Here is a 72089-nt window from a genome sequence, read left to right as displayed (position 1 = left end):
TCACAGTATCCTTCAAGTACTGCTGGATATCTAGTATAGTTAAGCCCAATGTTACGAGTAAATCGGAGATATATAAGAACCCTTATAATTGCTTTCCAGTATTCTACTCCCGGATTACTCGTATATCTACTTAATTTACTTACTGCATAAGCTATATCTAGGCGAGTGCAGTTCATCAAGTACATTAAGCTTCCAATAATTTGGGCATACTCCAATTGAGAAATATTTTCCTATACATTCTTAGAAAAATACAAATTAACATCTACAGGTGTTCTAGCAAGATGATCATCATCTTTGCTGAATTTGTCAAATATTTTCTCAATGTAATGAGATTGTGACAAAGCATATCCTTCTGAAGTTTTGGTAATTTTCATACCAAGAATTACATCAGCAATGCCCATGTCCTTCATGTCAAAATGTTTATTCAACATTTTCTTAGTAGTTTTAATCATATCATTATTACTACCTATTATGAGCATATTATCTACATAAAGACATACAATGACATAACCTTTGTCTGTGTTTTTAATACAAACACATTTGTCACACTCATTAATTTTAAATTCATTTAACATCATTGCCTTGTCAAATTTCTCATGCCATTACTTTGGCGCTTGTTTTGAACCATATAATGATTTAACCAATTTACACACTTTCTTTTCTTTCCCTGGAACAGAAAACCCTTCTGGTTGTTCCATGTAAATTTCTTCATTTAACTCACCATTTAAGAAAGTAGTTTTCACATCCATTTGATGAATTTCTAGATTGTATAGAGATGCAATGGTAATTAGCATTCTAATGGATGTTATTCTAGTAACCAGTGAGTATGTGTCAAAGTAATCAAGACATTCTTTTTGTCTAAAACCTTTGACCACAAGTCTAGCCTTGTATTTGTCAATTGATCCATTCGCTTTCAATTTTCTTTTGAAAATCCACTTGTAGCTAAGAGGTTTACAACCTGGTGGCAAATCCACCAATTCCCAAGTGTAATTTTGCAAGATGGATTCAACTTCATTGTTGACAGCTTCTTTCCATAAAGGAGCTTCAGGACTGGACATAGCATCTTTAAAAGTTAAAGGCTCATTTTCTAACAAAAATGTTAGGAAATCTGGACCAAAAGATTTTAAATTTCTAACACGCTTACTACGCCTAGGTTTTTCTTCCTCATTTTGATCTAACTCTTGTTCTTGATCATGTTCTTGATCCTGACTAGTAATGGCATCATGAGATCTTTTATGACTACTAGTCTCTTGTCCAGTCTTATTTGGAAATACATGTTCAAAGAATGATGCATTCCGAGACTTAATAATAGTATTTACATGCATTTCGGAATATTCTGATTTATGAATCAAAAACCAATATGCACTACTATTATTGGCATAACCAATGAAAATGCAAGCAATGGTCTTAGGACCTATCTTAGTCTTTTTAGGACTAGGAATAGCCACTTTAGCCAAACACCCCCACACTTTTAAGTATTTGTAGGATGGTACTCTTCCATGCCACATTTCATAAGGTGTTTGATTCACTTTCTTTCGGGGTACTTTATTTAAAATATAGTTTGCAGAAAGTATTGTTTCCCCCCCACAAGTTCTAAGGTAATCCAAACCTGATTAACATGGCATTCATCATTTCTTTTAAAGTCCTATTTTTCCTTTCAGCAATTCCATTTTGCTGAGGTGAGTAAGGAGCGGTGGTTTGATGAATTATTCCATGTTCTTTACAAAACTCACCAAAAGGTGATTCATATTCACCACCTCTATCACTTCTAAGTTTCTTGATTTTCTTACCAAGTTGATTCTCAACTTCATTCTTATATTGAATGAAAGTTTACAAAGCTTCATCCTTGGTTCGAATTAAATAAACGTAACTATATCTAGTATAGTCATCTATAAAAGTGATAAAATATTTTTTCTCACCTCTTATTTGAATTGATTTAAAATCACAAATGTCATTATGAATTAATTCAAGTGATTCCGTACTTCTTTCAATTGAATGAAAATGAGTTTTAGATAATTTTGCCTCAACACAAATTTCACATTTATGATTTGAATCAATGTCAAATTTAGGTAAACATTTCATATTAATTAATCTACGCAAAGATCTATAATTAACATGTCCTAGTCTACCATGCCATAAATTTGAAGACTCAAGCAAGTAAGAAGAAGATGTATTTCTATTAATACCAGAAGGTACAACAGTCATTGCATTCATTTTGAAAAGGTCATCAGACATGTAACATTTTCCTACATACATCCCGTTTTTGGTAAGTACAAACTTGTCACTTTCAAAAACTAGCCTAAACCCATTTTTACTCAATAAAGATCCGGAAACTAAATTCTTGCGAATGTTCGGTACATGCAGCACATTGTTGAGAGTGAGTTCCTTTCCTGATGTCATCTTAAGTACAATCTTTCCTTGTCCTTCAACTGTGGAAGTTAAGGAGTTACCCATAAAGAGTTGTTCACCATTGTCCACTGAAGAATAAGATGTGAACATCTTTTTGTCGGCACAAATATAGCGAGTAGCACCAGTGTCCACCCACCATTCTTTAGGATTTCTGACAAGATTTGCCTCGGAAACAACTATAGAAAGATTGATGTCATCGACACCATTGGAAATATTGTCCACTTCGGTCATATGGGCTTGAGCAGGCTTCTTGCTTGTTCTTCTTTTGCTTTTGCCTTTGCTACGGCAATCTTTGGCTCGATGTCCCTCTTTGTCACAGATGTAACATTTGCCATTAAACTTGTACTTTTTATTATCCCTCCATTTAGAGCCTTGTGATGAACTTTCTCCAGAAGACTTTCGTTTCTTGGTTTTTGAAGCATGTTCCACCACATTTGCCTTAGACTCCACAGGATGCTTACCAGTCCGCTTTTCAGAATTGCGGTTGTCCTCCTCAATCCTTAAATGCACAATTAATTCTTCCATAGAAATTTCTTTGCGCTTGTGTTTGAGATAGTTCTTGAATTCCTTCCAGCCTTTTGGTAATTTTTCAATTAAGGCTGCAACTTGGAAGGATTCACTGAATGTCATGCAGAATGCGTTAGAAATCTTGAGCTTGGCTGATCACATTTTTTGAATCAACTATTACAAAATCCAAGAATCTGCCAACCACAAATTTCTTTGAGCCGGCATCTTTCGTTTTGTACTTTTTCTCCAACGATTCCCAAAGTTCCTTTGCTGTCTTGATTGGACTGTAGACGTTGTATAATGTGTTGTCAAGTCCATTCAAGATGTAATTCCGGCAAAGGAAATCGGCATGTTTCCAAGCATCAACCGCAGCAACCACTTGGCGGTCGGCTTCATCCTCTTCCAGGATAGGAGCATCTTCACGGAGGAAATGAGCCAAGTTTAGAGTTGCAAGATAGAACAACATTTTCTATTGCCATCTTTTAAAGTCAGTTCCTGAGAATTTCTCTGGCTTCTCTCTATGATTTATTGATACTGTCACCACAGGAGAGGGGGTTGGTGCAATTGCAGCCACCACAATAGTACTTGTATGGGCATTTGTTTCAGTAGCCATCAATTCTAATATATAAAACAAAATTATAATTAGAATTTACACTACACAGAAAATTAAACCAAATTCACATAATTAAATTCTGTAAAAATAAAAGAAACAAGAATGTAACTTTTATTTTCCAATTAATTTGAAAATAAAATAAAATTTTATTTAAACAACTTAATTCCACACAGAAAATTAAATTCTGTAAAATAAAAGAAATAAAAACTATAACTTTTATTTTTCAATTAATTTGGAAATAAAATAAAATTTTATTTAACCAAAATAATTTCACACAGAAAATTAAATTCTGTAAAATAAAAGAAATAAAAAGTATAATTTTTATTTTTCAATTAATTTGGAAATAAAATAAAATTTTATTTAACCAAAATAATTCCACACAGAAAATTAAATTCTGTAAAATAAAAGAAATAAGAAAATAACTTTTATTTTTCAATTAATTTGGAAATAAAATAAAATTTTATTTAACCAAATTAATTCCACACAGAAAATAAATTTCTATAACACTTCAATAATTCAAATACTAAAACAGAATTTTAAGTAATGAAAACTCAAAAAATAATTTCTAAAACTCAAAATTAATTTCTGAAAAAATTCCACAAAAATATATTCTGAATTGTTAATGCACCAGTATCACACTACTAGTTGTTGTCAAAGAAAAGAGACAGTATATTACTACTATCTGTCAAATAGCATATAATCACTATTTGTTTTTCCAACCAGAATATTATTTTTTAAATCCACAAAAAATAATTTTCTTAAAAAAGAAAGAGAAAAGGAAACAAACGAAAAATTCTGTAAACAGAATAATTCGAATCTGTCTTAAGATTGTTGGAACAATCTTCTGTGTATATAAAATAACTTGAAATAAATTCAAACAAAATAAATAAATAACATACCATATTTATTTATCGAACCGAATTAAAATTATGACCAAGTCCAGTGTGTGACACTCTGTCCTTAAGACAGATTCGCCCCGCTACTGTGCTTACGGTTGAGTGGCGTCTATCTCCCAGAATACAATGATTTTCACAAATTGTAGTAGCACTTCAAACAATTTGTTCGGCGAACCAAACCTGTGATCTATACTCTCTTTAATTTATTCTAAAACTAAATATGAAGAATAAATGCACTAGAGAAAAATTAGACAGCAATGAGACAACTTGACTGATTTTTTCCTGACCCCTAGTTTGCTAGAATCAGATTGTATTTATAGGAAAATTTCCAAAGGCCCGAACAGGTACCAAACCCGGAATGAACCAATGCACTAAAGAAATGAACAGGTGCACCATGAATTCAAACATTGATTTGACCGTTAGCACTTTGAAAACAAATTTGAAAAGTTTTCGTTGGTCAAACAAAGGAACAGTAGGTTCATTTATTATTTAAACTATTTCAAATATATATATATATATATATATATATATATATATTAAACTATTGAAATAGTTAAATAAATAAATAAATAAAGAGGTACAAACTTTAGGAAACTTTTTAGGAACCAAAAGTTTAAATTTAGAATTAAATTAAATTCTCACAATTACAAATTTGAAGAAACCACTTAGGAACCCAAAATTTGAATTTTAGAATTAAATTAAATTCCCACAATAATTTTTATTGAAAAAATTCAAATGAATTTTATCTAAAAAATTAATGTTAGACCCAAAAACGACGTCAACTTTCCATTCACTCATAAATGGTTTTGACGTTCCGTCTTCACCGTGTGACTTGCCACGCGGCAAGGAACACTTCACCTCTTTGGACCCACTCAAAAAGACGTTTGGGGCCCACTCGATTTTTGGGCTAAAAAAATATGCCTATATTAAACCATTTTTCCAACAGTAAGTTCCTAGCGAAAGACATGGCGGAGGATGTCTTCTTCTCCACTGCTACTTCTGTACACAATGTCAGGCAGAGGGGGAGCTGCAATACGACAGTTAAAGTAGTAAACAGTTTCTACCAAAAATTGAGCTGCACGCTCGTCTTCTTCATTGACAGGTTGAGGGAAGTTTGCTGCACATCCTCTCCACTGTGAATTCGGTGATATCGACATTTTCTTCTCTTTTCCTGTAAAATAAACATAAGGCACAAACCATGTTATGTATGATCTTGCATTAAATTATCAACATAACCCACAGGAGCTTATTTAAAATTAACATCAACACGACAATAACATAAAAACTACATCACCTCAATCGGAATAAATAAAATCCCGACAAACTTTGATGCTCAATGAATAGGAGAGAGGCCTTTAGGATAGAATCGATAGTTGAGACTAGTCTTGACATAACTGAGGAAACCTGAGGGACTAGGGAGGGGTATATATAGTGTTTAAGCCTTAGCCACAAACTACATTGGATGTCACGAAGAATTCTTTGAGTCATCCGAATAAAAGATAATACATTTCTTTATATGCAAGGCATGTAATTTTTTGATATGAGAGAGATGCAATTCTTTTCTCTTTTTTTTTTTTTTTGTTGAGAAAAGAGTATTTCAGGTTAAGCGTTTGGATGGAGTTATTGGGTGAGAAATAATAAGAAATGATGAGAAAGAGTTTTTTTTTTTTTTTTTAATTTTATTTGGTTTATAAGTAGAGTAAGAAATGGTGAGAAAGAGAACTCTTTTAATAAGTCTATTTATTCCTCATTAAGAGTGGGTAGAAACAAATTTATTGGTTGTCAAATATTTATAATACTACCAAGATTGTCCTTTAAAATATAAAGAAATAAAAGCAAATTTCACTCATATTTCTCTCTCACATTCTTTATTTTCTTACTCATTCAAACATAATAGTGAGAGAATGCTATTATTTCTTTTCTTTTCACACAGTGTAAAGGCAAGGCATGAAATTTTCATTAACATGGCTCTGAAGAATAAAAGTGCACGTTTTTTTCTTTTTCTAATATGCTTCCTCTTTTGTGGACTTTTCTACATGCCTTGAGTTGGTGATCATTCATTCTCTCTTGTGGTTCAATGAATGAATGAATTCACAATTGATAATCCCTCTTGCCACATTTCACACATTTTGTTTAATTTGCACGGGATATTATAGTTTTGTTCGGCTTCAAAAAATGTCAAATAGAAAATTTCGATTGGTTAAAAATATACAGAAATTCTATTAACCTAGAAAATTTTAAAAATATTTATTGATGATGAAATCATACATTACATATTGGAGTTCAACAATAAGGATGAGAAAGAAAAAAGGACAAAAAAGGATAACCAAGCATAGTGTTGGTGAGAAACCAACACTAGCTCATAGGACCACAAACATTCCAAGCAGGAGAGCAGATTAGCAGCCAGAAAACCACAATCCAGAACACTAACAGCAGAAGAATAGCAGATTCACCTTGAACAAAATTTGACCAAGAGCAACACTCCATACACAAGACCAATGTAACAGTCCACTGCTGAGGGAACCTGTCCTCTACTGATAACATTCTAACAAAAACATACCACTACCAACAACTAGCAAAAGGCACACAGCAGAGTTATTAGTTCTAGCAGATACACTGCCTCCACAAAATACAACCAAAGCCAGAACATTAACAGCAGAAGAAAAGCAACCACTAAGGCCAAGTTTGGGAACTTGGCAAAAAGCCAAAAAGTCAAAAAGTTACTCAAAAAGTTAAAAAGTTAACACTATTCACCAAAAGTCAACAATTACGGCTGCACAACTCCCAATTCGAATTTTTCCCTATAAATCAATTTTTACAATTTTTTATTACACATTTTTCTATAAAAAGTCAAAAAGTTAACCCAAACATCCATATTTTCAACCTCAATTTTTTAGTCCAAAAAGACAAAAAGTGCACTTATTTAGGATACCCCAAACAACCCCTAAGAGGCACACAGTAGAGCTACCAGTTCTAGCAGATACGCAGCACAAACCAGTAAACCAACAACCAGCAAAAGGCAGCAGGCCAACAGAATCCAAAATCCAAAAAGCCCCCCAAAACACCCAAACAACAGCCAGTATATGACAGAACAAATCTCAACCGCAGCCCTTAATCTATTCTAGATTGTTGATTAAGTCCATGACAGAGTACATGACCCCCTTTGATGAAGCTTTAACCCAAAGAGCAAATCTAACCTTAATAATTTCACATAACTCAGACCCACTAGGCTGGACTCTATTAAATACACAATCATTTCTTAATTTCCAAATGGACTAGAGAACAATAGAAGGAAAGGCCCTCCACAACCTCCTAACCAATCTCTTATGATTCCAACCTAACCACCACTAGAATAAGCAATCAATAGACTTTGGCACCACCCACAAACACCCCCACCAATGCAACAAATCAGACCAAATTTTCCATGAAAATGGACAGAGTAACAGAACATGAATAGCAGATTCATTTTCACTTTTGCAAAAAGAACATAAGACAGAAGCACTACTATTAAGGGCACCAACATGTTGTAAAAAAACCCTAATTTTAACTCTATTCCTCCAAGCCAACCAACCAAAAAATTGAACTTTGGGGGGAATACCATTGTCCCAAATAAACTTATAAATTTTGATATGAGAGCCCAAAAGGGAATCACTGAACCTATAGATAGCAGACACCTTAAAGTTACCTCTAGTAGAATCATTCCAAACAGGACAGTCTTCTACATCAGGACTTAGAGAAGGAATCTCCCTTAATGCTGCCACCAACCTATTGACCTCCGCTTTCTTCCAATCATATAACACCCTTCTGAAGGCAAAGTTTCACTCCACTAAGCTGGATTTTCTCTTTGAAAAATAAGACAGTGTGCCCTCCTTGTCATTTGACAAACTAAAGAGTCTACGGAACTCATCTTTAAGGCACCTATTTCCAACCCACTTATCAAACCAAAACTTAATTCTATGTCCATTCCCAACCTTTATTTGATACTGTCACAAAAAGAATTCCACCAGAGGTTGATTATGATCGGCAATTGAAAGAACATCTCTCCAGATTCTAGATTGTCTAGATGATGAGTGCACATGTGGTATCCAACTAGCCTCCTCAATCATGTACTTACTACACACCAATTTTCTCCATAGAGCATTTACTTCACTTCCAAATTTCCACCACCATTTAATAAGTAAACTTGCATTGACATGCTTAATTCTCTTAATCCCTAGTCCTTCTTGATTCATATTTTTGGATACTTCCACCTAATTCACCAGATGAACCTTCCTATTTAACCCATTCTCACCCCATAAGAAAGAAGCTTCAAGCCTTTCAATTTCTCTAACCACTTCACTAGGCATTTTGAACAAAGATAGATAATAAATAGGAAGGCTAGACTGTACAGACTTAATCAAAGTTAATCTACCTGCAATGGAGAGGAGCTTTCTCTTCTACCCAGCCAACTGAGATTTTACCTTATCCAAAACTAGTTTCCATTTTGATTTCCTCCCTAGATTAGCACCTAAGGGAAGACTCAAAAATTTGAGTGGCAGGCGATGAACCTTGCAGTTTAGAATATTAGCAAAAGAAACCAAAGTTTCCTCATCTACACCCACACTACACACCACACTCTTGTGGATTTGAAAATTTAAGTCTATGATGTATATTTGAAGTTGTTATCGTGATACACACTATAAACAAATCTTAACCGTTAATTACTGATTGTAGACAGTATAACATTATGGTGAACCATTTTTGGACTTGCATAAATCATGTTATGGATGGAAAAAAAAAATGTGGAGGTATGCATTGTCATGTCCTTTTCATGATTATTTGATTTTGGATCAATTTTACTCTTATTCTTTTAATAATATCAATTTTATACCTAAATTATTTGATTTTGAATCAATTTTACCATTGTCATAACTTCCGTTTGATCATAGACGACAATTGATGGTGGGAGTAAAATTGATGCAAAATCAAATAATTTAGGTATAAAATAGATATTATTAAAACAGGGTTGAATTGATTTTTGAGTAATAATTTGAGGGGTAAAATATTATTTTCTCATTTCAAAATTTCTGCAACTTACTTAGAGAATTTGGTGATTTTTGGCCATGAATGTATAACATGTTTTTTTTCCATGAAAGCTGCAAGTCTACTGTTAGGCCATTCACTCTTTTGTATTTTGTATATATTTTGTATGTGTATAATTCTTTTATGGCTATGTATATAACTACATTTTTATGTATAGAATTTTGTACACAATAGAAATGAAGGGTAGTTGATGATGAGATGGTGGTGGTACATCGTGGTGGTACATTTGATGAAGAGAGTGGAGGTGGTGGTGTTGCTACCATTAAAGAGGGGCAAAGGAGGAGGAGGATGGTAGAGAATGGTGAAAAAGAAGGGTGTTTGTTTGTGCTTGTTGGATTTGGATCCTCTGTCCAATTTTTCGGTGTCAACATCGTATTGTAATGTGTATTGTTTGGTTGTGGGAATTGTTGGACTGTTTTATTTCATAAGAAATAAGACAATTTTGGTATTTTGCCATTAAAACCTGTTAACATTTGTTTGGAAGTTCAAACAATATTATGCACCAGTATGATGATTCCCAAAAGAGTCGTCATTGTACTCTTTTAGCTCTTTCCTACACATCACCTCAATTATATTTGTTGAATCTTTATATATATATATAATTTAATTTTCTTAAATATAGAACTAAAACACTAAAATATTTCAATAGCAATCGTTCACTTAACTTATTTTTCATTTTACATACTTCAACTCTAGTTATTTGTCAATCATTATCTTTTATAACACACCACCACACCTGGGCAAAAAAATTCCAAACCGACACATATTACCTTTGAAAAAGGCCTAATCTCTTGGAGGAGTGAATGATGGAGACTCATAAGCTTTGGTATGGTGAGTCTTATTGATAAAGATATAGAGGGAGAGCTTTGTTCTGTAACTCAGATTCCACTTAGGAGGTGTTTGATTGGAAAAATTAGGGTGTGTGATTAGATTCTAATCTATTGAAAGCTCTTTATCTGGCATTTTTTTTTTTAAGTCCACCGGACATGGAGTTTGACCAGATAGTGTAATCCCCATATATGGGATTACATATATGGGATTACATATATCGGATTACACTGTCTGTGGGAGGGGGGGTGTGGGACAATTTTCATGAGATAACAATCCCATGGGATTAAACCATAAAAAGTCCATTTTACCCTCACCACATATAATTTGCTTCCTCTGTTGTTTTTGGCAGAGATCGTTATTTTAGAAGAAGCAAAAACGACAAAACCCTAGCAGGCGATTCTTCTTCTTGAGGCTGAATTTCGTCAAATCATTCGATCTCCCATCTACACTCGGTTTGAAACACTTTCTACATCTTTCATTTTGTTTGCTATTTGTTTTTTATTTCAATATTGGTTATTATTGTGGCTGATTTGGTTGAGATTTTATTTTCTCTCTGTGGTTTTTTTTTTTTTTCTCTTCATCAAACTAGATTTGAGGGATTTTGCAGAGATCGTTTTTTTCTCTTTCTTCAATATGAGGGATTTTGTTTATGTTTTGTCTATTTTGGTGGGTGCTGGGTTTGTATTTTTTTATTTTTTTTGAGCCTCGAAAAAACATGCTGTTGCTGGTTGTTTGTTGTTAATGGATACTGTTCGATTTTTAATGGATAATGGGTCTCGATTTTTTTTTTTCCAGCCTTAAAACATACCTGGCTGTTATATAGAAATTGCCATCATTAATTTAGATATTTAAATAAAAAATATAATTCTTCCTAAGTTCATGTATAATAATTGAGTTATCTATATGCACATATGCTGCTTGCAAATTGCCTCAATGCTGCTTGCAAATTCCTTAATAATTGAGTTATGTATAATAATTGAGTTTTCTACAGAAATTGCATCTATGCTGCTTGCAAATTCTTATATGTTATCTATTAGGGGTGGGCGCAGATCGGTTGCGGCCACGGAACCTCTAATCTGCCATCCGTCCATCAGATTAGCGGATTGAAGAAAATCAATCCGCATCTGCCTGCCAATCAGCAGATGTGGATTGAGCGGATTGGCGGATGAGCGGATGGATGCGAATTGGTTTGGCGGTTTAAAATTTTATAAATTTTCAACATAATTCAACTTGTGCACTTCCTCAAAAAAAAAAAAAAGTATTACAGTCAATGATTTAAAAAAGTATTATAATCACTACATGCCTCATTCAAAGAAAGAAAGTTTGAAACTTTAAAACTTTAAAATATTACAATGACTACATGCCGCATCCACATATTACAATCACAGCATGCCTCATTCACATAAAGTATTACAATCTGTAGTTCCTAAAATATATAAAAGCAATTAAAACCACCAAAACCATGAACAGAATAGTAATAGAGATTGTATACCTATGTATTGTAATTCTAAATGACTTTTGTATGATAATTTATTTTCATAGATAGATGAGAACATCAAAAACTTTGACGATGAGAGTAATGATGAGCTTCAATTGTACGTAATATTGCAAGATTAAATTAATTGTGGTCCACTAATCAATTATAAATAAAGATTAAATTTAAAGACAAATTTAATATTGTTATTACGTAGTAAACAATTGAAGAAGGGTAAAATAGTATTTTGTTCATTTATAGTCCTTTCCAGACATCTAATTCCATGAGAAAACAAACACGGAATACACATTCAATCTAACCAAATAATCCGAGATATTCACAATTCCAGGATTCAAATCCGATGGATTCCCCTCTTATCAGTCTGTCCAATCAAACATACCCTTAATTGCTTTTATTATGAAGGTTGTGGTTATCTCCTGTCAATGAAGTTTTGCTATAGTTTACGGTTAGCCAATTAAAATATGTCATGTAAGTGTAAAAAAATTGGGCATTAATTAAACATATTCCCATTCTTCTATTAACAATGCAGGATGCATGAGCAAACCATCCTCATCAACCTTACATAGTCACTAGGAAATCACAAGAAAAGGTTAAAAAATCTCATCCTTGTCATGCAATAATGTTCACCAAACACCGAAGGCATTGCACCACCAAACCAATTTTTAAAAAAAAAAACATAATTAAATTTGTCAATTTTCAAGAGCAAAAGTGTATAGATTTTGTGTGATTGTCGGTCTTGTGTGTGGTTGGTGGTAGGACCAGTTGTGATACGTAGCCCGAAATTTTCGAGCTCGAATTTGCCCCGAATCCAAAACAACGCCGTTTTGGAATTTTTTTTTTTTTTCTTTCTCGCTGTTTTGAAGATGAATAAGAAGAAGAAAAAGAAGAAGAAGAAAAGAGAAGAGGAAGAATACGAAGAACATCATCAACAACAACATCTTTATCAACACATCATCAACAGCCAACAATTTTTTTCCCCCCCCTTCATCTTCAGATTAGATCCGCTAGAAAAAAAAAAAAAAAAAATCAACAACATCTTCATCAACACATCATCATCATCAACAACAACATCTTCATCAACATCATCATCATCAACACATCATCATCAGCCAAAAAAAAAAAAAAGATTCAAAACCGATTCATATTCGATTTAGATTCAGCTCCAGCTCCGATCACCGCCATCACCGTCGATCTTCCTCCTCCGCCATCACCGTCTTCTTCTCTTCCTCCTCCTTCTCCCCGTCTTTTCTCCTTCTTCTCTCTTCTCTTCTCTTCTCTCATTTCTCTCTCTCGCCTCTGTCTATGTTCAAAAGCAAGAAAAGGAACAAAACGAAAAAAAAAGCAAGAAAAAGAAAGAAGGAAAAAAAAAAGGAAACCCCAAACGACGTCGTTTTGGATTTTGAGCCAATTCGAGCCAACGATTTTGAGCCCTCAAACAATTTTCGTGGTAGGACGATTAGAAGAGAGGTAAGGCCTTGTTTGATTGTTTTGGATATAAAATGAAGAATATGATATGTTTTGAAATTTAATCAATATATGTAATGAATAGGATATATGAATTGAATAACATATCTCATGCTCATATTTGTTGAGTTCATGATATAACACTAAATATTTCTTATCCATATATATTTGTTTTAAAAAAGAATTATGGGATGTAAGTAACTAACCTACATTAATGTCCATTTTGTCCCTATGTCCATCAACATGCAGTATATATGTATGTTCATTACATCCAATCATTTGCCAATATATATATATATATATATATATTAAATAAAAAATAATCAATTAAGTAATAACATAATCAAAAATTAAATAATAATATAAATTTGCTTAAAATATGTAAGAAAAATAATTTAGAATCAATTAAGTTCTAATTTTTTTTTTTTCTAAATTTAATTGTGTGTTCTAAATTCTTACAAATAAAAAATACATATCATAGTTTAATTGACAAATTTTTAAAAAATAAAAATAAAACACATGACAGTTTATTTGGCCCACTTGTTTATTTAATTCTTAAATTGGTAAATATTTTTTGAATTAGAACTTTGAAAATTCAAAAGTTTTTAAATCAGAATAATTATAAATATATTTTTTATATTTAAAATTAAAAAAATTAAATTAAAACATTGAATCTCAAAAAGGTAATAATGTTTTCGAAAAATTAGTCTAAGGTCCCTCTCCTATTTTTGATAATGAAATAGATCCACAATATTATTGTTTGATGTCTAAGGTCCCTCACAAAGAAATTTGATATCTCTCTCTCGCTGCTCTTCTCTTTCTCTCTCGTCAATCTCCACTACTAGTTCAAAACCCTAGATCTTTCTCTCTCACATTCCCTAGATCTACCTCTCTCATCTTCTTCTCTCTTCTCATCTTCTCTTTTCTCCATGAAGTTTAGAGAAGAAACGTGTCTACCAACTCTTCCTTCCTTCTCCAGATCTCTGCACTCACTCTGCCTCTCATACGGACACACACTGATTAAGGCCGAATTGCACAACATTGAGGCCGTTAATTACAATATCTTAACTTTACTTGCTTGTCAAACTATGTGTTTTATGTGTGTTTAATGTCAATCAGGTTGTACATAGTCGGAACATAAAATGGGCAAAAATACAGAATTTGAAGAGAAAACAGCTTCCCGCACGTGCATTGACTTTTTCTGCATGTGTGTTGACTTTCTCACACGTGCGTTAACTTTTCTTGTAAAACGGGCCCGATGTTTTAAACCTGTTTGAAAGGCAGCAGAAGTATAAATAGGCAAGAAAGAGGCTGGATTAGGGTTCTGAAATTAATTCCAAAAAGAGAGAGGCTAGGGTTTGGAGAAAAAGAAGGATTCTCAAGCTTTCAAGACAACTTCCATGGGGGCCTCCATCTCTCCCATCTCTTCCATGGGGGCCTCCATCTCTTCCATGAGGGCCTCCATCTCTCCCACTCCTCCATGAGTGGTGTGGGGGCCGAATAATGGAAGACGTAAATAGGCCGAATAATTGGACCAGGAGAGTCGAAATATATACATCGCATTCGGCCCTATTCGGCCAAATAGCCGGTTGAGTAGGGGGGCCGAATGGAAAGCGATTTACAGCAAAAGGAGCCCAATAAATAGTTATACGGCGAATCGAAAGTGGGCCCAGCCCGAGGCCCAGGAAAGAAAAGATATAAATAGAAGAACGTCATCCAGAAAGAGGTATGTGAGAATCAGTACGTTTAACTTAAAATACAAGTAACCTAGAGAGTAGAGACTAACTTGTCCGTTGGAGTGCTAATTCCGGCACCCCCGACCGGAGTGTTTATTCCTTTTCAGGTTGTTAGCTGAGGATCTCAGGCGCCCCAGTGGATCAAAAGAGTATTTCCAAACTAACTTCTCCACAATTGGCGCCGTCTATGGGAATACTCAACTACATCCATGGCGGGCGTAACGGAAGATCCTCCGATAGTCACTGACGAAACCACACAGAGAGATGACCTCACTCTAACAAACATTCTTGGACCGGAGACTATCGCCGCAAGACACGCCTTGAACTTCGACTCACCCTCGACTTCAGTGCATGAGACAATGCAAGCGATCATGGAACAAACAAAGCAAAACGAACAGAGGTTGGAGAACATGATTGCTGAGAATGAACGTCTCCGTCAGGATTTGGCCTTGGAAGTGGCGAAGTCCGAACAATCTATACGCCAAGATCCAGAACGACCTCTGAAGGCAGGTGGTCGACGACCTCGAGCCCGACAACAAGACACTAACAGCGACTCCGGCTCATTATCCCCGGAGCCCAAGAAGAAGGGACAACCTGAAAATACCAGTTCCTCTAAAGAGAGTCCACGTATAAGGCGTAAGCGAAGACAAAATGATTCAGACAAAGAGGGTCAGCACGATCCTTTTGTGCGACGGATCGCAAAGGCAGTACTACCCAAGAAGTTCAAAGCCCCGTCGTTCACCTTGTACGACGGGAAATTGGATCCCACGGATCATATCTATCACTATAAGCAAGCCATGACATTACATGCAGACGACGAAGCCCTCATGTGCAGAGTATTTCCAAGCAGTTTGGGACCGTTGGCAGTCAGATGGTATTATAAGTTGGAGCCGGCGTCAATTAAGAGTTTCCATCAATTACAAAAATCCTTCAGGGCAAGATTCATCACCAACGAGGTCCAGCTGAAACAAGCCGACTCTCTCTGGGCAATGTAGATCCAGCCAGGAGAAACACTAAGAGCGTATTCGGCGCACTATTGGGAGTGCTGTAATCTTATTGATGACACTTGCAATGACTCCATGGCCATCACCGCCTTTAAAATGGGTTTACATCCTGACAGTGCTCTCCGTAGCTCTTTGACTAGAAAACCCCCTAAAATAGTCTGGGCGTTGATGAAGAAAGTTGAGGAATACAACAAAGTAGAAGATGATGCCTTGCGGGTTAAAGCCGAAAACGTGGCCAACAAGACGGCCCCTTCTGAAATTGTTCAGCCGTTAAATTTTGTACCACCTCAGAGCCCCGAACCACAGCATCGGGCTAAACGAGACAGGAAATGGGATTCTCGCCGATAAAGCGACCAATGCCCCCACTGAGCAAATGAATAACTGCAAGTCGATGGCAGGCGCACAAGGCGCGCAGACAAAAAATACACGGAGTTGTCAGAGCCGAGCAGCACGATTATGTCTAAAGTCCAACACCTTTTGTTCTTCAAATGGCCATCCAAAATGGTGGGACCTTCCGAAACGAGAAGACAGAATAGGCGGTGCGAATATCACAAGGATCACAGCCATGATACTGAGAGCTGTTATGCATTGAAGGATCACCTGGAGGAATTGGTACAAGATGATCAGCTACAACAGTACATCCGAAAAGGCAACCCAACCAAAGCAATAGCCTTACGACAGGATTTAACTCCACTCGGCGTGATCCACATGATTTACAGCTTGCCAATGTCATCCATGGTGCATATGATTCAGTCGAATTTCGACCCTCAAAATCAACTCACTCCAGCTAAACGGCTCCATGAAGCTGCGAGCATTGCTTTCGATGATTCAGATTTAGCCGGTGTGACACTTCCACACATCGATCCCTTGGTAATCGAGTTACGCGTAAACTGATTCACTGTTGCGCGCGTACTCATTGACCCGGGGAGCACATCGGAAGTAATGTATTACAAGACATTCACCAAACTAGGCTTCTCCGAATCAGATCTTTCTCTAGCTCCTTACCTATTATTCGGCTTCAACGCGAATCCAGTATACCCGTTGGGGAAGATCACACTACTCGTTCGAGCGGGCTCCCGAACAGTGGATGTGGAATTCTTGGTCATCAAGTTGCCATCGCCATATAATCTTATCATGGGGCGAACTTGGTTGCATACTATGCAGGCCGTGCAAAACACCTATCATCAGCTGCTACGCTTCCCGACAGAACGCGGCATTGAGCAAATCCGTGGCTCTCAAAAATTGGCACAAGCATGTTGTCTTCTTGCTAGAAAGACGCCAAAAGAGTTGCAAGTGAATTCTATTGAGGTGCCGGATCGAGAGAGTCTCGACGATGTTAGGCGGCTCCCAAGTGAAAAGGCCACGGAAGCCCTAGATCGAGTTGAGATTGACGGCAACCCAGACAGGTTCTTCATGGTCGGCGCCTCCCTGAATCAAGCCGACAGGCAGCAGCTAATTTCCTTCCTGGTCGGCAACCTTGATGTATTTGTGTGGACTCCATATGAGATGCCGGGTGTAGATCCGTCAGTTTCGCAGCACCGTTTAAATGTTGACCCTAAATGCAAGCCGATTATTCAAAAAAGTCGGCGGTCAGCTACAGAGCACACTGTCGCCGTTGTTGAAGAGGTTAACCGGTTACTTGACGCCGGAGCTATCAGGGAAGTGACCTACCCTACATAGCTCTCGAATACTATGGTTGTGAAGAAAAAGAATGGGACTTGGCATGTCTGCATTGATTTCACCGACCTAAACAAAGCATGCCCCAAGGATTGTTTTTCCCTACCCAGAATAGACCAACTTGTAGATGCTACGGCACGTCATTAGCGTATGAGCTTCCTTGATGCCTACAGAGGCTACCATCAAATTGTCATGCATCCGGAGGACCAAGACAAAACTGCATTCCTCACCCTAAGAGGAACCTATTGCTATAAGGTTATTTCTTTTGAGCTGAAGAATACAGGGGCAACTTACCAAAGGTTAGTCACTACCATGTTCAAGGAGCAACTTGGCCACACTATAGAAGTTTACATTGACGATATGGTGGTAAAATCCAAAGAAGAGCAAACTCATCTAGCCGATTTGGAAGAGACATTCGGCATTCTATGCAAATACAGAATGAAGTTGAACACTTCCAAATGTGCCTTTGGGATCTGCTCTGGCAAATTCTTGGGTTACATTGTCAACCACCGAGGAATCGAAGCCAATCCGAGGCAAATCACCGCAATCCTAGAACTTGGCTCCCCTCGATCGGTCAAGGAGGTTCAGAAGTTGATGGGGATGGCCGCCGTACTCAACAGGTTCATCAGTCGTTTCACGGACCGCTGCCGATAATTCTTTCAAACACTACGGCAAGGCAAAGCTTTTGAATGGACCTCCAAGTGCGAAGCCGCTTTTAATGGTCTGAAGGCTTATCTCCAATCTGTACCACTTTTGACGACGCCATCGGCAGGGGACCCACTCATTTTATATCTGGCTATCTTCGACCGGGCTATCAGCGCCGTATTGTTGAAGGAAGAGCTTGGAGAGCAGCGACCAGTGTATTATGTGAGCAAGACAATGGTTGATGCCAAAACCCGCTACCTTCCACTGGAAAAACTCATCCTAGCCCTAGTCATGGTGGCAAGAAAACTGCTGCACTACTTCCAGAGGCATAGCATCTGGGTACTAACAGATTACCCCATCCGATCAGTACTACGTAGTACAGAAGCATCAGGGCGCGTTTCGAAATGGGCCCTCGAACTCGACTAGTACGATATTCAATTTCTACCTAGAACCTCAATCAAAGGGCAAGTGCTTGCTGATTTTGTAGCCGAATGCACGCCGGGGGGGTTGTCGACTTCAAGACCGACCAAACTCAACCTAAGCTGAATTGGAGAATTTATGTGGGGGACATTTGGCAGTTGTATTGCGACAGGTCATCCAATCAACGGGGCAGTGGAGCCAGAGTAGTAATCATGGCCTCCGACGGCACAATAATTGAGCAGGCCATCAAACTCGGCTTCGAAGCATCAAATAACGAGGCCGAATACGAAGCCCTTCTAACCGGTTTGCGGAATGCACATCTTTTGGGTGCTCGGCATTTGCTTGTATTTTGCGATTCAAAATTGGTGATCAATCACTTAAAGGGGGAGTATGCAGCCAAAAATGACCGTATGGCGGCTTACATAAAAATGGCTAACTTCTTGGTAGCAAAATTTGACCATCATGAATTGAATCAAATAACACGTGATCAGAATAGACATGCAGATGCCCTGGCTTGCCTAGCCTTCGCCATTAACTCAGAGATTAAACAGACCATCGAAGTAGGTTTCATCCCGGAGCCGAGCATTGGCCTTTCGAAAGAAGTCCAGGTCAATGTCATAGAGTCAGGACCGAGTTGGATGGGCCCTGAGAGGGGGATTTTCGTAATCTCGGCTTGGGCCGTGGTTCTGGCCGGGTTGAATGTGGTCCAAGCATATTTGGGCCGAACTGGGTTGGGCCGAGCCGAGGTGAAGCTTGCTCGGCTGAAGTCCAGACCAGAGTTGGCCGAGAAGATCCTCTGCCAGCTTGTCTTCTTTTGTTCGCTCTTTTTAACTCGGTGATCGTGATCTGCCGCAGACCGGCCTAACTTGTCTGGAGCACAGTCGCACTGGAGTGCTGCTGAGCTCGGTTGTGATGGAGCTCGGCGAGTGGCACTGTTGAGCTCGATAAGTAGCTCGGTCGAAGGAGGCTGAGATGATTGTCTACCGATCCGGGTCTTATGGTCGCGCATGTAGCTCGACAAGAAGGTCTCCCTTGGACCGGTCTAACCTGTTTGGAGCTCGGCCGTACTGGGGTGCTACGGAGCTCGATTGTAATAGAGCTCAGCGAGTGACATTGTTAGGCTCAATAAGTAGCTCGGTCGAAGGAGGCCGGGGTGATGCCGTCGGGCTACCGAGTTCCCGCTAATGTTGTCTAGCGGTTTAGTTAGGTGGTGTTCGCTGGATTTGTGCTGACGGATGGGAAAGCAGCACCATGTGTCAAGAGACTAATGGGAGCAGATTTGGAGTTTAGAGAGTATATAAGCTTGACTGCGCCCCCCATGCTGGAGAGGGATCATTTTGTAAGAAACACTTGAACGCTCAACTCTCTCCTCTCTCTCTCTATATCCCTGAGTGTGTGCTAACTTGACCGTCAGAGGGGTTTTTCCGGCCACACACCGCCAGGTAGCTCACCGCCGTTGTGTGCGCAAGTCGATCGGACAGACGAGGAGCTTGGTAAAAAGGAGTACGGGCACGCTGGAATATTTGCTCCCTGTATAGACCCCATTGCTGCATTCTTGTCTTCCGAACAGCTCCCAACAGACAAGAAAGAAGCGCACAAGTTGCGAAACTAAGCTCTGCGATACTACTTGGATCCACAAAGAAAGCTTTATAAAAAATCCCTTTCTGGTCTATATCTGGAATGCGTGCATCCGGACAAAGTCGAAGAGTTTTTGACTAAAATACATGAAGGCAGTTGTGGCGCACATTCTGGCGGGCACTCTTTGGCTCATCGAGCCATGACACAAGGGTATTACTGGCCGACAATGAGAGCCGATGCCAAATATTACGTGAAAAAGTGCGAACAATGCCAGAAGTTCTCTCCTCTGACTCACTTGCCTACTGAAGAGTTAAGCTCCATAACCAGCCCTTGGTCGTTTGCTCAATGGGGACTTGACATCGTCGGACCGCTGCCTCGTGCTCCAGGTGACAAGCGATTTCTGATCGTCACGACTGATTATTTCACGAAATGGGTAGAAGCAGAGGCACTAACGCATATCCGAGATACCGACGTAAAGCATTTTGTATGGAGAAATATCATAACGCGGTTTGGCATTCCTAGAGCACTTATATCAGACAACGGCACCCAGTTTGATTGCGGAGTCTACCGGGAACTTTGCAGCAAGTATGGTATTCGGCCCTACTTCTCCACCCCGGCTTATCCACAGAGTAATGGCCAAGCTGAAGCCTCCAATAAAACCATTTTAGACAACATTAAAAAGAGGCTGGAGAAGGCAAAAGGCCGATGAGTTGAAGAACTGCCGAGTGTATTATGGGCTCATCGCACAACACCGAGACGGTCCACCGGGGAAACGCCGTTCGCTTTGTACTTCGGAACACAGACAATCATCCCTTTGGAGATCGATTTCCCAACTTTGAAATCAACAGTTTTTGATTTTGGCCGAAACGACATGATGTTGGCTTTGGACTTGATTCTGATTGAAGAATGGAGAGACCGCGCCCTTGCATCCATGGCACGGTACCAGCAACAGCTGGCTAAGTCATATAAATAGCGTATTCAACTGCGCCGCTACACACCAGGAGAGTTGGTCTTGAAGAGAGTGCTTCCAGCTGCCAAGAATCCGGCCGACGGAAAATTGGGACCTAACTGGGACGGCCCTTATCAGATTGACTCAGTCGCGGGAGTAGGGACATATTGGCTCAAAGACATGTCTGGGAGGAGTTTGCCACGGCTTTAGAATTCAACATATTTACGTAAATTCTATCATTGACCCGACTTGTGGGGCTTAACACTTGTACGTATTTCACTTTTACAATGCAAAGTTTCTCATTTCCTCATTGCGCAATTCAGTTCAAAAGTCTCCGGATTCGGAGCCCCATCGATGCGTGACATCTTTGGGCCAATTAAGCCTCCGAATTCAGAGCGCCCTTCGTGGATATCACGATTGGCTAATATTTAAGTAAGCCTCCGAATTCGGAGCGCCCTTCGTGGATATCACGATTGGCCAATACAAGTCTCCGAATTCGGAGCCCCATCGGTGCATAACACCTTTGGGCCGATTAAGCTTCCGGATTTGGAGCGCCCTTCGTGGATATCACGATTGGCCAATACAAGTCTCCGAATTCGAAGCCCCATCGGTGCATGACACCTTTAGGCCGATTAAGCGTTCGGATTCGGAGCGCCCTTCGTGGATATCACGATTGGCCAATACAAGTCTTCGGATTCGGAGCCCCATCGGTGTATGACACCTTTGGGCCGATTAAGTCTTCGAATTCGGAGCCCCATCGGTGCATGACAACTTTGGGCCAATTAAGCCTCCGGATTCGGAGCGCCCTTCGTGGATATCACAATTGTCCAATACAAGTCTCCGAATTCAGAGCCCCATCGGTGCATGACACCTTTGGGCCGATTAAGCCTCCAGATTCGGAGCGCCCTTTGTGAATATCACAATTGGCTAATACAAGTCTCCAAATTCGGAGCCCCATCGGTGCATGACACCTTTGGGCTGATTAAGCCTCCGGATTCGGAGCACCCTTCGTGGATATCACGATTGGCCAATATTTAAGTCTCCGAATTCGGAGCCCCATCGGTGCATGACACCTTTGGGCCGATTAAGCCTCCGGATTCGGAGCGCCCTTCGTAGATATCACGATTGGCCAAGCCGTCTCCGGATTCGGAGCCCCAGCCGTGCATGACACTTATGGGCTGAATAAGACTCCGGATTCGGAGTGCCCATTGTAGATATCATGGTTGGCCGACAAAAAGCCTCCGAATTTGGAGCCCCAATCGTGCATGACACTTATGGGCCGAATAAGACTCTGAATTCGGAGTGCCCATCGTAGATATCACGGTTGGCCGACAAAAAGCCTCCGAATTAGGAGCCCCAGCCGTGCATAACACGTTTGAGCCGAATAAGACTCCGGATTTGGAGCGCCCTTCACGACGAAGGTTAAAGCATACAAATATTCAAAGTGAAATTCTTCATTAAGTTGAGCCGGCAAAAACTGTTTGCACATTAAAGCATACAAACATTCAAAATGAAATGCTTAATTAAGTTGGGCCGGCGTAACCGCATAAACAAATTAAAACATGCAAACATTCGAAATGAGATGCCTAATTAAGCATGTAAACATTCAAAATGAAACACAAACATTTAAAATAAAATATTTTATTAAATTAGCCAATAGATACATAGCTGACGCCCAATCTGTGTTGGAGCGTTTACAATATATATTCGATTCTATTTGACATCGCCCTCGTCATCGCTCTTTTCAATTTCAAAAGTGCCAAAAGGAAAGTGATGACGCTGATATAATGGCGACGTCGACTCAACTCCTGCTCCTTAGACTGCCTTTGAGGCTTGGAGAGCCTTAATCCACCCATGCCTAAAGCCCCGATTCTCGCATTGGCATACCTCCTCTGCGAGTTTCTCCTTGGTCTTCTCTATCCCGACTTTCCGGCCTTCGTGGAAACCTCGTTCATAGGCCGCGGTCTTCGCATTTTCTACTGCGAACATACTTGCCGTATCTTGATCGGTAATCGCATGGCTTAACAGCCGTTGGGTCACTCTTTTATTAACAACCGGGTTAGATTGTCCGACCGTACGTGGCTCGGCAATTTGGGCCTTTCTTAGCTCGCGCTCGGCCTTCTCTGCACGAGCCTCCAAGTTTCAAATTCGTTCGTCCTTCTTCTCTATCTCCCGTCACGCGGCGCGCAGACGCATTCCGACTTCATAGGCGGTGTACAGTCCTCTCACTACTCCGTGGATGCCCTCTCGAAATACTTCGAAATCCTGTCAACTAACCATCGACTGCTGGACTTCCAATGGAAAAATCTGTCGAGCGAACTCGACTGCTACACCTAGGTCGTTGACAATAGAATCTGCCTCCATCATCGGTTTATTCTCCACAAAAAACTGCAAAACTCAATGGTTGCGGCATCGCGTCGGCCTCATTTCTCGGTCGCGGTCGTGGGGAGCTTCCCTGTTACTGTTTTTCCTTTCGGGGTGATCTGCTTAGACGACTTGGGGGCTGACGTTTTTCCCGTTCCTTGGACGTCCTACCTCCCGTTCGTGTGGGCTCGCTGCTGCGATTCATTTCAGTGTCAAGCTCTGCCAATGTTCGCCCTTCTCCTCTGCTGTTGAAGAACAGTCTATTTGACATTCGCACTTATCTAACCTCACGCAACAAACTGGTTTAAATTGAGTCTGAACACAATAAGTGGAATCACTGGCGTGAAATGCCCATCCCATTTATTCCTAATGCATGAAGCGCCCCCAAAGCAATTTCATTAACGCTAAACTCCAAAAGCCCGATGCTGATCGATGTGCACCACAACCAGTCCATGAACTAACAGTATTTGGCTTTTTGGAGTTCATACATTGGCCGGGGCAAGGGCAGATTTGTTAATCTGATCGGTCAAATATCTAAGCCCGATGCCGATCGATCTGTGCCACAGCCACTCCATGAGCTAATAATATTCGACTTTTTGGAGTTCATGCATTGACTGGGACAATGGCAGATTCATTAATCTAATCGGCCAAATATTTAAGTTCGATGCCGATCGATTTGTGCCACAACGACCTCATGAACTAATAATATTCGACTTTTTGGAGTTCATGCATTGGCTGGGGCAAGGGCAGATTTATTAATCTAATCGGCCAAATATCTAAGCCCGATGCCGATCGACGTACACCGCAACCAGTCCATGAACTCATAGTATTCGACTTTTTGGAGTTCATGCATTGGCCGAGGCAAGGGCAGATTTGTTAATCTAATCGGCCAAATATCTAAGCCCGATGCCGATTGATCTGTGCCACAGCCACTCCATGAACTAATAATATTCGGCTTTTTGGAGTTCATGCATTGACTGGGGCAAAGGCAGATTTATTAATCTAATCGGCCAAATATCTAAGCCCGATGCCGATCGATCTGTGCCACAGCCACTCCATGAACTAATAATATTCGGCTTTTTGGAGTTCATGCATTGGCTGGGTGTAACGACCCCATCACGTATAATGATTGGTACTTGATTAATTAAGAGGATTTGAAACTTAATTGCCGAGCATTATAATTTAATTTGGGATTGAGGAGAATTGTGGAATCTGACTTGTATATGATTCTATTAAAGATTTATTTTGGAATTAGAAATTAAATATCCGATTCAGTTTAGTAGAATTGAGGTTTAATTAATTAGATCCTAATTGGAGTTAATTAAGCTAATTAAATTATGAAGATTGAGAATTGTGATTATTGTGAATTAAATTCATTTAGGTAGAGCCTTTTGGGAGTTGATTAACAATCTGATTCAGAATGATAAATTTAAATATAATTAATTGGGTCTTATGGAAGTCAAATTAGACTAATTAAATCATGTAGGAAATTGTAATTAGTTATGATTAATTAACTTACGTGCTAATTAGGATTAATCAAGACTGAGTGATGTTTAATTAAATTAAGGTGTGATTAGTGTGCTAAACTAGTGAAACATGGGTTCATATTACATGGACAAGTGTCCCACTAATGAAAAAATAAAATAAAATAATAAGAGATGGCAATTGAAATCAAAATGATGCCTTTCACTCTGCTGGAAGCAGAGTTAGAAAAGAGAAGGGAAGAGAGAGCTCGGCTAAGAGGGGGAAACCGGGAGGAAGGAGAGAAAAAAAAAAGGGAAAAGAAGGAAGCCTCGTGGAATACCAAGATTCAAGCTTAAAATTGTGGAAAATTCATCTTCAAGTAAGAAATTTCATCCTCTTCTTAGTATTGTTTAAATAATCTAGACATAAATTGATTTAAGATGAATTTTGAGAGGATTAAAAATGAAGATTTGAGGGTCAATTATATAAATTGATGAAAATTGGGTTTTGCATGTTAAAATAGTTAGCTTAAAGATTATGAGTTATGATTCTTTAAATTTGTTAAGTTTGAGTTTAATTTTGAGAATCATTCTTGAATTGTGCTATAAAAATTACATGTAACAATGATGTATTGAAGATTTAATCCATGCAATGGAAATAGGTTCAAATTTATGGAAATCAACTTAGAAATTAATTATTTTAGGTTTGATTTTGCATATGTTATATGAATTTGAGTCTTATTTTTTACATGCATGTGATTTGGTGAAATTAAAGAATTAATTCATGAACATGGTTAAGGTTAATCAATATGGAAATAATTATAATTCTTCAATTGAGCTTGGGTTTGGAAACCTTGGTATATATGAGAAGTAAATTTACATACATCATGAATTGAGAAAGTTATGAAGTTAGTCTCATGGATTTTGAAGAAATTGAACCATTTAAGTTCACATTTTGAAGAGAAAAAGGAAATGTTTTATGAACATCAAGTTTATGGAAATTTAGAATTAATCCTAACGTTGGATAAAGTTTTTGATTTTATAATTAGATTCATCTAATCCATGCAAGTAATGTAATTTAAGATTTTATTATTTAAATTAATCATATTTTGGAACACTTATGATTATGAATTAAATTGAGGTTATAAATTAAGTTAAGTTTAAGATTATGGAAATTAGTTGGAAAATTTATAAGAATATAAAATTAGTAATTTGATGTCAATTTTATACATGTGAATAATTTTCTAAGAATTTATGACTTTAATTTCATGCTTTGAAGGAAAATAGAAAGAGCTTGAAGTCAATTTATGTAACTAAAAAGAAAATGAGAGATTGGAGCCATGCTCAATTTATGGAGATTAATTTAGAGGTTAATCACTTTGGGTTTGGAATTTAGCTTGATATGGAGAAAATGAATTAAAACTAAATTTGGCAATTGGAGCATGATTTTGGATAAATGATTTTTAATTGAGAGTGCTTAACTAAATTATACAATGGTTCTCCATGTTTGTATACTAAAGTACATGTTTTGAGGCTTTGAATACCAAATTTGAGCTTCAATTGAAATTTTGGAATTTCAGAATTTACATTGTCCGCTCAAGTGAGGAAAGTCTCGCTCGAGCGTGAAAATTGAGCTCCCAGTAGTTTTTCAAATTTTGCAGTCCGCTCGAGTGACCAAAGAGCCGCTCGAGCGGAGACCCATTTTCAGCATATTTTGGAAAGTTGCATTTAGTTCACATTTTTATTCTCATCTCTTTCTAAAGCATTCTAGACGTGATTTATCACTCAATAAAGATTAATGAGCTGCCAATCAACATCGATTAGTTAGTTAAAGAATGCATCATTGATCTAGTGGTAATTGTTTAGGAAGCCAAGTAAAGTGGTAATTGTTTAGGAAGCCAAGTAAAGGATCAATCTATTTGGAAATGAAGGACTTAATAATGAAAGAATATGTGAAATAAAAACCCGGTTTATTTAAATGAGAAAGAATAAGCGTAGTAAAACTTCGGACTATTTAGACGGAAAAAGACAAGAAAAGTCAAGTTTGATCAAGGAAGTAATATTGTATTTCAATGTGTATATGTTATGTGCTTGTGTAGGTCACGCGCTATTGCCTGCCTGATTGTGATCTGTCTGATCTGCTTCTGTAACTATCTGTGAGTAATAACTTTGTAAAGTTATGTTCAATGTTAAATATTTTCTGAACATTATGACATAAAATGATTAGTCTTCTGAAATGCTACGCTATGTTTTGAATGAATGAATGATTGTCCAAGATTCTGAAAGTTATGCTTGACATCCTTAGCTTCATATGATATGCGTCCCTTCATGGGTCATCAGGTCCCTTTATGGGTCATCAGGTTTTTTCATGGGTCATCAGAAACGTCTCTGTGCACATAAGTCATCGGAATGCCTTTAAGGCCGTCCTTTTATAGGTCATCGGATTTGTTAACGCTAATGGATGTACCACGTATGATTATATGCGAAATCTGAATATGGAAATGATTATGAGTGTGTATATGAATCTGTTTCTAATTTGGAATCTGAATATACGTAAGACTTTGTTTCTGATAAGAATTTGATTTCTAACTCTGTGATGGACATCATTCATGAAATCCTTTACTCTGTTATTATTCACTGGGCCCCAGCTCATTGTTTATATATATGTATGTAGGTGATCAGGTGCATGTCCAAGCTTAGAGGCGTCTGCCTGGAATCAGTTCTTGACAGCCAACCTATGTGCCTCCCGTGAAGGTTCCGGTTATGACTAGTGGTTATGGCTAAGTGCATAAGTTGAAGTTTTATTTTCCTGTCCAGCTAGACAAGTCCTTGTGTATTGTGTGAATAAGGCTAAGTCCCTTTTGTCTAGCTTATATATGTATATATATGATGATGTGTATATAAGTATACAAAAAGGTTTAAATTTTTCTATCTCACATAAGTCTGCACAGCTCAATGGACGATGTATATTTGTTATTTACTTCCGCTAGGCCCTAATATTACGTTAATTTGTCTCAAAGGCCTTCGGTAATCCCAGGATTACTGGCCGGTTACGAAAACCTATAGGGGTGGGTTTGGGTCGTGACACTGGGGCAAGGGCAAATTTATTAATCTAATCGGCCAAATATCTAACCCCGATGCCGATCAATTTGTGCTACAGCCACTCCATGAACTAATAGTATTCGACTTTTTGGAGTTCATGCATTGACTGGGGCAAGGGCAGATTCATTAATCTGATCGGCTATTCGACGAGGATAAATTGTTAAATTGCCTAGTTATCTAATCGACAAATGTACATGAATGTTTTATCCAAAGCAACAAAAAATAATACCATTCATCAATAGCAAAATTAAGCACAAATAATAGCAAGGAATAAAGGAAATTTTCATTAGTAAATTGGGCACAAACTGTAGCAATTTTACATGTGAAAACTACTAAACAAAAGCTACAAATTCACATGGAAATGCCTAGCAAAAAATTGTAGTCACCTTACACATAAAAACTACTAAACTAAAGACTGCGAAAATACATTCAAAATCTTAAACAAAAACAACTAAAAAGTCGCCCTAGTCAATCCTCGGAGTCAAACTCCAGCGGCTCAACATCCACTTGCTCGTATGGAATCGGCATAACCAATGTCAATTTAGCAGCAGCAAGGGCTTTAAGCCAGCCGTGTTTGAATCCCTGATTCTCGAATTTGGGAACTTCTTCCACATAGTTTGCGAGGGCAACGCTCTGCCTAGCCTCATACACCTTGGAAGCCTCAGAGTTGACTACTTCCTTCGCCGCCTTCGATTCTTTCAAGTCGTCCTCAAGTTTGGCGATCACCTCTTGGGCTAACTTGAGTGCAGTTTCGTTCGCGTGTGCCCTCTCCTCGGAGGCCAATCCTCGGCCCTCACGGCTTCCATCTTCGCCCTCGCCACTTCGAACTCGGACCTGCTCCTCTGGCCCTCAACTTCCGATTATAAACGGCCAAGTCGTTCGACGGCGTCATGTTGGCGACGACCTATCTCGGCTATCCTTCCGATTGTTTGCAAAACAAGAAATTAAAACCAAAACAATATTTGCAGAAAAGGGAAAGACAGGAAGAGCCGATTGAGCGGCTAATGCTATTGCCAGCAAATTCGACTCCGCCCGAAAAGCTACCTTGTCAGCCGGCAATGAGACGGACGTAGCCATGCTTAACTCCACGGCTGGGTCTTTAATAGCCGACGGGTCAAAGGAGATCGGCGTGTTTTTTATCTTTGGTTGAATGACAAAAGGCACAATCACATCCGACTCTTCTAAACGCGGCCGTTTGTCAGCACGGTTTTCTTCAGAGCCGGCCTTAACCTCGGCAGGACGTTTCTCCGTCCGCTCAGCCTCTTCATTGATCTGCACAACCGCCTCCGACTCGGCACTTCAGGTTTGAGCCGTTTCCTCCTCGACAACAGGCAGGAAGGGCTGAGCTTCGGCGGCAGGTGGCACTTCAGATCGAATGGCCTCTGCTCTCCGCCGCGTGGTCATTTTTTCCACGTTTTTCTTTTTGGCGAGTTGTGTGAGGCTTAACCCAGCCATATCTTCGGGGTATGCACCGGGAAGGTCCTCTAAACCGGTAGAAATGTTGTCAAACGGAAGGTTCGCTCGGCCTGAAGTTGACGAAGGGTTGGCTGAATTGAGGCCAGCTTCCTCAAAGGCCAACTTCAAAGCCTCGTCTACTTCGGCTTCGGACTGGTCTGACTCAGCGACCTCAGCTACTTCCGTCCCCTCCGAATCGGACCCCTCGAAACCAACTTGCCGCAAGTTTTTGAAGTCGGTCAAAATAAGAGCCGTAAGAAACTCTTCACTCCTCGGAATTGGGATGTTTTCTGCAGCTGAGAAGGTCGTATATGTCGGCTCGTAGCGAAGGAGAACGTGGGCCGCCCTCCCTTATTTCTAAAGACTCGGACGGCCGAAATATTTGAGTGTGACTTTGATTTCCGAAAGAACGGCGTCATCAGTTTAAGTCAAGACTTTCTTCAAATCGTTTCCTGCACAAGCAAAACCATGAAATCTCAAAAATGAAGCTTTATAAATATAAGGAAAATAAACACAAGAAGCTATACGGCCACCTAGTTCGCCCCTCTGTCTAGGAGCAGGATCAAGGCGATCCTCGCCGTCGCTGAATTCCCAATTACCTTGGACAACGACCAAAACATCATCGACTCGCTTCCCAGAACTGGAAATCATAGTCACTAATTGATGGTTGGTGTCCTTGGCCCTAAGGAAATAACGTCCATGTCGACCAGAAGACTTCGCCAAGGCATAACAATGCCGAATAGCAGGTATGCCGAGGTTAATCCTAAGGTGACGGTTTAGCTCTATAATTCCCATTACGATTCTAAAAAAGTTGACATTAGGTTGGGAGGGGATTAGACCCCAATGGCGAAGGATAGACCTAAGAAATGGGTGAAGTGGGAAACGGATTCTGCCCTGAGCAATTGATTAGAGAGGGAAAACGATTGTGCTTTCATTAACCCTCTCCATATCGAGGGTGTCATCTGTCACAAGCGACAGACGGATGTCATCAGGGATAGAAAATGGGGTCAAAAGCCAGAGATTTTGTCCGCGGATAGGAGGTCTTTCAGATGTTTTGCCATTTCGGTCAGCCTATAGGAGGGTACTAAACTAAAGGCAAACCAGGAAAAGGGATTCAAAGGAGAGAGGAAGAGAACTTACAAAAGACGGAGAGGACAGTGAAAGATGAATAGAAGTTGCAAAGACGAGTCGGAAGGTAGTCTAAAAACTAGTATCTAAAAATGTGTTTGAAAAGACGACAGGATTTTAAATCACAATAAAAAAAAGTGTACGAAGGGGTGGGAAGTTGAAATGATAACCGAAAGGCGTGTGCTCTGACATCTGCGTTGGAATGAGGTTAGCAGCCGAATTTTGGCTCTGACTTTTCGAGTTTGAAACCAAACACTCCAGCTAACCGTCGTTAGTGAAGTGCTTGGGGGGCAATTGTGGGGGCCGAATAATGGAAGACGTAAGTAGGCCGAATAATCGGATCAGGAGAGTCGAAATATATACATCGCATTCGGCCCTATTCGGCCAAATAGTCGGTTGAGTAGGGGGCCGAATGGAAAGCGGTTTGTAGCAAAAGGAGCCGAATAAATAGTTATACGACGAATCGAAAGTGGACGCAACCCCGAGGCCCAGGAAAGAAAAGATATAAATAGAAGAACGTCAACCATAAAGAGGTATGTGAGAATCAATACGCTTAACTTAAAATACAAGTAATCTGGAGAGTAGAGACTAACTTGTCCGTCGGAGTGCTAATTCTAGCACCCCCGACCGGAGTGTTTATTCCTTTTCAGGTTGTTAGCTGAGGATCTCGAGCGCCCCAATGGATCAAAAGAGTATTTCCAAACCACCTTCCCCACAAGTGGCTAGGTTATTCTTTTCTAGGGTTTCGATGAAACCCTAGCCTTGTAATTAGGTTTTCTTTTTGATTTTTAATTATGTAAATGTTTGAACAATTGTATGTTTTAGAAGTTTTATATATATTTTTTCCATTATTTCTTCAAGTATTCGGTTTTCTGTGATAATTGAATGTTTTCCATACAATAATTTTCTATTATTTCACATTCAAGGTATGAGACGAACCATACTACGAGGGACGAGTCGTGTCGCTACCCTAGTTTAGAGTGAACGAATCGTACTACTTGAGATGGTTAGTACCCGTACATTGAACGTGATGATTTTTTTGTTAAATGCTTGGAACTTGTAGTTGCGAAGCATTATTCCGTTCGAACCGTAACATAATTGATTTCAATTTGAAACCCTCTTTATGCAACTAGTGGTGAACTCATTGTCTTAGGATTTTTTCCAAAAATTAATATCCCAAACCCTAATTTTTAATTGTCAATTTAATTTCTTAATTTTATTTAATTCCTTTTTAGTCATAAAATCTCTCAATCTTTTTAATCAAAATTAATTTAGGAATTTAGCGATTAAATTAGTCTAATTTCACAATTGTCCCTGTGGATTGATACCTGGACTAGCTATTATTCTCAAAGGATTTGGTATAGTTTAGTATTTATTTTTGGTGTATGTAACGACCCATCACACACACACACACGGAGGCTTGCGGACAGAGGCTTCACAGAGATAGTCAAGGTCCAGAGTAGCAACACAACCCACAATCAAGCCGGCAAAACTAACGTCGAACGAGAACAAACCAGAGTAGAAAATATCATAGAGAGGACCCTTGCAACCAGCACCAGTGACTTACCATCTCCGACATCAATACAAACAGACAGCTTGAACATGGAGAGCACCGTTAACGGAGACCAAAACCAGTCCAGCGCCGGAGAAAGAGACACACACAGGTCTACCAGAGAACCAGCAAAGTGAAGCAGCAACATTTCAGCAACAAGAACATGCCAGCGAACTCTGAACCTTTTCACCACCATGATTAGAACTTTTTCTCTCTAAAAAATCTAGAGAGAAAGGCTCTTCACGGCATGAGTTGAGCATACACCGTAATCTTAACCAGCCAGGAAATAACCAAACTAGACCAAGCTCAACCACGAGCACCACAATGGACGGATGAAACCACCACTGTGAAGACACATTCAAGATGAGGGTTTCCTGGATCAATTTACGATCACCAAGGTCTATTCATAAAAATACAACTCTGCTGCAAATAGAGAAAATTTCTCTAGTTTCAATCCAGAGAGTTTCTCTAATCTGTCTGGTTTGGAGAGAATTTCTCTGGTTTTGGACCAGAGAAATTTGTGGGTTTGTTAGTAAAGATTGTATTGTTGACTTACATATTACATAAAGTCAGAGAAATTTATGGGTTTGTTAGTAAAGATTGTATTGTTGACTTACATATTACATAAAGTCAGAGAAATTTATGGGTTTGTTAGTAAAGATTGTATTGTTGACTTACATATTACATAAAGTCAAAAAAATTTGTGAACTCAGAGAAATTTTTTCTGACTCTATTCACAAATATTCGGGAATTTCTTTGGATTTCGTAAACTAATATTGTGTCTTTACAATCCAAAGAAAATTGGTTAAAATAAACCCAAAGAAATTTAAATTTGAATTTGAACCCAGAGAAAATTGGTCAAAATGATTTCATAAAATAATATTGTGTCTTTACGATCTAGAGAAAATTGGTTAAAATGAACCTAGAGAAATTTGAATTTTCTCTGGTTTATAAATGAATCCAGAAAAATTTGAATTTGAATTTGAATTTGAACCTAGAGAAAATTAGTCAAAATGAATCTAGAGAAATTTGAATTTTCTCTGTGTTGAGCCCAAAGAAATTCTTTGGGAAGTCCAGAATTTCTTTGGAGAGAGTTTCTCTGGATCAATGTTGAGGGATCTTAGACATTATGAAAATATTAAATGTCATTTATACTATAAAATCTTAATATCAGGGATCCTAAAAAAAAAAACCCTAATGTTTTTACTTATATAATTATATATATTTTTATGTAAAAAATTCATCTGTAAAAATTTAAAAATAAAATTGATGAACATAATTTTTTTGATCATATACAATCAGATTTTTTTATATACATAATCAAATTTCTCATTTTACACAATCAAATTTCCCATTGTAAAATAGCAAAATTATATTTTTGGTTCTTTTCTCATCTGATGAGATATGAGGCCTGTTTGGCAGCACTTAAAAGCAGCTTATATCAATTTTTAGGTTTAATTAAGTTATTTTGGTGTGTTTGGTAAAACTTAAAGGGATAAATTATAGCTTTGATTAAGCTATTTTGAGCTTAAATTTGTAAGCAGCCCAGGGGTGCTTCTGATTTGAGCTTATACGGGAAACTGAAATGAGGGGTATAAAATGACTTAAATGCCCTTCCCAATTGAGACTAATTACAAATGTGCCATGTATATAAAGAAAGAACACTAATTTTTTCTCTCTTACACAAACGGAAGAGGCGATTTCCGGTGAACATGTCGATTTCAGGCGACCAAAGCTCTATCTCTTCTCTCTCTCTCTCTCTCTCTCTCTCTCTATCTCTCTCCCTCTCCCTCTCTGGTGTTCTCCGATTGCTCTCCATCGCGATCTGAGTGATCGCGATCGGCAGCGTGAACCCTAGCTCTCTCTCCCTCTTCGCGATCGACAGCGTAAACCCTAGCTCTCTTTCCCTCTTTGCGATCGATGTCGACGGTGAGATGAGAAGGAGGAGGAAGAGGAGAAGAAGGGGTTGCCGACGTGACAACGACTCTCTTTCTCTCTCTATGGATCAATCTGAAACCCTAGTTCTGGTTCATCGCCGCTGTCCCGCCGAAGCTAGGGTTTTCAATTTTTTTTTTTTTTGTGTGTGGATGTTTTCAGTGTTTTTTTAATAAAAAAAATAATAATTAATGAATAAAAAATAATAATTGATGCAAATTAAGCCATTAATTGAGACAAATTAATTTATAATGAAAAAATGAAAAAAAAATTATACTAATTGATAATATTAATAATTTTAGTATTAATTGATGCTAATTAAGCCATTAATTGACACTAATTAAGCCATTAATTGACACTAATTAATTTATAATGAAAAAATGACAAAAATTTATACTAATTGGTATTTAATAATTTTAGTATTAATTGATGCTAATTAAGCCAGTAATTGAGACTAATTAATTTATAATGAAAAAATGAAAAAAAAAATTATACTAATTGGTACTATTAATAATTTTAGTATTAATTTATGCTAATTAAGTCATTAATTAAGACTAATTAATTTATAGTGAAAAAATGAAAAAGAAAAATTATACTAATTGATACTATTAATAATTTGAAAAAATTACTCATAAATCCCATTTTGATAAATGTTGCTCTAGTTAGTCCTGATTGGTTTTTCTTAAACCATTTAGTCCTTTTTATTTTTGGTATGATATAAATTTTTGATATATTGTGTATGAAATTTACATTTTTACCCATATTGTGATTTCATTTTGCAGGTCTCCTAATCTCTCCAACAATGGCAACTCCTCTAGTAGAGTCCGTCCAGTGCTTCGGCCGAAAGAAGACCGCCGTGGTCGTCACCTACTGCAAGAGCAGCCGTGGCCTGATCAAGATCAACGGCTGTCCCATCGAACTGGTAGAGCCTAAGATTCTCCGCTACAAGGCTTACCATCATCCTCCTTGGCCGCCAATGCTTCGCCGGCGTCGACATGCACATCCGCATCAAGGGCGGTGGCAACACCTCCTAGATCTATGCCATCCACCAGAGCATTGCCAAAGCACTCGTCGCTTTCTACCAGAAGTATGTTGATGAGCAGTCGAAGAAGGAGATCAAGGACTTGATGTTGCTGATGTTGCTAATGTCTGTGATGTTGATGATGTCACTAATGTTGATGATGTGAATGATGTTGGTGATGTTGATGATGTTGCTGATATGGATGATGTTGGTGAGGTTGATGATGTAGTTGATGTTGATGATGTCGCTGATGTTGATGATATGGATGATGCCGCTAATGTAGTTGATGTTGTTGATGTTTGATGATGTTGCTGATGTGAATGATGTTGATGATGTAGTTGATGTTGTTCATATTGATGATGTTGCTGATGTAGATGATGTTGATGATGTAGTTGATGTTGATGATGTAGTTGACGTAGTGATGTCGCTGATGATGTTGGGAACCATTTTGAGATTGAAAATCCAAGAAGACTTCTTGGATGAAACGGTATTGAAAATGGCGTCGATCGTTTTGTTCGGAAAAAGGGAAATCATAAAAAAAAGCTTATAGTAAGCTTTTGGACATTTTTGTCATTATAACATCAGTAAAAACTTACATTTGCCCTCCATCAAAAAAAAAATTACGAGTTAAATAAATGGGTATATACGTAATTAACGTTCAAACAGGACTTATCGGGCTACAAAATAAAAGGTAGGACCAAATGATTCAACAAATTAAAATTTGCGATTGATACTATTTAATAATTTTAGTATTAATTGATGCTAATTAAGCCATTAATTGATACTAATTGATTTATAATGAAAAAAAATTATACTAATTGATACTATTAATGAAATGATAATTTTTGTAATACTAATTATATTAACGGTTATTAATGAAATAATTTTTTTAAATTAAAATTGAAAAAAATGACAAAATAATTATTTTTATATCATATAAAAGCAAAAAGGACAATTACACATAAAAAATTATTTTACAGCTTATTAACCAAATACTACTCAACTGTTTAAATCCATAATTCCACAACTGCACCAAACATGTTCACAGTTATAAGTCATAATCTGTTAAGGTATAAGTTATAATCTATAATTACTTTTTCACAATTCTACCAAACGAGACCATGATATATCAAGGATAGTGGGTATTGTATAATCACCCATTTTTGGAATATACAATCCAGTTATATATTATATCCTCTTCTAAAAATTACAAACTAAATGTATGGGGCTCACAGTATATAATTTTCAATCCAACAATCTATTTCCAGAAATCAAACAGGACATGTTTGATTAATATGATTAATAGTAAGAAAATTAATAAGTTGCAAAATTAGTATAAAATTAGTTATACAACTGAAATAGAGATATATATAATTCTCTCTTATTCATATTTATTTTGCAATAGACATGAAATACAATATATATAATCCCAATTATATATATATATATATATATTTTACATTATTACTTGTAAGATTAAAAAATCTTTCAATTTTGTTAGATAAGCTTCAATCTCAATCAAATAAACTTAAATGCCACCGGGAGTAGGGATAGCGTGGAAAGACATTTGTCTTTTAGGTTGAAATTGATCAGGCTGTACTTTACTTGTGATTCTGCTTTCTGTGTTAGGTTGTTACATTTTCTGCTTACCCGATGAGTTCCTTCCTTTGGATCAAGATAAATTTGGCTTTAAATAGCGGTTGCGATGGTATTACCAAAGAACGGATGATTATTCAGTACTCTCCAGGAGTATGAATACGTAGTACTTCATAAGGTTTTAATTGACAGAAAGACACAAAGTCCATGATTTATGTTAGAAATGGAGTAGACTAATTAATGGGTGATTGGTTTAAAGTATAGACACGTGGTGCTCTGAAATTATTGAATAATTTCTCCGAAAGAACACCCTTAAAAAAAAACTTAAAAGAATATTTGTGAAAGGGGCAAAATAGGAAATGGGACTAGGGTTTCCTGGTTGAGTGTGTGTATATGAAGAGGGGGGTGAGAGGGAGAGCGAAGCATAAAGGAGCCCAAGGCCGAGCGCTTCCCCCTTGAAAGGAAGGGGTGGCGTGGTATTTCCACGAGAGAGGTTTTCATAATATTCGTGGCGCACATTATACTAGTATATATTGTGCGATGGGCGTACATTAGATCGGGACTCCATGACCGCTTTTCTGCTTCAGTTTTTGCAGCCAAAGCCAAGGATTGCCCTACATTCTCTCTCTCTCTCTCTCACACATCATCCATCCATCGCTCTTATCTTTCTCTCCTTCAGATTTTATTTATTTATTTATTAAATAGAAATTTCTGACATTTGCCTGTATATATGTATGTATGTATGTATATGTTAGGTTTTGGTGAAAATGAGATTCAATTTATTTATCAAACTTATAGTATCAAATTAAGTTTTTAACTTTTTATTGAAAGTTTTATCAAATTTTTAATAATTTTTTTTTAAACTTAAATTTGATGAAATTCTTGAAAGATAAAGACTAGAGATAGTTTTGCCTGTATATATGTACGTATGTATGTATATGTTAGGTTTTGGTGAAAATGAGATTCAATTTATTTATCTCAAATTAAGTTTTTATAAAAAGTTTTATCAAATTTGTAATAATTTGTTTTTTCTCTTAAATTTGATGAAATTCAGTGATAGTTTTTTTTAGTTGAATTGGGTAAATGATATTTTTGCAATAGATTAGATATTTTTTTATAAAAATTGATGAAAGTTTTGATTATATCAAGCTTTTAATCTAAATTGTTAAACAAATAAGATGAATGTTTTTTAAAAATCATTTATATGATTCACTGTAATGATGATAATCAAAATTTTCATCAATTTTTTTAAAAAAAATACGACTGACCACAAAAATTCAGGTGAAAAAAACAGTTCTCCAATCCTATCTTTTAACAATTTAATGAAAAAAAAAATTATTGAAATTTAGAGCTTGTTTAGTGTGTGCTATATAAACATATTTTTTATTTTTTTTTGCTCACGTCATTTCCGTACTTTTCTACACATCTTTGAAAATTTTGATTCATTCTTATTTGATGACTTTCTTGATAAAAATTTATATAAGTTTGATGAATGAATTGGAACTCATTTTAAATTTAATGGAAGTTTTGATTCATTCTTATTTGAAAAAAAATTTGGTAAAAATTTATGCAAGTTTGATGGAATTGGATCTCATTTTCACTAAATTTAATAAGAGGTTTGAAGAAAGATTGAAAATGCTCTAAATGTTATCATTCATGTGTTTTGGGATTGGTTTTTGAGAGGGTAGAACTCTTAAAAGAAAGAAAGAAAAATAACTAATTTAAATTTGTGGCAATCCATCTATTTGATGAGTGGTGAAACAAGAAAAGGTTGATATGCTTATCATTTAAAAAATATTATTGATTCCTCATAAAGAATAAAAAATAAAAAAATTACGTGTAAATATGTAGTTTTTTTCTAAACATAAAAGACAAAGGAATTCACAAGGAAAAAAATATATAAAATAAAAATAAAAAAAAAAAGACAAAGGAATTTTACGTTGAGGACAACATAAAATTCAACTTCACAGAATCTTGAAGACCATTGAATCAGAGTAATTTTTCTGTAAGCATTTCATGAGACATTTTAGGAATGAAACCATGAACAAGAAAAATATTTTCCACAAATAGTAATTGGTTTCAGACAGGTTTTCAATTCATAAATTTTCAACAAATAAAACCAGATTTAATGTCAATTGCAGAAAAACCTAAGTTTCAGACAGATTCTCCTACTCAGTTGTGTAAAATTCTGGTTTTCCAATTACTCAACTTCCTCCAAGTAATCGGCAATTTCAGACGGTGTAAGTACTCTGCAACGGAAACAAAAAAATGCCAGATTAACCTCTCTCCAAGCATCAATATAAAAATGATCATAAAGTTACAGTCGAGCACTCAAACCACCAGAAGAAATGGCTAGCTTGCCTGAATTTTTTGTCGGTGCCAATTATGCCAATCTCGATGTTCTTTTCAGAGATCTGCCCTTCAAATCTGGGACATTTGCAGAAAGAGAGGTTATATTGTGCACAAGGTGACATGCTAAGCATGAACTAATGGGGACAAAATACCAAAACCTTGCTATGAAAGTATAACAGGGTCATGACCAGACACGCTCAAAGCTTGCATGAATTTTTGATTCATGTATAAGAGTAAATCTAAGTGCATTCACAAAATGTGACACAAATGTGTGTCAAAAGTCGGGTCTCACATGTGGGGTTTGTGTCCCCTTCTATGAAAATTATGGGTGTGTTTAGTTTGTGTTTGTAGAGTAGTTTTTGAGATAAAAAGTACGAAAACTTGTTTGGTTTATTTTTTTTCAGAAATGATTTTGGAAAATTGTTTTGGAGAGAGAGTTTTAAAAAAAAATGATAGATTTGATGTGTATGAGAGAGAGTGATTTTGGAAAGTAGGTAACCAAACAAAATTTTGAGATTTTTTTTGAAAAAATTTGTTTGGTTTGATTACTTTTGAAAATTTGTTTGTAGAGAATTTTTTCCAAAATTTTTTCTGAAAAACAAACCAAACAATGTGTTCCTAGTTCATCTGCATTTATGATGGTGTGCGTCTTTTAATAAAAGTGATTGCTGTTTGGACAACATCATTCTTACCCCTCCTTTAGGGTCAAGATTGCTGTGTGGACAGCATCGTCAAGCTCCATATCATCGGTGTACCTGCAAGAAGCAAGAAACACTCAGATTAAGTCCAAATCATGAATGGAGACTTCAGACAATTAAAAGAATTGAGACATGGGCGATCAACAGAAATTCTTAAAAATTGATCAACCATTAGGTTAGTTGCATTGCATCACTTGGGAGTACATAATATAGAACCCAGGGCCTTCACGATTGCAAACGTGGAAGGGAAAAAAATCACAAAGCATGACGCTTAAATGGTTTAATTCAACTACATAATCATCGCATTGGATTTCAAGAAGACCATTTTAGCCCTTAACAAGACGAGTTTCAGTTCAAATTGATTTTTGGCACAGACTAGCTCATCCATATGTTACTCACGAATCATCTCCATAAGATCTCAGCCAACCACAAAACAAAAATTAAAAAACATCTCTAAGTATACTCATTTCATTTCCACACAAAAAAAAAACTACCATATCCTTATGTCGTTTAAGTTTTCTTTGTCGAGTTATTGTTGTATCGAGTTTCAAGGATTTGGATACAATGATCACTTGTCAGGAAGCAACAAGTTCAACAGCATACAAAGATTTTGTCAAAGCTTATTGCTAGGAGCCACAAAAGTTATTGCAAAATGGTCCTACTGAAATGAAGACAACTAAACACAAAGAAATCAAGCAGAGAGCTCAGCAAAAACTAGAATTAATAAGAAAAGATGAAAAAGGTGATGTAGAACCCGAAGATCCAGTAAAACAGCTAAACATTTATGGGATTTTTTCATTTCACCAATAGAAACTGAGGAGCTAACAGAAAATGTTTATGCAGAAATTTGTTAACCACCATATCAACTCACCTCTTTTCAAGAAATGTCTTCGCATTAGACACATTCTTTCCCATAGCTGAAGCTTTCCAAGAGAAGTACGAACCTGATGGATCCACCTACAAATGCAGACGAATGGATCAGCTTGGCAGCTCACAACACAATTAAGTTCAATACCAAATCAGGACCCAAATGACATGCCTGAAATAGTTGTGGACCCTTGTCATCAAACCCAGCAACGAGTAGTGAAACACCAAAAGGCCTCACACCACTGCATAGGAAACAGAAGGGTAAGTAATTAATTGCAACAAAAATAAGCATCTGCAAGAGCCCAAGATCAAATCAAACCCACAATATTTAGAAATAATTGAAGTGGGAAAGAAAAGGAAATAAGTAAATATAAAAGTGCAGGTCCATTTGACTCTGAAAGGTCGAGCACTAAAAAATCAACTTAATCTAGATTCAAAAACCTTTAAGCCTATATTTTTGCTTTTCAAGTTTCTCTTCCAAACTCCAAGGAGTACTGCAATAGGAATGGTAAAATACAATATTATTTTTAAGTTTTACAAGGATCACAAAGTTGTTTTTATGGTAAGTGACCATTTTATTACTAAAATGAAACAGATTTACAATGAGCTCAGTACAATTCCCTCAAAGGGCAATCAAAAGCAATAAAGCAAACAGTATCCAGATCATAAATCAAAGAGGCAACAACTAACTAGGCCTAGCTCCTAAGAATTACTGTCACAACTCGAGAATAAATTTTAAAGCTACACCTAGTTTTTAGTTTTTTTATTTTTTTATTATTATTATTTATTTTATTTTTTATTTTAAAAGCAAGTCACTTAGCAGTCACCACCAGCCTTATTTCTTGCAAGTTGCAACCAAAAGGGTGAAGATCCTCCTGCAAGACTTACCTCCCAGCACTCCAAGGCTTTCATGGATCATAGAGTTGCCTCTTAAATTCTTGCTACATTCAACATACATAATTTTTTCTTCTTTTGATCAAGCAAGCTGCCTAGCACACCACAAGCCTTATGACCACCAAATGGTATAATTAGTCTATCAACTTCAATATCAGAGGCTCAACTGCCTTGCTGGAAAAGTGTTGGCTAGTTATGAGTTAGGCTGAAACCATAGTGAACACACTAGGATATTTTTCTTGCAACCAGCAGGGTAAAGATACTACAGCAAAGCTTGATCCTCCTACTACAAATATCCATCAACACTAACAATGAACTTATCTATAGGGCACACCCAGTAGCTTAGGTCGCATTCCCCTAATAAAGTTCAAGTCTCCTTACCAATCCGAAAAAAAAAATCTATGCAATTGGATTGAAACACTATTAACTTGTTGGTTGGCAAGTGCAGCTCACATATTACAATTCTGAGGAATTCAAGTAAACAGCAGTCAAGATTTCTAGCCAAAAAGATCAATGATATACACCATTCAGGAGAAGAAAGATGGATAGGCCTTGGCTTTGCAAATTTAAAACGGATAGTAAATGTGAAGAATGTATGAATATAGCTGAAAAACATATGATAGCCTTCATGAGATGTAAATGGAGAGAACACTTACCCTGACTGAGTAAACTCCTGCATAACAGCTGCAGTTTCCCTTACAAGTTGAGTGACAGGAATTGGTTCCTAGGCATTACCATCATCAGATAACATTGAAAGTTAGTGGCCATAAAGGCTGTAATATTTTAGAAGAAAAATATTACACGGAATCAGAAGCAGAAAAGGTACGTCCTTTCTGACTAGCCAATAAATAACATTAATAAAGCAAATTTGACCTTTATTAGACACTCAAAATTTGGTAGAAAAAGTAAATATTTTTGAAAGATTGTGTGCATGAAAACAAGGGTAAGCAGTGGCGAACAGTAGGCCCCGCGGGGGGTTGCAAATGCTCATCCCCAAATTCTGGGAAATTTATATGTTTACCTATAACCCCCTTCATTAATCCCATAAAAATTAAAATGATTTATGAAATTATTAAATTCGTGATTTGGGCTTGTGTGATTATGTGAAGTACAATGATTAAATAGGATTGTTACATGTAGGTTATGCATTTTACATATTTACTTAGGACCATCCATTGGGCTGATCAATTAATAATTAGCTGGGCCATGTCTAGCTGGTTGATCCCTGTTTGGCTAGCATGAAGGAGTTTACTTTTCCCCAAGGTTCCAGCCACCCATGTATGTTTAACTGTGATGTCATCAGGAGAAATGAAGAATGATGTGGCATACATTGAAGAGATATTGGAGGAAAAGAATATCTTGAAAATCTAACTACCAGAACAAATTAGTATAGGCTGTATAGCTAATTTCAAAAGATACAAAAATGAACATAAATTTTACTTTGTATAACCGATGGTATTGTTCTGCCTGTTTCCTACTTTTTCGAACCAAAACCCGAGAATCAGGACCCATGCCGCTGCATAAGAGAAGAAATTCAACTGAGAGAGATGCAAGTGGCTTCAGAAAATAAAAGAGACAAAGCAGAAAGAATAAGAGCAACAAAAAATAATTGTAACATCAATGCAACGTTTTACCCAGAGTGAAGGCCCCATTCACTCCTAGAAAGATGACTACATGTTGAGTTTTCAAGAAAGCACAATTCAAATGGAGTTGCTAAAAGGATTCACCAATTACTAAGAGATCAACCTCTGAATGTAATAAATATTTATTTTAAGGGTATGAAACCATAATGCACTTCCAAATTCCATCTCAATGAAATCATTCTAGGAGGGCCTGCTCAAGGAAATAAAAGCCAGAAAATTACAAAGAATTGTTACTCATGCATGGAGACTAGTTAGAGAACCAACTGCTCACTCACTCAAAGACTTATTTTTAGAGTTCAAGACCTTAATAAACTTCACTCTCATCATGGTTTTTCCACAATTTAGAGTTTCAAGACAACTTTAAGCTAGGATATCATGCAGGATTAGGGCAGTGGCATCAACAAGATGATATAAGCATTATATATTTATACCTGTACACAACTCCAATATTGGGAGTCAATATCTGAATCTTTTGCACCTATAATCCAACAAATCCAAAATTTATAGTTAGCCCTTCCCATTTGTACAGAAGAAACGCAACAAAAGATAGAACAAAATCTGCAAACAATTAAAATAATCATCCAGTTAGACCATGCACAGAAAATACTAAAGTGACTGCTGGAATGTTACAAGAAAAGTAAAACAAAAATGAAATAAATTTAATATCTAACAAAAACTTGGGGGTTTTGACAATCCTTTTTCCTATAGACAACCTAGCAAAAGCTTCCAGCAATATGGATATGTACAACTGAGTGACAGGTTTCAACTTAACACAAAAAGCAGGAATAGTAAGGACTCCAGACTGCACTGTTCCATCATTATAAATAGATGGGAAGAAAAGAAAGAAAAATGTCAAGCGTTCAAAAACTGTAAAAAATGCAATTCAGGTGGCCAAATCAACCAAAAAAAATAGAGGCAGAGCACTTGAACCTTCTCATTGTATAAAACGCATATAGACATCAATTTAAGTGATTTGTTATTTTGTTAGGATAAAAGAACAAAAAGGAAAATGCTATCTTATAGGAACATAACATTAGACTTTAGAAGGCAAATGGTCAAAAAAAGTTAGAACCACAAGTCTTAAACTTTCTTCCACAACTTCACAAGACTGTAGATCGCATCCCGTATTGCATAAACATCACAGTCAAAGAGTGCATGAGAAAAGAAAATTCATGGAAGTGATTGCTTGCATCAATTTCCTTTTGACCTCGGTAAAAAATGGCATACGTATCTGTGTTTACAAGCATATAGAAACATAAATGGCCAAGCTATGGCAAGGATTTTGAATAGAAATGAACAATTTGAAATAGTGTGGATGAAACATAAAATCTGCCATCCATGAAAAAAATGCCAACACAAATATTCAGAAGGCAAGCATCACGAGAAAATTGAGGGAAAAAAGTGACCATAGTAAGAGGCCGATTTACAAAATTTTTATTTTTATTTTTTAAAATGAGAGAAATAACTACATAAATTAAACAAAGGTGTGTTTTCAGAACTAGCAACCTAGAGCCATGGCAAAAAGTATATACTAACCGAAGCTTCATCAACCAAGATAGATGGTAGTTTCTTCTCTGTCGCAATAACAACTCCATTAGCAGCTGCAAACACCAAAACATCGAAAATATGTCAAAAAGAATTCATCACAACAACATGAAAAGTTCTGAGGATGATGTTAGGTATTTAAAACCTTAAAAAGGCATCTAATTTACTAAGATATAGCTCCATTAAAGGAATAGGCGACAAATGATTAGGAAATTATCCTTTTTACACAAGCATCCTGTAGAAATTTAATGTATAAAGAGAAATAGAGAATTGTATTATTGATTGATTTATATTGATATCTATTACAATGATTCATGATTCCTATATATAGAAGAGGGTGAGTGTGTAGTAGGTAAGGAGTAGGTGAAGTGGAGGTGGTAGTGGTGTAGTGGGTTAGGTTTAGTGGAGTAGGTGAGGTGGTAGTGGTGTAGTGGGTTAGGTTTAGTGGAGTAGGTTTAAGTGGGTGAAGTAGGTGGAGAGTAGGTGGATTTTAACAGCCCCCGCAAACTCAAGGGGGATAGGAACTAACCAACTTGAGTTTGGAGAGAGTAACAAAACAAGAAAATACATAAAAATAAAAGAGGATAAGAGACACTGTATGGTCGTGTCAGACCATTGGTGAAGACACTGGATGGTGGTGTCATAACGTTGTAGAGGACACTGGATGGCGGTGTCAGACCGATGTAGAAGACAGTTTATGGGGTCATGTCGGACCGTTGTAGCAGACAATGTTGTGACAGTTGTGGTGACAGTTTACGGAGTCTTGCTGGACCCTTGTAGAAACTAACCGGAATCAATGTCGGGACAGTTTACAGAGTCTTGTCGGACCCATGAAGGAGCTAACCGGAATCAATGTCGGGACAGTTTACAGAGTCTTGTCGGACCCTTAAAAAGTCGCACCCTCAAAAGGTGTGCCCAATCTTTCAAAAGGCGTGCCATCAAAAGGCGTGCCCAATCCATAAAAAGGCGTGCCATCAAAAGGCGCGCCCACTTCATCAAAAGACGTGCCCGACAGAAAGCGTCGAGCCATCAAAAGGGGCGCCTGACACGCGGCGATGCACGTGATTGACAGAGCGCGTGTCGGCCTCGTCGTCTCTGTCTTTATAAACCAAAGCGAAGTCTGAGGCTTGGAAGCATAACAAACCAGTTGAAACCTCTTCGTTCTCTGTAACATTCTGTAACCAACCCTTCTCTGAAACACTCAGCAACCCAAAAACATGGCTTCTTCTTCCCGTTCAGCTACCCAGAACATAGTCTCTTCTTCCCGTGGTCTGCTCACTCTCTTTCCCGACCTCAACGAGTCCACAAGAGAGATAACTGGTGCGGTGTCCCGTGAACCTCAACCAAACACCACTGGGTTTGCTCCGTTGAACTTTCCGATGCAGACGGTGGAGCAAAAAATGGCAGTGCAAACGGATGTGTAGGCTAATCAGTATACTTTGAAGGCATGTGTGGAGACCATGACGGCGGTCACAAACTTGTCGCACCGGCTGCAGAGTAGGACAAATGAGGTGCAGCAGTTAAACGCCCAACTGGCTCTGCTCCAACGCATGTATAAGGATGCGCGAGCAGAGATAAGTGTGCTAAAGGCGGAAAATAAGGAGCTGAAGCGGAAGGCCACCGTGATGTTCCGATTTGGAGGGCCGCCATATGCTGCAGTGGAGGAGCAGGGTGGAGTGATCGTGGCCAGTGGAGTGGGAAACACGGAGGCAACACCGTCAAGGGCCGCCCAGGACGGAGGCAAGAAGAAAAGACCGGCGGAATAGGCGAAAAAGTAAGGTCGGTGGGTGGCCGTCTGCAGAAAAGAAAACAAATCTTGTGGTGTTGTGGTTTGTGTTGTTGTGGTTGTTTTTTTTTTTTTTTTTTTTTTTTTTTTTTAAATTGTGATCGGGGTTGATCCCTGAGATGAATAAAAGATGGTTTGGTGTGCAAAGCTATATGGTATGAATGGAATTTGAAAAAGATTAAAAAATAATGTGAAAGAAAAATAAAAAAAGAAATAATAAAAATATATTTGAAATCAAAATGAAAGATGGGGGAAATAAGGAAAGTGGTTTGGAGAAAATAAATAAAAATAATGGATTTTGAAATCAAACGGAGGAGAGAGAGAGGACAAGCCCATGTGAGAGAAAGAGGGGAAAAATGATAGCCGATGCACCCAAAAATAATCTAGCTGCTATCCACAGGCGCTTAGGGGAAGGAAATGGTAGCAAGAGACGGCCAACACCATATATGGCTATAGCAAAGAAATGGAGTATCAAGCTCAATGGGCTAGGATTTAGACCAGAGAGTAAAGCCACTGGTCCTGTTGAACACACACCTCCAAGGCTCAAATAATCAAAACATGCTTCACGCATTTCCTTCCTTGCTTGATCAGGAGATGCACAAAACACCTTATACAGGGCTCCAGTCATTCCTCCACCAGTTAAAGGATGACGCATGTTGAAAGCATCACCTATTAATAGTGCTCCAGGAGTAGGGTAAGGAGCAGCTGGCATACTTCTATTGGGCATTGTTCTAATACTTCCCTTATCAATTGCAGCTATAAATGAATCATGCAGCTCAGGTGGAACCTGGGGAGCCACCAGAGGGAAGCAAAGCCGAAGGCTGTAAAAGCGAAAAAGGAAAAGAAGGTTCCGGCTAAGACAAAAGCTGCTGCGCCAAAAGCTAAAGCCGCTGTGAAGCCCAAGCCAGCGGCAAAGGCCAAGCCAGCTGCGAAGCCAAAAGCTGCTGTGAAACCGAAGGCTGCCGTGAAGCTGAAAGCTGCAGTGAAGCTCAAGGCTGTGGCGAAGCCCAAACCAAAGCCGAAGGCGAAGGATCCTAACAAGAGGCAAATGAGCATGGAGGAGAAGCATAGATTGAGTGTTGGGTTGCAGAGTTTGCCCCAGGAAAAGATGCCACAGTTAGTGCAGATTATGAAGAAGAGGAATTCACATTGGCCTCAAGAGAGAGGATTTAGGCAGTGATGGGAAGGTATGTGTAGAAAATAAGCGGAATAGGTTGAGATCCGGCGGGCGGCCAAGGCGAGGTTGCCGCCCGCCGGTGAAACGAAAAATACTAAGTGCTTAACCTTGCTCTGATACCATGTAGAAATTTAATGTATAAAGAGAAATAGAGAATTGTATTATTGATTGATTTATATTGATATCTATTACAATGATTCATGATTCCTATATATAGAAGAGGGTGAGTGTTTAGTAGGTAAGGAGTAGGTGAAGTGGAGGTGGTAGTGGTGTAGTGGGTTAGGTTTAGTGGAGTAGGTGAGGTGGTAGTGGTGTAGTGGGTTAGGTTTAGTGGAGTAGGTTTAAGTGGGTGAAGTAGGTGGAGAGTAGGTGGATTTTAACCTTTGATTTTTATGTATTGGGAATAAATAGTTTGCTTTTATCACCTTTTTTCCATCAGTTTTTTTAATATTCAATATTGTAATTGTCTATTGATGCACCAATCTTAACCTTCTGAACCATCCAGTTCATGGTCCCTATCCCATAACTATTAGACCTAAAAAGAAACTTTTAATAATACAGAGTTAGCTTCAGGACAAGACTGCAGATAGACCATTGCAGATCTAAGGTCCAGCATACAGCTAACCATTGAAATTTAAAATTTTATAATCAGTCTACTCACACACACAGTTAAATGTTATCAAATAGCCTGATCATATTCTGCTAATTGTTTAAAAATGGTTTCTTATCTTAATTTTTAGCTAAGCTTGTGCCAGCTAATTTACATGAAAAGGAAATACAACAACTAATTCGGCTAATGTAAAAGGGTTGTCTACAAGTTGGGCAAGTCACTCCAAGCAAAAGTAGCAGGCATTATATACTAATGAACGTGGAAGTGAACAAGACCAAGGAGTAGAGCAACTCAGGAAATTGTTGCAAATACTCCTATTGCCTTCCGGCCAAGGTTTTAAAAAGCGGCCGCAACCATTACTTAATGCCGTTACGTAATAGTTGTAGCGGTTGCCATAGCGGTCGTAACGGTGCCGTAACAACCGTAACAGCCTGTTACGCACCGTTACGTAACGGTTTCGAACTGCTTCTTTCGAAAAAACACAAAAAAGAAGCTGAAATGGGGTTAGAGTGATATAGAAAAGAGGGAAGATAAAGAGAGAAGATGGAGGAACAACAAATAGAGAGAGAGAAGAGGGAAGATGAAGAACATGCTATTGATTTGTTAAAACTGTAAGACCTATGCTATTCTATTCAGCTGCTATCACTCACCATTTTGTTTGTGTGTGTCTATCTATATATTGTTTGAAAATAATAACAATAATAAGTGTGCTCATTATCTATTAGGCTTGGTTAAAATATGTATATATATATATATTTTTAAGCTCTTATTTATTCTCTTACTTTTGTCATTGTTTATCTTATATATAATAGTTAGTGATTGATTTTTTGTATAATATAAAGTCATTAATTATTAAAATAAAATGTAAAAAACTCCGTTTATAATGATTTAAAAATATGAAATATATTAGATTATACTTAAAAATTTATAAAAATTGATCAATAATTATTTTAAACCTAATAAATATGATCATGAAAGAAAAATATGCGTATCGGTAAGTTTTTTTCAAATTGTGCGAAAAATAAAAAAAATTCATAGTTCTGGTTACCGCAACCGTTACGCTACGGCCTTTACAACCACAACCGATTTTCAGAACCTTGCTTCCGGCCTTAGGTATCAAGACTTGATAAAGTGATTTAGGTTCCTTCGCAAAAGAAATATTCAAAGCAAAAAAGTTTGGGAAGCCAATAGGGGAAAGAGAAACCAGATGACTAGAGAAATCTGGTGTGTTTTAAATAGAACATCCTCAAGTGGCTAATACATAACATAATTAGCTTCTTGTTTAATTTATCAAAAAATAATAATAATTAGCTTCTTGTTTATTTTAATTGGTGCACTGCAATCTGAGAAACTGATTGGTAGCCCCCTCATCTGTCATTCAAAAACTGGTAATTTTGAAAATGATAGGGTATGTTTGGTTTGTGTTTGAGAGATGTGTTTTAGAGATAAAAAGTACGAAAACATGTTTGGTTTAGTTTTTTTTAAAAGATGTTTTGGAAAATTATTTTGAGATAGAGTTTTGGAAAAAGTGATTGATTTGATATGTGTGAGAGAGAGATTTGTTTGGAAAACTTGTTTGGTTTACAAGTTTTGAGAAATTTTTTTGGGAAAATTTGTTTGGTTTCATTATTTTTGAAAACTTATTTGTAGAGAAAATTTCCCAAAATTTTTTCAGAAAATCAAACCAAACGAGCCCATAATGCTTTGCATGATTGAATCTCCAAAACTTAATTGTTCTACTGTTAACTTAAAATCACCTACATCCTTAACATATTACTTGTCACTAGAACACAAAAGAAACAGCATAGATCTGAAAATTCTTCGCAACATTTTCACATTCGAGTGTCGTCGATCCCCAAATTTTTTTTTAAAAAAACCTTAACATCCAAGTGAAGAGCAGTATTGTCTACAACCACATAACAATCACGTGGAGATAGGAGGTCTCATATTACCTTTAATCCCTAAAGATGTTTGGCCAGATCCAACAGCTGTTAAGGCATGTTCAATTTGAACAAGCTTCCCAGAAGGGCTGTTCCAAAGTATATCATGGGCAAGAAAAATCAAATAAATCAGTTTAGCAAAGAAACACAAATATAAGACAAGGATATAGGAAAATATAAATGATTGAGTCCATACCTGAATGTGGTGAGAGAGAATGAATACTGACTATCTCCCATGATATGTTGAATGGAAGGAGTAAATAAAACTGTGTAGAATTAACTGTTTAAACAAGGGCTGTAAGAGAGAGGCATCACCTTCTTGAAAACCAAAAAAAAAATGCTTGGATGCAAACATGAGTTAACACATGGACACAGAGATTAATACAAACTGGCTTAACACAGTTTTTTCTTCTTTTGGTAACCAATAAGAACTGATATGAGGCAAAAATTTATTACCATCAACTCATTCCATGTTTATGCAACAATTCTTACATAAGCATGATTACATTTCTTGAATTACCTTTGAACACCCAAAATGAATTGGAGCTTTCGTTGTATTACAAGTTTTCATTAAAATAAATAACATACAATATTAAAATAAAATAAAAACATAAAACATGTTTTTTCCCCCAACAATTTAACTCAAGCCTTTGTCCAAATTACTTGTGATCGGATACAAAGATACATTTCCTCCAGTTGATTCTAGTCAAAGTACTATTCTTAGTTAAGGTATCATGTCCTTCCTTATCATCTCAGCCCTCCACAAGGATCAAATCACTCCTCCATAAAAGCGCATTAATTAGTCTACCATGCACACGAACCACACCATCCCAAATAGCTTTCACTCATTTTAGGATTCAAGTTTCTTTGTTCCATAGAAAAATAAAAATATGAAACATGAAACATGATTGGCAGTTGGCACACAACTTCTTGTGTAAAAAATGAAAACAAAAATACGACAATGCATAAGTCCATGGAAACAATTCTTTTAAGCCCAAAATTCAACTACCTAATAGCTCACACTGCTAAACCAAACAAAGCCATTTAACAGACAGAACAAAGATTTATATAATTTCAACACTCTCCACCAATGAATCCAAGTTTCAAACCCTGCATTTTTTAAACTGTGATCTACATAGCAAGGACCCCAGACCCACCATGATTTACTTCTTCACCAACACAAAAATAAAAAAAAAAAATAAAAAATAAATAAAAATAAATAAATTGATTTTCATTGGTTGGAGTTGCGTGAAAATGGTCGATTGCAGCAACAGGATTAGTGGGAATTTCCCGAAAATTGTGAATGAATATGAATTGATTTGGGTTTGGTGATGAGAATTGGCGTAAAAGATTCCGGTTTTACGTATCCACACCCACCATTTTTCTTCTGTGAGCTTCAACCAGTAAACACCAGCCACCTTCCAACATCCTATCATTTTCCACACACAGGCAGGTCACTTTCCTTTCCAACCACCATAGCTAGCCACCGTCACTTTCTGATTCTCTCACTAAATCAATTTCTCTCTCTGAAACACCACCCAATTAACAATATCAGCCACTTCCCCACACCATCACTTTGCTCTCAAACCATCGAATCCACCTAATCCCACCAAATACATCACGAATACATATAATAGCTAAAGAAAAACAAAGTTCGCAGCACAGATCGTCTTAAATCAAGCATACAAATCCACAAAGATGAAAACATATATAGAACATGAATTGAGGGAAGAGAGAGAGAGAGAAGCTAACCGGCGACGATGGAGAAGAGAGAGATGGTAGGGCTTTCGTCTGTAGTTTGTCTCGGTGCTGAGAGAGAGAGAGAGAGAGAGAGAGCAATATGTAGAGAGAGAGGTTTCTTGTTGAATACGAACGCTTTGTTCTTCCTGCTACTATTTGGGCTGGGCTGGGCTGGGCTGGTATATAGCTTCTATGGGCTGATGCTCTTAAGTGTTTTTGATTTATTGGAAGGAGTGAAACTCAATTTTATATCGAATAATTAAAAAATATGAGAAAATATGAGTATTTGTAGTTGGTTTGAGATACGATCACATGATATCTCAGAATCAATCAATAATTTTTCGTCATTTATGTCTATACCGAACACAAAAAAAAAGGCCAGTGAAAAAATATTGATGATGATATGCTTTATCTGTGTACTAGTGTATACTCGTGCCTAAAGGCAAGGTGTAAATAATGTTAGAATTAGAATATAATTATAATCCTAACACTATTTAAATTTATGTTTTAATTTGATAAAATTACAAATTTATTATAAAAATTTGAAGTTCTTACAAAACTCTTTACGAAAACTCGCTTTTGTTTGTATAATATATAGCTAGATAGATAGATGTGAATAGATAATCTATTTGTAATGGTAGGATCTTAACAATATTCATCCCATGGATAATTTTAATTAAGGCTATCCCTAGTGTATGCCCGTGCCCAAAGGCACAGTGTAAATATTGTTAAGATCAAAATACAGTCGTAATTTATACGTATTATGTTCAAATTTATGGAGTCTGTAACATTTTTTAATAAAAATAATGAAAAAATATAAAAAAATATTATTCTTCTTATGGATTAAAATATAATTTATCTAATTTGTTGGAAAAAAAAAAAGAAAAAAATTGAGATCAAATTATATTCAAATGAATTTTATAATTACAGTGAGGTGACGGACAGTAAAACACATGAGCCTAAGATCCCAACACATAAAATAAAATAAAAAAATAAATCTAAAACTCTGCACCACCCACCCACTATCCTTTCTCGCTCTCTCATTTTCTCATATTTCAAATTTTGAAACACACACTCACTCTGCCTCTCTCTCCTCAAAACACACTTTGTTATCCTAATAAGAGGAGGGCAAATCTATAAAGATCAATAAAATAAAATAAAATAAAATAAAAAATTATTAAAATAAAATAAAATAAAATTATATTTATGCTAGTTAAAGAATTAAAATAAAATAAAATAAAATAATCATGGTAGAATGATCCCCAAGTGGTTGTCCCTGTAAACTTGCCTTTAGGTAGAATTAAAATAAAATAATATTTATGGAACGTTCAGTTTAATTTATGATAGAACTTTTGTATTAAATTTTGGGTGTTAAAACTTACAACATTATAATTTCGATTTATATAGGTAGGTCTTACTTAACTATTTAGTCGTTTTTAATTATGTAAGTGATAGATATTTTCTTAAGTTCATCTTAATAATATTATGTACTTTAAACTCAATTAATTAAATTATTAAACTTCTTTCATTTTAAACTCAATTGATTAAATTATATTCTATTCATAATTACTTAATATTGTAATTATAAGAGAATTACAAATATTTATAGCATATATCACCACACAAAATATAATATTTATAATAAGAACATATTACTACACTAAATATATTTTATATTAATATTTATAACATATATCACCACACTAAATATAATATTTATATCATTTTACTATTAAAATTTTTTAAAGTGATATTACAATATATTTTATATTAATTAGTGTTGAGTTGCTGAGCATCCATAGGAAGCAAACCCACATGGGAACCCCTCCCACTTTTTCTCCTATCTCCATCAATGGGCAAAGATTTTCCATCTCCTTCCTCTCTGTCTCTCTCAAATTTCACCATTATTGCTCAAGATTTGAGCTTAGAATGGGAAAGGATTTTACAAAACTTTTTTCTTAGAAAGAAAACTCACAAAAAAGAAAGAAAGATATCAAGACGATATAAATAATATTGAGATCAAAATATAATTTTAATTAAAAAATATTATTTTTTTAAAGAATTTTTAATAATTTTACTTGTACCACACATTATACAAAATTCAATTAAAAATAACAACTCTGCCCGGGCTTAATGGAAATTAAAAAATAAACATAAAAAATTTATAATGTTCACTAATAAAAAAAAACAGTCCTCAATTTATTTCACCAATAAAATAGTGAAATAGAAAAAAACATGTAACAAAAAAATTGTTTTGCAATTATAAGAAAAAGCTTTGCCTATTACACTCTAGTTCTCTATTCTTTTACACCCACAAAGACCAGACCAGGAAAAGCCATATTCAGCCGAGAGATCCAGTTCAAAAAAAAAAAAAAGAGAAGGCTGAGAGATCTCACAAAGGCAAATCATGTTTCCACCTCTCTCTCTCTCTCTCTCGGATCATGACCCGATAATATGCAACAAAACATCATTTCTTTATAGCTTTTCCACTACCAAAGAAGATTGCAGATTCTTTGCTTTTCTTGTTTTTGGATTGTTGAGGATCAAAAAAAAAATATATATATATATATATATTCAAGAGAAAAATCTCCATTAGTGGGTTCCTGCCCTTCTCCCTCTCTTTCTTCTTGAGAGATCAAAGATGATTGAACAGATGAAACAACACCATCAATTTCTTCCAAACAATATGCAATTCTTCCTTTGCAAAACCCATCTTCCTACATCAACATTCTGCGCACACACAAAAAAAAAAAAAAAAAAAACACAATCAACCCATGAACCCACTTTAATTACTTGCTCATCCAAATAGTACTTAACCTCAAAACAACATAAAAAAAAAAACAGTAAAACAAAACAATTAGTAGAACCCATCTCTTATTTTCCTCCAGTTTCGCAAGAAAATTAAGGAAACACAACTTCCTTCTCTTGGAGAACCAAAACCTTTGATGTCCGCATTGCGACTCAAGATGGATATCAACAGTTAAAGAACCGAAACCAAAACCATAGAGTCGAAATCGGAACTCTCCAGAGAAGGTTTGTGTGATAGTATGAGGAAAAGAGTTTAAAATCAAGAGGAGAGAGAGAGAGAGCGAGAGAGAGAGAGAGAAAGTGGGGTAGATGGGCAGCCTTTATGAGACGTGAGAAGAGAGAGAGAGAGGAGAGTTTGGGCGAGAACCAAGTGGTTGGTACATTTGAAAGGATTGATCTGACCCGTTGATATAAATATAGGATTGATATAAGCCATTGATTCAAATTGTATCTCTGATACATTTTATATATTTTCAAAAACCTTTCTCCCTTATTATATAGATTTATATAGGAGTAATAAATTGTGTATGTGAAAATTTATCACATTAAAAAATAACGAAATTTATTATTATTTTTAAAATATCATGAATCTTGCATGTTTATTGTATATGTCTATGTAAAAAGTATATAATAGTATAGCCCTGTTTGGTAGAGATATGGAAAAGTGCTTATAGCTTATGCTTAAACAGCTAATAGCTTATAACTTTCAGCTTAAGCTGATTTCCAGCTTATTCTTAAAGCATCTCCTGCCCCACTCAAAGAATAAGCTGATTTCTGACTTCCACAAAGCTATAAGGTATAAGCTATAAGCTAAACCAAACACATCAAAATAGCTTAAATTAAGCTGAAAGCTGAAATAAGCTGTAAATAATTTCTGCCAAACAGGCACTATGTTTTGTTTCCAAACTCTTTTTTTTCTTTTCTTTTTATTAATTTCTTGGATCATTAATTTCTTAGATCAAACTTTCTGTGATTAACAAAAGAAAATCTTGTAAAGATTTATATAGAATGATGTGATATAGCCTTTTTTTATTTTTTTATTTTTTTTTAAATTAATGTGTTGTAGGATTTAATTTAGGTATTGGGCAATTTGGTTTGACAAAACTAGGGGTTGTAATTGGGATGTGTTGTAATGGACTTTGCACGTGCCTGGTCTCTTGCGGTGTGTTAACATATTGTCCACTTTGGGGTTAGGCCGCTGCGAGCTTGCTCCATCACGGTTTTGTTCCTCCCCCTAGAAGAGGGAAAAAGGCCTGTTGACAGATGGAGGGGGCCAGTACGCTTATAAGGTAGACGAAGAGTCCCTCCCGAGTTGATGTGGGATAGACCCAACATAACCCCCCAGCGGACTGGGCCGCGAATAGCGGGAGAGTTTGCCAGACGCCCTCTTTCTAGCGCCAATGCACGTGCTCGGTCTCTCACGGTGTGTCAACATATTGTCCACTTTGGTGTTGGGCCGTTACGAGCTTGCCCCCTCACGGTTTTATTTCTCCCCCTGGAAGAGGGGAAAAGGCCTGTTGACAGATGGATGGGGCCAATACGCTTATAAGGTAGACGAGGAGTCCTTTCCGAGTCGATGTGGGATAGACCCAACATAACCCCCCAGCGGACTGGGTCGCGAACAGCGGGAGAGTTTGCCAGATGCCTTCCTTTTAGCGCCAATGCACGTGCCTGGTCTCTCGCGGTGTGTCAACATATTGTCCGCTTTGGGGTTGGGCCGCTACGAGCTTGCCCCCTTAAGGTTTTGTTCCTCCCTCTGGAAGAGGGGAAAAGATCTGTTGACAAATGGAGGGGGTCAGTACGCTTATAAGGTAGACGAGGAGTCCCTCCTGAGTCGATGTGGGATAGACCCAACAGACTTGGAAGATGAAATATATCTGGTTCTTATAAATGTTTATTTTCATATTTGGTTCTTTAAAATTTAATGAAAAATATATTACAAATGAAATTGTTCCGTAAATAAGTTAAAGAAAAATTATTCTTTTTAAATTATATTTTTCATTCAAATGAATCAATCCCAAAAACAGTAAATTTGATGGGATGGAGCATCTATGAGAACGCGTTCTATAGATCCCTAGTGTATCAAGAGTGTCCGTAAAAGTAATTATTTAGTTTTTTCGAAATATTAACTCAGCACGTTGACATAGTGTTTCTCAACTAATAAAATTATTAAAAACAGAGCGAGTAGAGTCAATTTTGTTGGAAATGGTTGAAAATTTTTGGGTTAAAACAGAATTTTTTCCTAACTTTGGTATATTATTTAAGTGGGACCTGTGCGTCAATTTTGGCGGGTCTAAGTGGTAACGCATTCTATGCCGCGTTATGATTCACGTGGTATATTTGGTTGTTCAAAACCATTATCGGGTGAATAGGAAATTGAAGCCAAAGTGAGCTCCATGGAAATTGAGTTTTGGTAGAAATTCCTTAAGGTTGGAAAATGATTTGTCCCACATTGATTTGGTGGGAAGTTTTGAGTGGATTTATAAGACATGGGATTGGATCTTGGCGTGTGCCCCAAGGGGTACCCAAGTTTTGTAAAGAATGAGGCTATGTGCTAGACCCATTGGACCAAAAAATCACTACACGCCGTCATCCATCCGGTCGGGCAAGCTAGGCGTGGGTGCGTGGTTGGGTTGGGCTTGTTTGGCCTAATACTAATCTTTTTGGGCAAAAAACATTTGGATTTAATTTTATTTTTTAAAATAAAATCTGTCCAACTGTCCAGAATTCAAATTAATTCTGGGATTAATCTGTTCTGATTTTTCTCTACACCTAAACAGGTCCCTTCCGGTTTTATCTGTTTGAATTTTGAACCCAATAGATTTAAATTTGTTTAAATTCAAAACCAAACAGGTTTCATACCTGTTCAAAACAGGTTTGCGCCTGTTTAATTCAAAACTAATAGCCACCACTGCATCTATAAATATGCAACCATCATTTGATGTTTTAATTGATCAAATTCATCAAATTCATACTTCCCTTCTGCTAAATATATTCTGTATTTTGTTGCATCTATTTTTTGTGAGAAAGAGTGTAAACACTTAGTATGTTCGTTGAACAAATAAATTGTAGTGCTGCATTTATTTGTTGTTGATCATTTCATCCTGGGAGATAGACGTCCATATTCTGAAAACACCATGGAGAGGACGAATCTATCTTAAGGACAGAGTGTCTAACACTGGACTTGATCAGATTATTATTCGAAGAAATTAATCAAGTAAGTTGTTTAATTATTTTTCTATTTTATTTGTTTATTTAAATCAGATTTTAATTTTATTTTTGTAACAAAATAAAATATGTTTTTATTTTTACTTTTTATTTCTAGTTTGATTTTGTAATCAAACTTATTTCTCTCATTTTTTTTTATTTCTTTTGTATTCTGTTTGCTGTTAAATACACAAACAAAACTTATCTTTTTTTAAATACTGTGAAAATTATCTAACAAAATTTGACCCATCTTAATCCGTTAAGTAAGCAATGAGGTCGCTCCCATTCATCTCCTTTTTGAGCGACTCATTAGTTGGAATACCACGTATACTTTACTACCATAATATTTTGAAAGTATTGAATAATGTTCCGAACCTATTAGTTAAAGAATCATGAGAGTGAACTTTTTCCATGCCTATGATTTATTCATCATAAAAAATTATAACGTATTTAGGAACGAGATACGTGATTTGGATCATGATCCAATTCCTCTGCTAATCATTAGGCAACCCACACATCAATTGCATAATCAAAATAATTGATAATCAAAGTAAAAATTGGTAACCATCTTTAGGAATTTAGCACTGCTCACAAACTTTGCCCATCTCCAACTTTTTGATATCAATAAATCATTTTTTGCAACTACGAACTACAATTTGGACTCTATTTTTTTCTTTTATGAATTGTTATAAATAGGTCACATCATTTTTTATAATATATACGTCCCCAAAAAAACAAACAAAATAAATGAAATGAAAAGGCGAACGAGACGAGCTACCAAAGGCGGTGGTCTATTAAGGGAAATTTTTTTTTTTCAAAATAAAAAGAGAAAAAAGAAAATGTAACTGTAATCCTTGGACAAAAAAGGGTGATTTGGACACTACCAAAAATGAAACTATTCCACCATTATTTACATGGCTTTCTCCAAGAAGTAATATAACTTTGCATGCTTTCAAAACATCTGAAACCACACACTGTTTTGCCAATTGTATGACAAATTTTAAGCATTTAACTTTGTGCTCAACTCATTATATCTCATGAATGAACTCTCTCTCTCTCTCTCTCTCTCTCTTTCCTTTTTCTTTTTGTTCTTCAGGGGTACAATAGGTACAATCACAGAGTTCAGGGGCTAAAACCTCAGGAAGGTAACACCGGGGATATGTCAGCACGCAAGGGCACAAACTGCTTGATAGATATGGCTTGCGGAGGATCTTCCACTCCCAGTTCCTTTGCACTACAAGCCTGCATAAGCACAATACAAATACTTATTCCGTGTTCAGTGAGAATTTATACCACCTAGTATACATTGCAGTCTAAGAAATACCAACACGATGTGCTTGGAGCATGCCCCTCATGTGTTGTTTCTTACATTTTTTGAAAATTTACGTGTCATCGTGTCCATGTTTCTTAGATTGCAGTTACACGTATACAATAAAGGGCAGTCGAGTGCACGAGACTCATGAAGGTTTCCGTGTTTCAAACTTATGAGGCCCATATAACAATGGAGCAACCTTACTGCGTCATTCTTCCTAATTATCATCATCTTCTATTTTTGTGACATCGCATTGGCAGTGTCTAGTTGTACAATGCAACAGAATTAAAAAAAAAAAAAAAAAAAAACAAACAAACAAACAAACAAACAAACACCATGGAAACCTAGCTTGAGAGCTACTTTATAAATAAAATAAAAATAAATAAATAAAGAGAACTGATTTTCTCCTACTGTCTTACCTCTAGAAAATTTTGATCTACGAACGCTTTGCCCAATAAGATCTTCTTGTCCTTCATCAAGTCTATCTTGCTGAGAGAACAATGGGCCCGAGGAGAATTGCGGTTTTTTGTTATTATGCAAATCCTGATACATTGTCAGAGACAACAGGATCAAAAACAAGTATGCTGAGAAAATCTACAAGCAGATGTTGCAGTCAAAAAACAAAATCACAATTAAAACAGTTTATTTGTGAAACAACCATATCTCTATTAGATAAACTTACTACCGAGAATTCCTGAGAATGGTGCAATTCAGATGTAGCAAAAGAAACCGGCAGATAAGAATTATCACTTTGTAGTCTCCTCATATCATGCTTGGCAACCTCGTACAACTCATTGACTTCCTTGTTTAAAATTTCTTCACTCTCATGCTCCTCAGAGTCCAAAGTATCCCTTGCGTGTAGGACGCTTGACGGGTCTAATGGACTTAAATTTGGAATTCTTGGACTGCCCTGACTCTGAAATCTTGTGAAGGCAGCATTGCCCTTTCGTTTTTTCGCCCAGGCAAAATCATTTGACGCAGTGATTACTGGGACCGAGCGAATACTGTCTACTTGGGAAACCTCTGTTGTCTGAGAAGCCTCAGACACTGTATCATATGATGTCAATGAGTCCCGAGACTCAGTGACTCCTTTGGAGTTGAGTGCATATGCACCACTACCATTGTTTCTACGACCAAAATGAGTAGTGCCTTCCAACCCCTTCATAGTTAACGATTCACAAATTAGCGGTAACCAACAGATTTAGAAACAACTGAAGAAAAGACAAGTAAATTACACCATTGGTCCCTCTAATTTGAATGAATTTCAATTTGGTCCTCATAATTTCAACCATTTAAACTTTGTACTTTTAGTTTTGTTGCAATGTGGTCCATCCGTCACTTACACACAAAAAAAAAACCGTGCAAAACTAGTTTCTTTTTGGAAATCCACCTTCATCCTCTAGTTTTGCAAGTGGTCCTTTTCAGTTCAAAATGTTTACGGTGCATGATGGGAGGACAACATTGCAACAAACTGAAAGCATGGGGTTCAAATCGTTCAAATTAAAACTACGGGAACTAAAGTGACATTTCACATAAACTTATGGGGACTAATGGTGTAATTTACCCAAAAGAAAAGAAGAGGGGAAACAAAGGAGGGCAGGAGAGAAAGAGAAACTTCTGTTGGTACCACTTTTGAGATGGAGCTTGGTTCTTGGAAAGCTTTACGGGTTCTTCTCGAATATCTTGAAGTTCCAGATGCTCGTGCTCTGACACCAGCCTTTCTTCTGAAAAGATTTGGTACTTCAATTCAGATTTTCTAATTTCAAGTAACAAATAACATAATCGTTTGGGACAGATAAGGAAGGTATTCGCCATATTCAGGGGTGGAGCTAAGATTTTGTATTTGGGGGATCCAACGTGGGGGTGGCGTTGAAAAATATTAGGATTTGGAGGGCCATAATGAAAATTTTATTCTCTCTGAAGGGAAGGGGGGCTTCATAATTTTGAGGAAATGCTTCGAGTTTAAAGATCAGGAATGGGAAATATTAGTTGTTATCATGGTCCATACACTTACAAAGCTTGATTTTCCTACCGACTTTCATTTCCTTTTGTGCTTTACAATAATAATTACAGTAAATGCGATAAGGTACTTCACCTTCGTGCTTCTTCACGCATTTTTGCATCAATCTCTTTGTTTGGTGGGTACCTTGGCATGCATGATGGATCACACGCATAAGGCTTTGTGGTGAAATACTGAAAAAGAGTTAGAATTCAAAAACATTAAACACACACACACAAAATGAAATTTTGTGAAGAGTATTGCTTACATAACAAAATAACATTATTAATTGTGCTGACTGATCCTCAAAAGTAGTATAAATTGGCAAATGGTTAGGAACTAAACTATCTAGGATCAACTGCACAAGCTAACTTCAAACTTCATTAACAATAAAAAAAAAATAAATAAATAAAAGAAGGCCCAAAAAGAAGTGCATTAACTGCAGAATTAGACCAACTTTATTCATTGAGTTACCTCGGACTCAAGGGCAGATGAAGCAGTCCCACGCTTGTAAGGTTCTATGGAAAGAAAAGTTTCTAGAAGGGTGACAGCACTTTTTGGGAGTTCTTTACACCTCTCTCGGAGAGAACTTATATAAGGATGCTGGGGTTTAAACATAGATGCAAGAGGAAGCTTAGACTTTTTCCAGTAGTCATCAGCTGGAGTACCACAAAGCCTAAAGATTTTGTGCAATTGTTCAACCTGTAGATGGAAAGAAAACCCTCATTAATTTTTATGCCGAAGTAACAGTAATCCAGAAAAATAAGGCTTTCATGCGAGTAAATGTGTGTTAATATTGTATTATATATGTGTGTACATCTACAGAGTCGAAACATTATGTTATTCTCTAGAACCATCTTGTCTCCAAGCAAGGACCCTTCTTTAAATATATACAGATACCTTATAATGGGAACTGTAATTTTATTCCTCACTCATAGATATAGGCACTTCTCCAATATTTTGTGCTCTTTACTATATTTTCTTTCCCCTTTTTCCAAAATAAATAAAATTCCTACGTGCCGCTTCATGAGCTTATGTAAAAGAGCATGCAAGTTAAAAAACAATTAGAAAACATGAATTGGAGTTCACCTCTGTTCTTCCCTTAAGGATGGGCTTGCCAAAGAAAAGTTCAGCAAATACACAGCCCACACTCCACATATCCACAGATGTCCCATAATTTGTTGATCCCAGTAGAAGTTCAGGAGGACGATACCATAAAGTCACTACACGACTAGTTAATTCTTGCCGGTGCCTTGCACTAACATAATTTGCCAATCCGAAATCTGCTATCTTCAAAACTCCTTCATTATTAACCAAAATATTAGATGCTTTGATGTCTCGATGCATTACTCCGTGTGAGTGGCAGTGCTCAAGTCCAGATAATAGCTGCCGCATGTAGCACTTAATCTACGAGAGAGAGAGAGAGAGAGTTAAATAATCTTCTAAGCTGGAGGCGGAAAAAAAAAAATTGATAGTCTCATTTTCAGAAATAACAAATACTGCAGCAGATACATCATAATAAAAACAAAACTTGCTTATTTATATGCAACCTGAAAAAAGTGATGGAACAAATTTTATACGAAATTTAAGACCAGAATGATGTGCCAATGGCATTCTTGTAATTATGAACCATAGTGATGAACATTTTGATTTCCAATTAATGGATATAAATGAGGCACATTATTCTATATTACATTTTTGTATTTAAATTATGTTTGCGTAGCATTACCGAAAAGTGGTTGTTAACAAACCTGTGCATCACTAAATTTGATGTCAGGACATGATAATAGTCCAGAAAGATCGTGTTCCATGTATTCAAATACAAGGTATATGCTGCACGATAAACGATTAGTAATTAGCCCCTCCAATTTCATGATGTTTGGATGATCAAGCCTGCGGAGAATCGTAATTTCTCGTGCCATAAACATGACACTCTCTGGTTGATAAGTGTCAAACCGGACCTTCTTCAGTGCAACTATCCTACCTGTTTCAACTTCACGTGCACGGTACACACTGCTGTATGTCCCTTGTCCAATCTACATTTACATAGAAATCAAAAAGAATAAATTTATGGCAGTAACAGGCACACTATTAGTTCTAAGGAAATCGTCTTCCCTCCAAACGGAGAGACAACAATTTTGACATAACTCGTACTGAACGCAATTTCGACTTACAAACAAAATATTATTTATGCATCAGACAAAAATATGAAACTAATGATGCAATATAGATAAGAAATCAGTAAAAACTATCAGCGTCATCAACTAGCAAAGTTATTGATTCTCTATGTAAGTAACGACTACTGAACCATTTATTTGTATACCGAACAACATAACCAATTATAATCCTATCTTTACTTTTCCATTGGCTTCTATGCAGTTGATTTTGGGAAAAATAAATAAATAAATAAATGAAGCATTTCTCGTCCCACCATTTTTTTAGTTCGGTAGTTTCTCCTTTGTGTTGTTTCCTATAAATTTCACATGCATGCACTCACACAAGCACCTTGGACCACAAACAGGTTAACGAAATCAGGCATGTACTGTCCTCTGATACTGGTCAAAAAATTGTACAAAAAAACAGTATGGTCAACCACCATGTATGAACTAGCTAAGAACTCAAGCCAAAAAAGTTAATGCCAAAGAGATATGCGTCATTCGAAGTGATGAAATTGTTCAATGATATTTTGCAGAATAAATACTTGCTAAATGAAGGAAAGCACTTTTGTACCCGTGGGTGAAGCAAGATTGATGTTCGTAACTACAGACAAATCTAGCTAATGATTGGGTGGAGATCCCTCCAAAGAGGATGCCGGGAAAACTAAAAACTATGATTGTTCAAAGAAGGGATGAGTAATGGGCTTCGAATAGATGCTCCCGCTATAAGGTCCTATGCATTTAGTGTGTATTGATTCTTGTCTTGCCACTTTTGAATGTGAAGACACGGTTGGAAGCTCCCCACTTCAAGAAACGAGACCAAGAACAGCGTAAAAGATAAACTCAACGACTTAAAGTTGGCTCAAGGCAAAGGTGGTAGAGGAAATGTTACTTAGTCTCTTGAGTTGTGAGATGTTTACCAATTTTTTATTTTTATTTTTTTGGCTTCTAATAGGCTCCTATATTGTGTGTGTTAACACCAACAACCCAACCTTGATTCAAGAAAGAAATTATTGCAACTACAAAAACTCCAACAACTTCCACAAACAAACGCGTGTCTTTTAGACTTGTTGTCTTTTAGGACTTGTATTAAGCTCGATAATCAAACACTCAATTACGACAAAATAAAATAAACAACACAAACAAATCAAAGCATGAAAGATGTTGAAATGAGAAATGCATAAGCTTTGGGGGCAATCACTACCTTGTCCAATTTCTCAAATGAGTCCGACCTCAAAGGCAACCATCCATTAATGGCATCACCGGCGACAGCGCTGAGCCAAGAGGGCCAACCGGCAGCGACATGTTCAGCTTCGGTATACCTTCCAAATCTCAAACTAAAAACAGCTTTTTTGTCAGAATTGCCCTTCTTTGTGGACTTGGAAATGGGAATTTTACCACCTCTGTCAACCAATTCCTCCTCATTCTCCTTCTCAGGTTCCTCCTTTATCTTCTCCAATTCCCCAAACCCAGCCCGTGCCGAATCGAAATACGAAACAGAAACATTGCGACGAGCATTGGCGGCGGAGGTGGAATCGGAATCAGGCGACCTGGCCTTTTTCGAGCTAACGCAACCCATTAAACCCCAAAACCCATGAAAGGCCGATCTCGAATTGGTGAAAACCCAGATCGACCCCAAATGGTGGGGGATTGGGAATTGGGAATTGGTCAAACAGATTGGGGATTGAATCCCCCCCTACATTTAGCTGAAAATGGGTATGGAGATTAGAAGCATTAGAGGGACCAAAATGGATTTGGGTAACCCCCTGCAAAAAAGGAGAGGAAATTGGGTGTAACAAGTTGATGGGGTGTCAGTGAATTTCTCATTCTCGCTCTTTTTCATTTGGGTCTTGCGATATCTGCGGAGGATCGAGGATTTCAAGGAAAGGGGTTTGTGTTTGTGTTTGTGTTTGTCTGTCAGAAGAAAATAGTTCCGAAATCCAAGGAAGAGGACATTCGTGGGTCCAAATTGCTTCATCTTTTGCAATTCTCTTCTTCAGTTTTGCAAAAGAAAAGGTATACAGTAGAGAGAGAGAGAGAGAGAGAGAGAGAAATCTAACCGTTGGGAAGAGGGTTCAGTGGCGGGTGCAGCCTAACTGCTCAACAACTAACTGTACAATTTGTGGCAGAGGATTGGTTGAATTTACAAAATTATTTTCTGATTTTTCTTTTAAAACAGTTAGAATTTGATAAAAATAAATATAAGAAACACAAATTTTAATTTTAATTTTTTAAATTATTTCCTCCTAGTAAATAGAAAATCATATGTTGTCAAATTATATTTTGAAATTTTTTCAGAAAATAAATTCTGAAAATCAACTAAACAATTTTTAGGATATTAATATAATATTTTAAAAGTTTTTTAAAACGTGTCTGATGAACACAAATCAACAAAATTCTAATTTTTTAAACTAAGTAATAACAATAATTACTTACAACAATGGACCTTCTGCCTTGATTGTAATTTATTTGTAATCGTTAAAATATGTAGAAATCTCAAAATATAGAATTTGAGATGTAACCAAATAATTATGACTGAATTGGTGACACGAAGACAGAACATCCATTGTTGGGTTTCTTGCCTATTATTTATACATGTAATTAAAGTATATATATAATAACAATCACCATAAATATCAAATACAATATATTATAAACAAAGGTTAAATGTAAATAAAGAAGCAATGAACAAGGAAAGAGAGAAACTTAACATCTTGTTCAAACATTATATCCATGCCTCTGCAAAAGTCTGAACAAATACTCACACACACAAGGCCTAATATCCCACATACAGAAGAAATTAAGGTGCAGATACATATTGCAGGCGACGCATTTACTATACATACAGCAACCCCTGCTCAGATTTCACATATACATAACACAATACAGTGCAGATACATATAGCAGCCAATGCATTTACTATACACGCAGCAAACCATTCTTGTGGGCTTCACAACAAGCTTTCAAATAATTGCTCTCTCCCGATCACTCCATCTTATACCATGTGAATGGGCAAGTCACTTCAAATCCAATCAATCTTGTTTAGAAGTTTATGCTATGATTTGCTCTTCTTTTAGCTGTAAAAGAACCGGCCTTTCATCTTTGTTTCCAAAATCCATTTCTTCAAGTAGAGCAGGCTTCTTAGTCACCACCTTATGTGATTTTAACTGCAATGTGTTACTATTTGCTGTGTTGGAACCACTCTTTCTACCTCCAGGGACATCATGGTTGTGTTTCCCTTCGTATGTGGTTACGACAGCTTTGGGGTCAGTTGAAGCCCTCTCGACATGCTTACGAACATTGCATCCTGCATAAGTGCATTTGTAGTAACTCCTGCATATAGAATTCAGGGATTACTCTCACAGAAAGTAAACTCAGTGTCTTTCTTTTTCTGTTCTTTAAATTTTTTGGCCGCAAAGGGTATAAATAGAATTTGACATGAGAACAAGAACAGCTCAGAAACAATACAATACAGATAACAGGAAATTCCAACAATATGCAATCATGCAGAACAGAAGAAAGCACAACACAGCAAAATCATACCACGCTTGAATTGTAAAAGTCAGAGACTGCCAGTTAGCTCTGGGGTCTGACCCAGATACTATGTACCTGAGAATGTCACTTATATACTATTTTTAAACTATTCATTCCCGCAAAAACAAGCATAATTTAAATCCCAATAATTGAGATCTGAGAAACTAAAACAGTAACCAAGGAATGGGAACTTTTGACATTTTGGAATGGAACAAAATTTGTTTGTCAAGGCAACACGGTATAGAGGAGAATTGCATTGAGAGTCTCACGAGTGTAATTCAAACAGGTAAAGAGAAAAATAAAGCCTTATCGACTAACAAAGCAATGTTTTGTTAGTGTGGAGGATGACCATACAAGGTAAATGCAAAAAAGAAAAAAAGAGAGATATAAGGCCACAAATGGATCAGTTGAGTGATACTCTTATGAGTCGACGGACAGATGACTGGTGAACAATCTCAGAGCATAGGTTTCTGAACCTTACTGAACATATACAAATTTCTATAGTGGGAAAATTTAAACCACTCATTAAATTTATCGTTGAGCGGAAGACATCTCTACTAAAATTCATGGCAGTGGGACGATCTCAGCTAGATCATTACAATCAATCCAGTTATGCTTTTATACCCCAACTTAAGCCCAATTCTAATGCTTATCTTGGCTGTAAACTGATTTCTTTCCCAAATGGTTGTAGAGTTCTCAGAACTGGTCGGTGCATCTAATTACTGTCAAATAAACAGTAAGGATATCAAAACATCTATTAGTGCTCCACCAAGAGGCCAAAGAAGTCAAAATCATAAAGTTTGTGATGGGAAACTATTTGGCAAAAGAATTTCAGAATCAACTAGCATGATGCAATCATCAAAGGCAAACACAAGAAAATGAAGACTTCAGGTCTCCTGTATAATTAAACAATATTTCGAAGCACAAATAATTCCTGTATGACAATATTAACACCAACATATGGACAAAGTTACCACCTTGGATGAGGATTGCCCTTGACCACTTTCTGCCCATACTTTCGCCACTTGTACCCATCATCCAAGAGATCAACTTCACTCCTTGTCTGCACAACAATTCTGGGTTCTGTGACTGTATTATGCGACGAGGTTACTTCAGATGTCCCGACCTCTGTGTTCCTATACTACAAAGAAATCTCAATAAGAACTGTGAAAGGTAAGAGAAAAGTATTGACATCAAGAAAAAAAATACTAGGCATTAAACTTGCCTTCTCTTGGGATTTGGTTCATCATTGTCGGCTTGATTTAGTCTCATTTCAATGTCACCCATTTCAACATGATCACTTGATCCTGATAACTGTATCGGTGTCAGTTGGGTAGACGCCTGGACCCTCCTAGGAACTGAATGAAAAGTTTCATTTTCCCTGCTCATTTCTGTCTCACCCTGCACACCAAGTTCACGCCTTACCTGAGAGTTTGTATTTGAGTTCTTATCAATACCATCTTTTGCACGTTTATTAGATTGCGGAAGTTCGTGATTGTGCTGGCCTTTGTAGATAATCTCAGTTATCTGCCCATCAAAATTACGCTCAACCTTCTTCTTAACTGGACAATTGGGATGTGTACATTTATAGTAGCTTCGAGGATGATCACTTGTCTTGACCTGTTTCTGCCCATATTTTCGCCAGTTGTAGCCATCATTCCCAGGTTTGTCAACAGCAGCACAAGGAGGTAGTGATTTCCTATTGGGTTGAGAAACTTCTGATGATTCAATTACGGAACTTTCAGGTTCTGATATCACAGTGGGCACCTGTTGTTGTATGGTTGTGTTGGAAGCAAAGGATTGATGGTCGTTCAAAGATTCTTCAGAAGCTACTAGTGAAGAAGGTTGAGATTCGGCTTGGACATGCAAATGACATTGAGATAATGCAGCCTGCGCTGTAACTTGTGCTAGGGCCTGCTGGTGGGTCATTCCAAAGGGGCTCTGCAAGGAATTCAAGGAGCGGGAAATGATTACTCAATGCATCTATAAGCCAAACTCCTAATTTAATTATGCAGAACTGACATGCCAAGCTCCATAATCAACACCAGCAGTCTCGTCCATATAATTCAGACGGCCTTTATAATCCTATATGATGGCCTAGGTAGCTAGCCATATCATCCCTGGATTCAAGTTTATGACCAATCCTGGTAAGTTCACAACAAAATATCCTGATTTACCAGAGATAATACATATCTTCATTTACATGACTGTGTACAAGAAGAAAGGAAAGTACTTAGATTGGTATGAATACTGAATTCAAATCTTTTGCTTTATAAATTGCATTTATTTAAGCGGGGTGAGTCTCATGCATGAAGCTTTGTGGGTAAATACAAGAAACTACAACATCATAAAATTCATAGATCTGGACGCAGGTCGAAATTGGAACAGTTTATCATCTTCAGGTGCACCGACTGATGTGTTAACAATGTCTTATACACCCACTACGGCAACATGATAAATCATGGGTATTTTCAAGATTTTCCGAAACATGACTAATTTCCACATTTTCCGCAAATTCCATCCAACACGTTCCACCAATGCCAAACCAATGGCCCACTGCAGATGTTTTTCAGCAAACGTCCCAGCAATATATTTCATCTTCAACAATGTGATATCTCACAGTCACAGCCAACAAAAAAACAAAATACAAAAGCTTTACCGCAGCAAGGCACAACACAAGAACCACTCACTTGATCACAAAGCAATTTCAAATCCAAGTGATAAGTTAAGAACAATAAATGTGTAAAAACTCAACCTCAAATGGTATTTTAAGCGATTCCAAATCACTAGAGTAATGAATTGAACATCAGAAAAGCAAACAAGCCTTTTGTATACACGAATACTGCACAAAGTACAAACACATCCACAGCTACAAAATATACAGGAATACATATAGCACCAATCTCTTGTTGGAGCAATGGACTCCGTAAATTAATCCTTTCTTAATTGTATCTTAAAAACCAGACTATGTTTGGTAAAATTTATGTAAAGAACTTGAATTTTAAGCATACAAAGATTCCTCCCTTCACAAGTCACAAATTTGAGAGTCACTACACCATCACCAAACAACCAAAATCAAAACTTTCACTAACAATGTTGCATATCCTTAAAAAAAATATATATATATATATAATAATAATAATAATAATAATAATAATAATAATAATAATAATAATAAAAAAGACCCAATAGAATTTAGCAATTCACCCGAAGAGGGGAGAAGAAACCGGGTGAGTTAAGTCACAAATTTGACAACCACCAAAATTATATTGTTTCCAAGTTCTAATATATCATGAAACAACCCAAATCAACACTTGAACCAAAATTTTTGCATATCTTAACCACACACCCAAAATAAAATATAAAAAATATTAAAAAAAAAAAAACAGAAAAAAGAAGAAGAAGCAATTCACCTGAAGTGGAGAGAAGAAACCGGGCGAATTAAGCAACCCAGAAGGGCTCAACCCAGGAGGAACCATAAACAGGGGAGAATGAGCAACCACCAAATTCACTGGCCGATTCTGCTTAAACCCTAATTTCTGTTCACACGCATCTTCAGAATCCACTTCGTTCGACAAACTACTGGCTAAAAAGCTGGGCAGAGTTGGGATTCCACCATCGGCAGCAACAGGGGAAGCCATGGCTCCGGCCAGGAGCTGAGAGAAGGAAGGGCAGTCGGAGTCGGAGTAGCTGTCGGAGAAGAAACTCGAGACGAGGGTCATCGGACCAGGGCTCAAACCGGCGAAGATGGAGTCGAAGGAGGTGCGAGGTGGGAGTATGATCGTAGGCCGTGAAGGCGCTGAGACCTTGTCGGTCTTAGCCATTTCTCTCTCTACACGGGAGGAAGAGATCTGTGGAGGTTTTACACGGAAGTTTTTTGGGAATTGGGTTTTGGTTCGATCGTCAGTGTGTGTGAATGTATGGATTCTTCGTCTATCAGTGCGTGGAAGTGACATATATATATATATATATATATAAAATGTTGGTGGTTGGGCTTTGAATTGATTGCGGTTGCGTCTTATCCTCAACTCTCTGATAAAGATCATTTCTGGCGCCACTCTACTCCACTTCTTTCTCTTTCCCGGCTGTAATTTTTTTTTTTAACACACTTTTATTGGATCATTTCTAATCTTTCATTAATTCTTTTATTAAATTTAAATTTAATTAATATATCAAAGGTAATTTATGCTGATATCTCCTAAAATTTAAATTTAATATATATCACTTCTTGACATTTGAAAAATTATATTTTCATTTCTGTAATTAACAGCCTTATTTCACAAATTCTATATTTATATAAAAGGTAATAATTTCTGACAAAAAAAAGGAAGAAATTATATTAAAAAAACAAAGTAAAGCAAAGGAAATAAATAAATAAATAAAGTTAGAAAAAGTAAAGCAAAATAAAATAAAAAAAGAGAATGTATGAATTCAATGTCTTTTTAATACTAACATTAATTCTGTCTAAATAATTACAATAATAAACGAGTTAGAATAATTTTTCAAACATCAGAAGGTGATATGTATTAAATCTAAATCTTAAAAAATATAAATATAATTTACCCTTAAATCAATGGAGTGACAAATTTTTTACTAACTTTTACTTTTCTTTGGACGTTTATCATAGTTAACAAAAAATAATCATATTTAGGTTGAAAATATTTTTTATTTTTAAAAGATGAAAACGTTTTGTAAACTAAATGCTTATCAATATCATAATGTTATTACCACTAGTCTCACCTACACTAGCACATCACCATCACCATGACTACTATTACCATGACTATCACCAATACTGCTGCCGCCACCATCATGCCTCCACCTTTATCCCATCACCACCTCTATCAAACATAAAAAAATATTTTCTCTAAACTATTTTTTTTTAAAAAAAGTTTTATG

At 36.8% G+C, this 72089-nt stretch overlaps 4 protein-coding genes across 7 annotated transcripts in view; all 4 read right to left on the bottom strand.

Annotated features, from left to right (window-relative positions):
• Positions 1–5821, bottom strand: part of LOC114291780 (uncharacterized) — a 9264-nt gene extending 3443 nt beyond the window's left edge. Inside the window, exons 1-3 of the mRNA XM_082924092.1 lie at positions 5720–5821; positions 4429–5596; positions 2130–3534 (exon numbers count right to left, since the gene is read on the bottom strand). Of these exons, the coding sequence (XP_082780218.1) occupies positions 2130–3039 (910 nt within the window). The 5' untranslated portion in view covers positions 3040–3534; positions 4429–5596; positions 5720–5821. The remainder of the gene's footprint in view (positions 1–2129; positions 3535–4428; positions 5597–5719) is intronic.
• Positions 5822–38955: 33134 nt separating this feature from the next.
• Positions 38956–52406, bottom strand: LOC114291774 (proteasome subunit alpha type-2-B). 3 transcript variants are annotated; one of them, XM_028235645.2, is made up of 12 exons: positions 52187–52406; positions 50631–50714; positions 50447–50523; positions 44913–44977; positions 43808–43854; positions 43174–43249; positions 42390–42457; positions 41012–41081; positions 40844–40929; positions 39967–40029; positions 39284–39349; positions 38956–39171 (listed from the first exon to the last, which is right to left on the bottom strand). In XM_028235645.2, the coding sequence occupies exons 2-12, from the start codon at positions 50669–50671 to the stop codon at positions 39123–39125; spliced, it is 708 nt and encodes a 235-aa protein (XP_028091446.1). In that variant the 5' UTR covers positions 50672–50714; positions 52187–52406; the 3' UTR covers positions 38956–39122. The 3 variants fall into 3 exon arrangements, with proteins under 3 accessions (XP_028091446.1, XP_028091447.1, XP_028091448.1); XM_028235646.2 differs by having other exon boundaries at positions 50631–50729; positions 52187–52392; XM_028235647.2 differs by having other exon boundaries at positions 50631–50700; positions 52187–52320.
• Positions 52407–59064: 6658 nt separating this feature from the next.
• LOC114291772 (protein IMPAIRED IN BABA-INDUCED STERILITY 1) lies at positions 59065–66216 on the bottom strand. Of its 2 annotated transcripts, none has more exons than XM_028235643.2 (9): positions 64861–66216; positions 63252–63536; positions 62590–62907; positions 61975–62202; positions 61597–61694; positions 61129–61225; positions 60184–60660; positions 59921–60044; positions 59065–59431 (listed from the first exon to the last, which is right to left on the bottom strand). In XM_028235643.2, exons 1-9 carry the CDS (start codon positions 65233–65235, stop codon positions 59424–59426), a joined length of 2010 nt encoding a protein of 669 aa, XP_028091444.1. In that variant the 5' UTR covers positions 65236–66216; the 3' UTR covers positions 59065–59423. The 2 variants fall into 2 exon arrangements, with proteins under 2 accessions (XP_028091444.1, XP_028091445.1); XM_028235644.2 differs by having other exon boundaries at positions 60187–60660.
• A 137-nt stretch (positions 66217–66353) lies between these two features.
• Positions 66354–71271, bottom strand: LOC114291771 (putative WRKY transcription factor 3). The gene is made up of 4 exons (XM_028235642.2): positions 70604–71271; positions 68416–69131; positions 68168–68326; positions 66354–66989 (listed from the first exon to the last, which is right to left on the bottom strand). The coding sequence occupies exons 1-4, from the start codon at positions 71234–71236 to the stop codon at positions 66707–66709; spliced, it is 1791 nt and encodes a 596-aa protein (XP_028091443.2). The 5' UTR covers positions 71237–71271; the 3' UTR covers positions 66354–66706.
• Between the last annotated feature and the right edge of the window lie 818 nt (positions 71272–72089).

The sequence above is a fragment of the Camellia sinensis genome, chromosome 4 (genome assembly GCF_055761805.1).
Source record: "Camellia sinensis isolate YWXY chromosome 4, ASM5576180v1, whole genome shotgun sequence".
Lineage (NCBI taxonomy): Eukaryota > Viridiplantae > Streptophyta > Magnoliopsida > Ericales > Theaceae > Camellia > Camellia sinensis.
This window is presented reverse-complemented; position numbering and strand designations above follow the sequence as displayed.

Bases quoted from the DNA above. Each gene is read 5' to 3' on its own strand.
- LOC114291771 (XM_028235642.2), bottom strand. From the start codon at position 71,236: ATGATCTTTATCAGAGAGTTGAGGATAAGACGCAACCGCAATCAATTC. The intron at 68,327-68,415 runs GCAAGTTTAATG...TTTGTAGTATAG, and splicing joins GAACCAAATCCCAAGAGAAG to GAACACAGAGGTCGGGACAT. The intron at 66,990-68,167 runs GTGGTAACTTTG...TTCTATATGCAG, and splicing joins AAGGGCAATCCTCATCCAAG to GAGTTACTACAAATGCACTT.
- LOC114291772 (XM_028235643.2), bottom strand. From the start codon at position 65,235: ATGGGTTGCGTTAGCTCGAAAAAGGCCAGGTCGCCTGATTCCGATTCC. The intron at 63,537-64,860 runs GTAGTGATTGCC...ATGTAAATGTAG, and splicing joins CATTTGAGAAATTGGACAAG to ATTGGACAAGGGACATACAG. The intron at 61,226-61,596 runs GTGAAGTACCTT...AAATCTTTTCAG, and splicing joins ATGCGTGAAGAAGCACGAAG to AAGAAAGGCTGGTGTCAGAG.
- LOC114291774 (XM_028235645.2), bottom strand. From the start codon at position 50,671: ATGGGAGATAGTCAGTATTCATTCTCTCTCACCACATTCAG. The intron at 44,978-50,446 runs GTAATATGAGAC...TGGTGTTTGCAG, and splicing joins AACATCTTTAGGGATTAAAG to CTGCTAATGGAGTTGTTATT. The intron at 39,172-39,283 runs GCAAGCTAGCCA...TTTCCGTTGCAG, and splicing joins GGCACCGACAAAAAATTCAG to AGTACTTACACCGTCTGAAA.